This window comes from Bos indicus x Bos taurus, chromosome 17 (assembly GCF_003369695.1).
Source record: "Bos indicus x Bos taurus breed Angus x Brahman F1 hybrid chromosome 17, Bos_hybrid_MaternalHap_v2.0, whole genome shotgun sequence".
NCBI classification, from domain to species: Eukaryota; Metazoa; Chordata; class Mammalia; order Artiodactyla; family Bovidae; genus Bos; species Bos indicus x Bos taurus.
Window position 1 is genome coordinate 61,714,406 of NC_040092.1, and position 72,089 is coordinate 61,786,494.

The window sequence follows — 72,089 nt, forward strand, 5'->3', positions numbered from 1 at the left end:
CACACTCAATGGACTACAATATAATGCCAACATAACTTTCTATGCACTGTGAAGCCAAAGTACTCATGTGTCTTGCTTTATTGTGATATTTGCTTTATTTCAGTGGTCTGGAACTAAACCTGCAACATCCCTGAGGTATGCCTGTATATACCACAATTTCATTATCTGTTCATCCACTGATGGGCATTTAAGTTGCTTACATATTGTAAATAATGCCTCAATGAATACTGGGGTGCATATATCTTTTCTAGCTAGTGGCTTGGGGATTGTTTTGGATAAATATGCACAGGAGGAATTTCTGGGTCATATGGCAGCTCTATCTTTTAATTTTTTGAGTAAACATCATACTGTTTTCCACAGTGCCTGAGCCAACTTACAATCCCATCAATAGGATACAGTATTCTCTTTTCTCCACATCTTTACCAACACTTGTTATTTCTTGTCTTTTTGCTAAATGTCATTCTAATAGTGTGAGAGGAGCCTGGTGGGTTACAGTCCCTGGAGTTGGAAGGAGTACACAAGGAGTTGGAAATGACTGAGCTACTAACACACACACTCATACTTCAGTTTGGTTTTGACTTGTGTTTTCCTGATGATTAATGATATTGAGAATCTTTTTATGTATCTGTTGGCTATCTCTATGTCTTCTTTGGGAAAATGTCTCTTCAGATTCTCCATACGCTTTTTGACTGGATTTTTTGTTATTGACTTGTATGAGTTCTTTATGTATTTTAGATATTACCCCTTATCAGACGTATGATTTGCAAATAACTTCTGTCATTCAGTAGGCTGCCCTTTCACCTTGTTTTAGGGATTCCATTTGCTGTGCAAAAGCTTTTTAGTTTGATGTAGTCCCACTTATTTTTGTTTGTTTGGCTTTGGTGTCAGATTCAAAAAACCAAAGCCTCTGTCAAGGAGCCTACCACATACTTTTTTTTCACCCAGGAGCTTTAGGGTTTCGGGTCTTTCATTCAGGTCTTTAATTCATTTGGACTTAATCTTTGTTTATGGAGCATATGGTGGTTGAGCTTCATTCTTCTGCATGTTGCTGCCCAGTTCTCCCAGCACCAGTTATTGAAGAGACTGTGCTTTTACCCTTCTATATTCTTGGCTCCTTTGTCATAATTTAAATGACCATATGTGAACATACATGGGTTTATTTCTGGGTTGTCTATTCTGTTTCATTGATATTTGTGTCTGTTTTGATGCCAATGCCATACTGTTTTAATTACTATATCTTTGTAAGATAGTTTTAAATCAGGGACCATATTTCCCCCATATTTGTTCTTCTTTCTAAAGATTGCTTTGATTATTCAAAGTCTTCCATGGTTTCATGTAAATTTAGGATTATTCATTTTATTTCTTTAAAAAATGCCATGTGCATTTTGATAGGGATTGCACTGAATCTATAGATTGCTTTGGGCATTATACAGATTTTGACAATATTGATTGTCCCAGTCCATGAGTGTAAATGGAATATATTTCCATTTATTTATGTCTTCTTCAATTTCTTTCATTACTGTCTTACCGTTTTCAATATACAGGTCTTTCCCCTCCTCAATTAAGTTCATTTCTAGGTATTACAGTTTTCTGATGGGACTATAAATGGGATATTATAATTTCTCTCTGTGACAGTTTCTTATAAATGTACTCACACAATAGTTTTTTGTGTATTGATTTTGTATTCTGTAACTTCACTGAATTTGTTTGTTAGTTCTAACATTTTTTATGATGTCTTTAGGGTTTTCTACATATAATGCCATGTCATCTGCAAATAGTTTCACTACTTTTCTAAGTTGGATGCCTTTTATTTATTTTTGTTGCTTAATTGCTCTGGTTAGGACTTCCAGTACTAAGTTGAATAAAAGTGGCAGGAGGGATATCCTTGTCGTGTTCCTGACCATAGAGGAAGAGATTCAGCTTTCACCACTGAGTATAATGCTAGCTGTGTACTTAGGCTTATATATGGCCTTTATTATGTTGAGGTATGTTCCCTCTCTACCTGCAATGTTGACAGTCTTTATCATAAATCGATGTTGAATTTTGTTAAATGTTTTTTCAGCATCTATTGACAGAATCTTATAAATTTTATCTTCATTTCACTAATGTGGCATATCATATTGACTGATCAGCAGATGTTGAACCACTTTTGTGATTCTAGATTCCACTTGATAATGTACACGATCCTTTCAATGTACTACTGAATTTGGTTTGCTAATATTTTGGGGGGGGGGGGTTTGCATTTGTGCTCATCAATAATATTGGCCTGCAGTTTTCTTTTTTTGAGGGGTCATTGTCTGGTTTTTGTATCAGGGAAATGTTGGCCTCATGAAATGAATTTGGAAGGCCTCTCTCCTTTTCCATACTTCAGAAGAGCTTGAGAATGATTTGTATTAATTCTCTTTGAATGTTTGGTAGAATTCACTAATGAAGCTGTTTGGTCCTCAGTTCAGTTCAGTTCAGTCGCTCAGTCGTGTCTGACTCTTTGCAACCCCATGAATCGCAGCATGCCAGGCCTCCCTGACCATCACCAACTTCCGGAGTTCACCCAGATTCATGTCCATCGAGTCAGTGATGCCATCCAGCCATCTCATCCTCTGTTGTCCCCTTCTCCTCCTGCCCCTAATCCCTCCCAGCATCAGAGTCTTTTCCAATGAGTCAACTCTTCGCATGAGGTGGCCAAAGGACTGGAGTTTCAGCTTTAGCATCATTCCTTCCAAAGAAATCCCAGGGCTGATCTCCTTCAGAATGGACTGGTTGGATGTCCTTGCAGTCCAAGGGACTCTCAAGAGTCTTCTCCAACACCACAGTTCAAAAACATCGATTCTTCAGTGCTCAGCTTTCTTCACAGTCCAACTCTCACATCCATACATGACCACTGGAAAAACCATAGCCTTGACTAGACGGACCTTTGTTGGCAAAGTAATGTCTCTGTTTTTCAATATGCTATCTAGGTTGGTCATAACTTTCCTTTCAACGAGTAAGCATCTTTTAATTTCATGGCTGCAGTCACCATCTGCAGTGATTTTGGAGCCCAAAAAGATAAAGTCTGACACTGTTTCCACTGTTTCCCCATCTATTTCCCATGAAGTGATGTTTGGTCCTAGATATTTTTTATTGGAAGTTTTTTGATTACTTATTCAATCTCCTAACTAGTAATCAGTCTGTTTGGATTTTCTATTCCTCATGACTCAGTCTTGATAAGTTGTATGTTTCTAGAAATTTACCCATTCTAGGTTGTCCAATTTGTTGGGATATAATTGTTCACAGTAGTCTCTTATGTTCCTTTCTGTTTCTGTGGCATCAGTTGTAACATCTCCTCTTTCATTTCTGATTTTATTTGAGCTCTCTCTTTTTTCCTGGAGAGTCTTGTTAAATTTATCTTTCCAAAGAACCAGTTCTTAACTTTACTGATCTTTTCTATTGTCTTCTGAAGTGTCCCATCACTTCATGGCAAATAGATGGGGAAACAATGGAAAAAGTGACAGACTTTATTTTGGGGGGTTCAAAATCACTGCAGATGGTGACTGCAGCCATGAAATTAAAAGATGCTTGCTCCTTGGAAGCAAAGCTATGACCAACCTAGGAAAAAAAAAAGAAAGAAAGTGTAGAAAGTGAAGTCGCTCAGTTGTGTCCAACTCTTTGCAACCCCATGGAGTGTAGCCCACCAGGCTCCTCTGTCCATGGGATTCTCCAGGCAAGAATACTTCAATGGGTTGCCATTTCCTTCTCCAGGGGATCTTCCTGACCCAGGGATCAAACCCAGGTCTCCCACATTCCAGGCAGATTCTTTAACCTCTGAGCTGACAGCATATTAAAAAGCAGAGACATTACTTTGCCAACAAAGGTCCTTCTAATCAAAGCTATGGTTTTTCCAGTAGTCATGTATGGATGTAAGAGTTGAACTATAAAGAAAGCTGAGTGCTGAAGAACTGATGCTTTTGAACTGTAGTATTGGAAAAGACTCTTGAGAGTCTCTTGGACTACAAGGAGATCCAACCAGTCAATCCTGAAGGAAATCAGTCCTGAATATTCATTGGAAGGACTGATGCTGAAGCTGAAACTCCAATACTTTGGCCCACTGATGTGAAGAACTGACTGATTTGAAAAGACCATGATGCTGGGAAAGATCGAAGGCAGGAGGAGAAGGGGACGACAGAGGATGAGATGGTTGGATGGCATCACTGACTCAATGGACATGAGTTTGAGTAAACTCCAGGAGTTGGTGATGGACAGGGAAGCCTGGCATGGTGCAGTCCATGGGGTCACAAAGAGTTGGACACAACTGAGAGACTGAACTGAACTGATTTATTTTCACTCTGAAAGTGAAAATGTTAGTTACTCGGTTGTGTCTGACTCTTTGCAACCCCATGGACTATAGCCCACCAGGCTCCTCTGTCCATTGAATTCTCCAGGCAAGAATACTAGAGTGACTTGCCATTTCCTTCTCCAGGGGATCTTCCTGACTCAGTGATCGAACCTGGGTCTCCAACATTGCAGGCAGATTCTTTAGCATCTGAACCTCCTCTAATCTTTTTTTTTTTTTCCTTCTGTGTACATATTTAATATATACAACATGATGAGTTTGGAGTTAAGTATACACACATGAATCATCACCACAGTCTTTGCATAAACATCACCCCCAAAAGTTTCTCACCCTCTTTATTTATTATTATTTTGTGTGATAAGAACACAACAAAAGATTTACCCTCTTAGCAAATATTTAAGTATATGGTACAGTATCGTTAACTATAAGCTCTAAGCTATACAGTAGATTCTAACTCTAATTTCAAGTCTTTTTGGTTTCAGATTGTTGCTTCCAAATAAAGGAAATTTCTAACACTAAGTTCCTTATATACCACGCCAGAGTTAATAACCTGTTAGGAATTAATCCAAAACACAGAAAAGTAGGGGAAACGAAGTAAAGGGATCCTATGATTCTTTGCAAGACTTCATTTAGGCAGATTCTCAAGTTTTGTGCCTAAATATTTAGGCTTCAATGGACATGAATCTGAGCAAATTCCAGGAAATAGTGAAGGACAGGGGAGCCTGGCCTATTGCAGTCCCTGGAGTCAAAAAGAATCAGACACGACTTAGCAACTGAATAATAACAAATTTAGGCTTCTTGGAAATGTGCCTTCAAAGGGATTAGAGGAAAAGTTCCCTGGTTCCACTCTCTTTAAAAGCAAGGGGAAAAAGAAGAAAATGCCTTCAAAGTTATTTAATTGGAAAAGTATCAGAGAAGGAGCACTTTTCATGTGTGTATATTCTAAATGAAAAATGAGTATGATAAATCTGCACAGAAGGATAAAATGTTCCCCTGCATATCTATGATATTTGGGGGCATCAAGTATCAACCAAGAGATTTTGTATTTGATTAGTTGTGACCTTTGACTTGGCATACTTTCCTTAAGAGCTGGTGGATATTCCTCAGGAAACACAATCTTTTGATATTTTCTCTATCATTTTCTGTTTTAATAAATTAGGGGAACCGTATCAGCATAGTAAAGTAATGCCAGGAATCAGGATAGACTTTCTATTTTGGAAACACAGATGAGGGTGAAGAGGCAAAATTCCCCAAGAAATATTAGATGACAGAGATCACACATTTCCAGTATATACAATTTGTTTTTACACTGTGCCATAAATAAAACATCTAGTCGGTGTGATTGAGATCTTTAACTTTCTGATGCCTTAAAGTTTTTTCTGTCTATTTTTAATCTTAAAAGTCATTGGAGCAGGTCTAGTTCTTTATTTAATTATAACTGACTTTCAGATAAATCCCACTCTTGGGAACTTGAGCTGAAAAGTATTTCATTCACAGTAAAGCACTGAATTCTCCTCTCCCTCTTTACAGTTCTCCAGAAGACACAGGCATCGTAAAGAATTGGTCTTAAAAGAAAAAATCCTGCATAAATAAGTCTTTACCTTTTAATATTTATTTCTTTATTTGGCTGTGTCAATCTTCGCTGCGGTACGCAGGATCCATGTTGGCACACAGCTCCAGAGCACGCAGGGCTCCGTAGTTGCAACTCAAGAGCTTGATTGCTTCATGGCATGTGGGATCTTAGTCCCCTGACTCAGGGATGGAGCCTGAGTCCCCTGCACTGAAAGGCAGATTCTTAACTGCTAGACCACCAGCAAAGTCCCCTTGCTTTATCTTTAAATTAACATAAACAAAATCCCATAAGCATACTACCCAATAGAAATGTTATGATGTTTGCATATTCTCTTCATTGTTTTTGTGACTGATTTGCATATTGTTGTAATTGCCTTGTATATCAAATATTGTACCTTATCTTTATCACATAGGAAAGACACTGGTATTTTTCACATGTATAATAATATTAGAAGCATAATATTCTACTAATTTACTTAAGCTTTTTCTTATTTGAGGTATATATATTATCTAAAAATGTTGACCTTTGAACTTTGTTATGTACTGGGTTGGTTCTTTCGTTTGAACAAACTTTTTGGCCCACCCAATATTTTCTGCATGTTTTCCAAATCTGGTAGTGGGATCCTTCCAGAGTATGGCAACAAAAATGTGTAAACATCTTCTGGATCTGTTACTGTGATGCCTCTATCTAGGTAAGTCTCTATCACGTCTCTGTCAGTCAGCTTTGTGAAATGCTGGTAGATAATATGCACCTCATGCTCGCTTTGTTTAAAATAAAGGACAAGCTCTTATCTCAAGAAGTGATGACAGGAAACAGAAATAACACAAAAAGCTATAGTTGTCATATGTCACATACAGATGTCTGAATTGTGCACAAGCTGGAAGGCAGGATGGCATCCACCTGGAAGACGCAATCACACGCCTCATGTGACTCCTTGGGGTTGGTGTTATTTACTGGTCCCGGCCTCAGTGGAACTCCTTGAGTGTGCTGACTCTGGAAGGCTTTTCATCAGAATGTGTTTTGATCCCTTGGCTTGGCGCACAGGACCCAGACTCCCAAATTTAAGCTGAAAAATCTTGACCACAGAATTAGACTCTCCCAGTTTCTGACTACAAATATGCCAGGTGGTCACCGCGCCATCTGCTATGGCCGCTGCCTTCTGCAAAGAGTTAGGTCATGCTGTCAACAGGAGCTGAAAGTGGGAGAAAGATTTTAATTCAGTGGAGGTTGGCAATTATTTTCTCTTGTGTCTAGCCTTTTTCCAGTGTTTACCGGAAAGCTGTTTCCTGATTCCTCTGGACTCCCTCTTTCCCACTGAGTCATCACAAGCCTTTTCTGTGCATTCAGTTCTCCTAGCCCACACTTTTTAAATAGCGCACTCTTGTACCACGGTAGCATCACAATAGACACCAAATGGCTAAGGCTTTTTCCAAGAGATGCTCCAATCTGCTCTGTCATCAGAAATGGGTGAGAATTGGTTTCACAACACTCTTGGTAACAGGGACTTCTCTGAATTTTTCCTTCTTTCACAGAACATCAACAAATATTCTCAAGGATCCAAGATAGTCTCAAAATTCCTTCTGAAAATTATACACAGCCCTATTAATAAAATCTATGAATTATAGAGTATCGATTATATGCTTGGCACTTAACATCCTCTCTTTTATTTATTCTTAACAACCTCTCAAAATAAATATTATTCTTCCCATTCAACCTCTAAGGAAAGTGAGGATCTGAAAGAGTAATTTGTCCACATCTATAGTCTCATTGGGAAATGTGGGCATGGCTGAAACCTGTATCTCTCTGAACTTAATTACCTTAAAGTCACCTATGCTACACTAGCTGTAAGCCAATACATTTTTACTCAGCATGCCTTTGTAGAATTATCTGTTATCTATCACATTGTTCAAATAAAATTTCAATTACACAAATAATGAATTAAACTCTAGCTAATTAAACTCAACTACACCACGTTTTGTTCTGAACCACAAATCTGAACCTTACTTGTTCTTTCAAAAACAGCGAGCTAATTAAGTTACCCTTAATATTATTCTAGGACTATGATGTATTCTTTTGGGTGGGGAGGAGGGTGGGAATCCATTAAGATGTTATTAATTTATTTGCTAAGGTTACTTGAGATTTTTGTAAAATCTGTAAGTAACGAGTTTTAAAACAAACTCCAACCTCTTCAGTTCAGTTCAGTCATTCAGTCGTGTTAGACTCTTTGCGACTCCATGGACTATACAGCATGCAGGCCTCCCTATTCAGCATGCAGGCCTCCCTGTCCATCACCAACTCCCGGAGCTTACTCAGACTCATGTCTATTGAGTCAGTGATGCCATCCAACCATCTCATCTTCTGTCGTCCCCTTCTCCTCCTGCCTTCAATCTTTCCCAGCATCAGGGTTTTTTCCAATGAAAAAATTCTTCGCATCAGGTGGCCAAAGTATTGGAGCTTCAGCTTCAGCATCAGTCCTTCCAATGAACATTCAGGACTGATTTCCATTAAGTAATAAGTTTTAAACCAAACTCCAACCTCTTAGGACTCACCAAATATTTATTTGGGCAAACTGTGATGTCTTAGGGTTGAAATGGAGAAAGAAGAATTATGTGCTAAGTGTTTATGATAATTGATGTCATTTTTTTCTGGATATGAAATCACTTACAAATAGCATTTAAATGATATCAGCTTAAATAAATTAGTCATTTATAGGCCACATGGTAAGAATACTTCTAAGTGTACACCTTCCTAGGCACACCAATTTTATAACATCAGCTTGCTTAATCTCAGAGTGGGAGCCATCATGGCTGGAGTTTTAGTTGGCAAAGGATTGGAACAAGCAGAGATTAAAATTCCTCGTGAAGATAAAAACTAGAATAGACTCTGATAATCAGATCCATATACTGGCTTCTAAAACCCCTACCCACTGACACAAATTCACATACATAGAAAGTTTTAACTTTACTCTGTAAAAACATGCACAGCATCTACAAAAATGGTCAGAAATCATTTAAATTAATTCAATTACACTCATAATTTTTCTCACAGTCCAGTATCTCTAATGTATTACATTGTATCTGAAATTCTGTTTTCTTTTAAATCTTTGCTAATCTTCAAAGTTTTGCTTGTGAAAGTGCTAGTCACTCAATCATGTCTGACTCTTTGTGACCCCATGGACTGTAGCCTGCGAGGCTCCTATGTCCATGGAATTCTCCAGACAAGAATATTGGAGTGGGTTGCTATTCCCTTCTTCGGGGGATCTTTCCAATCCAAGGATTGAAATTGGGTCTCCCGCATTGGCAGGCAGATTCTTTGCAGTCTAAGCCACCAGGGAAGCCCACAGTTTTGCTTAAAGATCATCAGTTTCTTGAATATCCTTCTTTTGGTCTTTCTAATCCTCACTGTCTCCTGCTTCATATTCCAATAGAAATCATCTCTCCTTTCTCTGAGCTCTGAAAGCTTGTCTCTATAACTCTTTTTATAATAATTTATGAGTTTAGGGTTATTTACGAACACTTTTTACCTGCTATGCTAGTCTGCAACTGTCTTGATGCTGGTATTTCTGCCCACTGAGAGTCCACATAAGTAAAATCCTAGGATTAGAAGAAGTAGGTTACAAATTTGAAAACTTAAGACTTTTTCCAAATTATTATTTTTACTCAACTGCAGGGGCTGGGGCTAAATAATCCAGGTGCTTTCTGCACTTAACATTTATTTCCACCTGATTTTTTCTCCCTATATGTACATTTCAAACTGTTAAGATTAAATCAACTCTTTTCCCCTTGCTGGTTAAAAACTGTGCATTGACTGCAATAATGAGGCACAGAGAAATGAACACCAATTCTATTCCGTTTTTACATTTGATTTGCTATCATTACACTAAAATTAGATTTTACTGAGGGGAGAGAGAGAGAAAGATTGATTCACACTGCCCAGTTATTTCCCTGAGGAACATGGGCTTCCTTCTATTAGGTGATCAAAAGCAAGAAGAACCGGGATTCTTTACACCAGATTTAATTGGAAGAGCAAGGCATGACCTAGAACAAAACAGCAATTAAAACCCCAATGTCCAGTTCCTACCCACAGCCTAGCAGGGGACAATTGTTGAGTTTCAATCTCCTTAATAGATGCCTGACTTTGATGCCATTGTCTAGCAAGCTAATGTCATTTTTCCATGGAAGACAACTCATTTGAACTTGCCTTTGTTCTGCTTAATTGTTTAAAAGTCAGTAACTTTTTGTAATCTGTAAAAATACATTATTTGAAATCTCATTTTTTAAAAGTCTTTCAGGAAGGAAAAAAAAAAGCTGCTTTTTCTTCCTATATCAAAGAAAAGATTCAGGACAAATCATTACCTTTTTAACAATAATTAAAAAAAAAAAAAAGACACTATCCATTATTGACAAAAAGGATTTTTTAAAAAAGCAACTCACTACTGTGTAGTGGGGACTAAATATACTCTTGCATTCATTATACATCAGGGTTGATTCCATTAGTAGAACATTATCTTTGTAAGGATTATTTCCATTTCTAGTGCCAAGATATACAGACTTATTCTCTTCTGTAATTTCTTGTTGCTTTTTCAAGCATCAAATTGTATAGAAAGAATTCAAAGACAGCAAGGCTAAAATGTATTTATTTAAGACTTCCAGCATTTTCCTAGATTACTAGACTCTTTTTCACTCTTCCTTCACTTAGATTAGACTATGAACATATAATTAGTCATTAGTTTGTAAAGATTTATCAATAAAATAATTGTTTGACTACTTTCCTGTCCAGGGAAAAATAAGAAGTCACTTGAGAGCACATGATTCAAACCAAATTATTCCTAATTTATCATAAAGAAACATCTGCATATTTGTTATCAGCTATGGGTTTTTTCCCTCTTAAGTAAATTGGTATTTAATCAATCATATTTCAATTAAAGATGGTGATTGCAGCCATGAAATTAAAAGACACTTACTCTTTATAAGGAAAGTTATGACCCACCTAGACTGCATATTAAAAACCAGAGACATTACTTTGTCAACAAAGGTCCGTCTAGTCAAGGCTATGGTTTTTCCAGTGGTCATGGATGGATGTGAGAGTTGGACTATAGAGAAAGTGAGCGCTGAAGAACTGATGCTTTTGAACTGTGGTGTTGCAGAAGACTCTTCAGAGTCCCTTGGACTGCAAGGAGATCCAACCAGTCGATCCTAAAGGAAATCAGTCCTGGGTGTTCATTAGAAGAACTGATGTTGAAGCTGAAACTCCGATATTTTGGCCACCTGATGCAAAGAGCTGACTCATTTGAAAAGACCCTGATGTTGGGAAAGACTGAGGTCAGGAAGAGAAGATGACAGAGGATGAGATAGTTAGATGGCATCACTGACTCAATGGACATGAGTTTGGGTAAACTCCGGGAGTTGGTGATGGACAGGGAGGCCTGGTGTGCTGCGGTTCATAGCGTCGCAAAGAGTCAGACACAACTGAGCGACTGAACTGAACTGAACTGATTCTTTAATTAAAATAAGTGACAAAGGGTGAATCTATGATGGTTAAGCTAGATTTTTTTTTTAAAGGAAAGAAGGAGGAAAAGAGGGGAAATAAATGAAGGAAGTAACAGTAAGGAAGGAAAAAACTGAAGTGTATTTATTAAATTTTTAGCAGTATGTTAGGCATTGACACCTAGACTCATTTTTACATTGATAGAATCTTGTGAAGAAGGATTATGACTCCCCATTTTGTAATAAGGATGAGGCACAGGATATTAAGTCACTTGCCTAGAACCAGAGAACCAGTAATTGGAAGAGCTGGGTTTAGAACCAGCTCTATCTGTTGCCAAAGTACATGTTCTTTTTTCTCCACTGGTTGGCTTGATCATTACCTAGTGATATAGCACCAGCAAGTTATTTTTAGTCTAATTATACGGATTGTTAAAGCTTTTTACCAATCAAAAGATATATAGTTCTAATTATTAAAAATTGATAATAAATTAAGTGACACTTGTCCCCCAGTCTCTATGTTTTTCTGATAAATGACAAAAGTAAATGTTGCATGGACTTCTATACAACATGGGACTCAATATATTCCTGTGATTCAGAATAAAATTCAATCAGAATGGGTGCCAAATGGAAAGTTTAAATCACATTTTGTCACATAAGAAAAGAAGACATCTTGTTCTTTAATAAAAAAAAAAATCCTAAAAACCATTTCAAATTCAGCTCTATCATATAAATAGGAATGGAGCAGCCATATTAGAAATATGTAAATGTTGACAAGCAAGAAAATTAAGGTGCCCATCTTGGGTACCCTGGAGAAATGCAAAGCTTCACCACTATAAATTATTAAAAGAATGAAGTAAATGCATGAATAAAGCAAAGTTCTGAATCTTTGGGCAGATCAACTTTAAATTGATCAAGAAGGGTCTTGACATCTGTCTGACTGAATGGTTTAAAGAAAGAGTAGAAGCCATTCAGCTACTGGTTGTTATTGTTAATATTTTCCAAGTGTGTTGCCAATTTATCTTTTTGGTTAAAACTTTTCAGCTGCCAAAAAAATGTCCATTCTAAGACTTGTGTTAGATTTGGGACTTCGTGGTGTTTTTTCTGCACATCCACCACGATTCTAATAATAGAACCCTACTCTCCATTGGAAAGCCAGTTTCTTGTGATTTGGATGGAGTGACTTGCCTGTGGCCAAGGGATGATCCTATGACTCACAGCTGGCCAATCAAAATACTCCATCCCTAACCCAACCACAGTGATTGGATGAATACCTGACCTGATGAAAGCTGGTCAGAGTGGTTGCTTGGATTGAGACAGTCTTTCTTCCTTTTAACCAAAATTCAAAAGAATATATTCTTGGGACTTCCTTTGCTCTTAGGTTGAAGCCCTGCCTGTCCAAGCAATAAATCAATAGGAAAATAGGGCAAAGGGATAGAGAAACAAAGCTCTAAGGAGGCTACTTGAAACCCTGAATCTACCTTATAAACATAAGTATATCTTATATATCTTATATACATATACTTAAGTATACATAAGTAGATCCATTCTTGGATGGATGACTACAGATTCCAGAATATTCCCTGTACGTTGCTTAAGTAAATCTGAATTGGAGTTCTCTCACTTGCAACCAGTAGATTCCTCATTAATAAAAGTATGATATTATTTTCTAAATCACTCCAATCTACTGATCAGTATATCTTTTTGTTTTTAACCAAGTATCAGATCATATGAAGCAACACCAAATGAAATGGCCAGAATCATTAAAGATAACTCAATTTTCTTTTCAACAATACTTCTGAGAGCCTAAAAAACAAAAAAGTTCAATTTGATTCAATCATGCTATCATGGTTAACTATCATTTTCTATACAGTACTCAGTTAAGTTCATGGGGATTCTTTCTGTATCATAAAATTTTGGAATTGAAAAAGGATTTTGTAGTGCCTCTTCCTCTGACCGCACTTTAGACGTAAGAAATCTGAAGTCTGATAATATTAAGTGAATTGTCCAAAATCATACGGCTAGTATGACAGTGTTGGAATGAAACCAAAGTCTGCATCCATAATTTACCAGAAATTATAAAATTATGCCTATTACAGTATTCACATCATTCTGAGATGAAGTGACTAGAGACCGCACCAGAATATTATCATTTTAAAAATAGGAAATGAGCTTAGGAAAGCATACAAATGATCCTGCTTATTTACACATCAGGGTATCATTAATTCTTCTGAAATGAGGATATACTAAATGAACCAAAGTTCCATTAAAAACAAACAATAATACATGACCTGAAATGATCTCTTTGTAATGCTGTTGTGTTTTCCTTATAAATAACTACCAGATAGAAAAGGGCAAAAATAATGATATTCAAGTGGGAACTAGTAAATGTAAATTCTATTAGATATGAAAGCTGAATTATAATTTGAGTAAAAGAAAATGCTGATTAAAAAATGGTTTTCTTAAGGATAAGGATGACCTCGTCATTCTTCCTCTGAGTTGATATGTCAGATCTAATAATAACGATGTCCCCAAAACCAAATGGTACATTTAGAGAATTCTAACAAACAGCATTTTTTACCAAATTAGTAGATGTCCCTGGTTGGCTCGGCAATTTTTTTTTCTCCATATCCTTAATTCATATTTTTTTATTGAAGGCCTCCTATTACTGCTCCAATAGGCTTAATTACTGTAAAATGTTTAGTATGCATTTGTGAATTTTAAAGTTAATCTCTAATCTTCAGCCAAGAAATCCTATCAAAACCAAAACTAAACTAAATATTTTCTTTTTGAAGTTTTACATAATTACATGAATAAATTTGTAATCCTAGAAAGTGAACAAAGAAATTACCTGAGTTGGCCACAAGCAAATGAAAGAATGTCAACAGAAGAAAGAGAATTTTAAAAACTAAATTAATATCCATTTAAACATCACTCCTCCAGCAGCTTTTTTTAGTATTTTAACTATTTTATTAAAATATAGCTGATATTATTGATCAATAGTCACAGCCTATTTATAGCAGGCTAAACTAGCTCCCAATGGATTGTTATTTTTGTCTTATATTTGTAAAAAGTAAGTGCAATTTCATAATAAAATGTTCTTATATGTTTTTAACACATCTCAAATAGCCAAGTTTTGAATGAGTAAAACAGTGCGTGTATTGCCTGTAGAATTAGAATGACTCCAGTTCTAAATAATGATTTTTTTCAACCATAATCACATGCTTTCTATATCAGCAAGATATTTGGTACTATAATGATTAATCAATATTTGTAAAGGAGCCCAATTAGGCTTTTTAAAATAGCTTCTTTCTTAAGTTCTGGTTAGAACACTCACAACAGACAGGCCGACAAGCGTGCTAGTCCCAGAAACCTGCCTGTTTTCCCGTTTCCATGCTCTTTGCCCACCCGCCCTATTGTCAGGCTAATGAATCATCTCCTCACTCTGGTTCCTATCTGGCCCTCTTCGCCTCTCATTCCCAGGAAGTTTACAAATGCTATTCATACCTTTAAAAAAGTACACACAGCATTTCCACACACTGATACCATAAATACATGGCATACATTCATATCTTACAGAATGAGAGTCGCTTCATCTAGTGAGTGCTCTACTCACCAGGCTGGCAAAGAAAGTCACTAAGTGGCTATTTCAGTGTGCTCTGCGTACAGGTTCTTCTTCCTGGTTATTACCATTGGTCTTCGTGTCCAAAACAACACGCAGGATATAACCCTGCTGCTTTTGACCTGTTTCCTCCCAGCTCCCTGCATCTGGGAAAACTATCCTGCCTTTTTTCCACTCAGAATCTTTTTGCTCTAGCCTTCCATGTTTCTGTAGACAGTGGGGTACTTAGGGTCAGCCAGTCTCCAGGACAACTGTTTATTGTTACATGGGACCCTCAACTGCAAGAAATAAAGATAATCCAAAGAGGGGAGATTTCAACAAAAAGTTTTAAAGAGACACACACTTTTCTCTCCCTGGTGAAATGTTGCTGTAAATCACAGAACTGAGATCTGAAGGCTTGCTGGGTCCAGTGACCACTTTAGTGGCAACATATTCCCAGAGGTGTTTGGCTGCAGCCCTCCTACTTTTTTTTTTTTTTTCCTAAGGAGTAAGTTTTCCCACACTGTAGTTTTAAAGTGCAAATAAATACAAGAGCCAGTCACTGTTTGGATTCGGTGTTTTCACTTGGAACCAGTGCCTTACAGATTATGACATGCAGCACACAGAAAATGGGATTAGAAAAGGTGCGGTGGCCATAGGGTTGTCCTCGGGCTGTAGAAGGCAGGGAAACCCTTCATTATTCTGCCCTCAGACTGAGGAAGCTCAGGATAGCTATATGTCACCTCTAATGTCATCGTCTCCCTCTCAGGATCTGTCTCCCTGTCTCCCTCTTCCCTTCACTGTCTTTCCTCCTCCTCCACCCCCATCCCTCCTCCTCTCCCTCCTTGGCTCCCAGGACGAAAGGAAGGGAGAAGAGCCGAAGAGTGGATCCACCATTCCCTAATGAATTAATAACCACGCCCAGCCTCAACGTGTGCTGGATTTCAAATAAGAGTATAAGGAATCACTAAAATATGTGCACTGAAAGTAAAAAATTGGAGTTTTATTATGGTTATTGCTGTGGAAGCCTCTAAAATATTTGTTTTTAAAAGAGGGTTTCAATAAATCTTACATCAGTGAGTCATGTCAGGTCACGTCAGCTAATTTTTCAAAACACACTAAGAAAAGTTACGAGCGAAATATAAAAAGAAATCACTGTCTCTATACCATACGTAAAGTTAGGGTGGAGGGCTAACAATATAACAGAATGCCTAAGGTAAAAAAAAATTACATTGTTTGAAATTATAACCAAATTGCCTAAATTAAGAAGTGGTCACTTAGGTTTTATCTAAATAACTAGATAAGAGCTCTCTTATGACCAAGTTAAATAGCACATTTTCCTTTAATTAGAAAGGAAAATTATACAAAAGAAAAAATTACAAAGAAAAAAAATAATTACATGTGTATTGTAATTCTTGATATTTGGGACACAGATATACTGGAAAGACAGGAAAATGAAGCATGAAATAAACAGCATGTAAAGTCATTTCACTGGAGAAGGAAATGGAAAACCACTACAGTATTTTTGCATGGGAAATCCCACGGACTGGGGAGCCTGGTGGGCTACAGTCCATGGGGTCACAAAGAGTCAAACAGGACTCAGCAACTGAGCATGCATACAGAGGCATTTCATAAATGTATACATTTTCCCATAAGACACTGACAACAAAGTTTCAGTTAGCTTTCCAGTTAGTCACTGCTTCTCCCATATAAACAGACCCTTCTACTTGGATGGAAAGATAACCTGTATAAGGTCTCCATTACCAGGAAACAAAAGATGCCCTGCAAAGCAGCCTAGGACTCACTGAAATAAGGGTTCTTTGGGCAGCAGGGCTTGAGGAAAGTAGTGAGCAAATAATATTCATCTAACATCAATTTTACTTCCTTTCTGGAGTTCTCATTTGGGACTTCTGTTTTAATTTGGGTAACAGAATTTGGGCATAAAGTAAGGAATAAATTCTGATAAAGACAAGCTAGCCAGAGAATGAAAATCTCAGGCACACACACAGCACAACTAAGTACCCTGGACATTCTTTTGCTCCTTGTTTACTATATGAGGGGGCAAGATAGTAAAGAAATGTATTCAAATGGTTGATATATAATTAGAGCGGTTCTACCAGTCATCTAAGTAAATGTAGAATCATCAAAAAAAATTAAATAAACATTCCACTTGTAAAATCAGATTACTGATTACAATGCTAGAATAAACATTTTACACAATTTAATACAAAGACCCATCATTTTTGTTTCTAAGTTTAAAAAACTGATAGTACTTGGAGGCATTTTTTATACAGCTTCTGATTAGCCAATGTAAAAGACAAAAATAGGGTCAAATTTTTCCTTCCAAAAAAATATCTGTTAACTTGATTTTAAAGTTTAAGCAAGTGAGGGTGTGGGAAGTTCTGGGTGATCCCAGAAGCAAACCAGCATTTGCTTATTCATTGTGCAAAATTTAGATGGAAAGGTTTTGTCAAAAGGAAATGACACAGGCCCACCAACCCAGCAATCCTGAATATATACCTTCACAAGTCCACAAAGGAATATGCCTAAGGATATTCACAGAAACATGTTGATTATTGCAAATAAAGGAGGAAACACAATATCCATCCCCAGGAATGGCAAAGTATCCACTGTGCACCCCATGAGTATGAAGTCAAAGGCAGGATTCATGAGTCGGATTTACATTTAGCAACACAGAAGTAGCTCAAAAGCATAATGCTTCGTTTTTCCAGCAAGAAATTGAGTGATATTTATAGCATAATATCATTCATATACTTAAAACATACTCAAAACAATACAAAATACACAAGACACAAAACAATTCAAGATACATATACATGACAAGAATTGCAAGAATGTGACATTAAGTACATTGAAGGAGACTCTATCAGGAAAGAGAACAGCACTGGAGACTGGGGAACAGGTTGGAAAACAGAATGAAACAAAAGAGAGGCTTGTGGGACTCCCCTGGTGATTCAGTCATTAGGACTCAATACTCCCAATACAGAGGGCCTGGGTTCAATCCTTAGTCAGGGAACTAGATCCCACATGCCCCATTAAGAGTTCGCAGGTTGCAACTTAAGATCTTGCATGCTGCAACTAAGACCCAGCACAGTCAAGTGAATGATTTTTTTTTTTTTTAAAGAGAGGCTTGTGCCAGCCAATATACAGCATAGTAGGCTATGAATGAGGGCCATGATTGACTCAGTTCTGTGTCCTCAACAAAAAAAGCACAAAGGACTTCAGAGCCATAGTTATTGACACTGGGTAGTGGGATAAACCAACATACCTAAACAACCAGCCACATCTAAAACTTAAATTTCATATAAAGGGAAAGAAAATGATTTGTAAAAATGACTATAGATTGGTGGCATTCTTAAGCTATAATATATACGTCAAGTACAATTTGAAAATTTTAACATTTTTATACCGAAAATTTGTTATTTGGCAAATCTATTTATGGGTCTGATTACACAGAAACACATGAAAAAAAGAAAATAACAGTAAGGAAAATCCATCTAAAGAGTTCACTGAAGCACCAGTGCTCACAGGGCACACTGGGCTGTGACTTAGGGAATCAGGGTTATCATGGAGATGGCCTCCACCACCGGGAACAGGCACACCAGACAACAGCTTCACGACTGTGCTACGTGTGGTGTGTGTGAGTTGAGCAGCCGCGAAGAGGAGCAATTTATACGTGTATAAATATACATGAAATTCTGTGTCAGTGATCTAGCTGTTTCACTGAGGTGAAATAGTGGAGTTTGCTCTGTATGAAGACTGTGTCATGTCCCAAATCACTTTACATGAATCAGACATAGTTATGTTACATATTGTCTGATGCTGCTAAGTCGCTTCAGTCGTGTCCGACTCTGTGTGACCCCACAGATGGCAGCCCACCAGGCTCCCCCGTCCCTGGGATTCTCCAGGCAAGAACACTGGAGTGGCTTGCCATTTCCTTCTCCAATGCAGGAAAGTGAAAAGTGAAAGTGGAGTCGCTCAGTCGTGTCCGACTCTTTGGGACCCCATGGACTGCAGCCCACCAGGCTCCTCCATCCATGGGATTTTCCAGGCAAGAGTACTGGAGTGGGGTGCCATTGCCTTCTCCGATTGTCTGATAAGAGTCTGCTAAATTCTATGAAAAGTGAAATATTGTGTTAAACTACTCAAAACCATTCTGAGTGATCCATAACAGTTAACCAAACTGTATTACTTAGATAACAGAAGTAATATTTAAAATGTTCTGACCACCTATATCTTCACTGCTAAGGAGGCTACATTAAATAATATGTAAAAATAGCTGGTACTAATTTGACTTCTCAGCAAATACATTTTGGAAATATCACCCCTTTTTAAATCCATTATTTCTACTCATCTTACCATTACTTCTAACATTGGTTTCATGAGAATGTCTTGGGAAGTTACTGAAACCACACAAAATATCAATAATTGTAAATGAAGCCCATTCTCGTAAGTATAATAATAAATCACTTGAGAGAAAATCCAAGCCCATCAACCATCTCATCATCTCAACATTATCAAAAAATTACTAAAGTGAGAATTTTACCCCAAAAAAGTTACACATAGGAAGTCACAAAAATCAACCACTCTAGAGGTGACCGACAAACTAATACCCACCAAACCATCACTCTAAGCTAGATCTGAAACACTACACAATAAAAGAGAATATGCAACAAAATGCATCAGCTGAAAAGTCTGAACGTCTCCAGGTGTAAACTTCAAAATGTGTATTCTTAGGACTTAAAAGCTAAGTGTACGTAACCATTCACTGACAAAAACACCCAAAAAGCCATCAACACTCCAGAGTATTCATCCGATCATCTCAAACAAACCATTCATTTGACAAGAATTATAAATCAAATCATCAAATTTATAAATGGCTATAAAGCCATATTTTATGTCTTGGCGCTATGCAGATGAGAAACCACAGTTAGATGAATTAAGAAATTTGACTTCTATTGTGTAACATTTCCCCCATTAGGAGATTGTCTACATATGATAAGGAAGAAAAATCTAGGAGATGTATTACACACTATGTTTTTAAAAGCTAGAAAATTGTGCACAGACCAAGCAAGTCCTCAGATAGTTAAATGGTCACACCAGAGCACTTATCTGAAATTTCTACAATAAATGGCCACCTTAAAAGGTGTTTTTTTTTTTTTTTAATACTGAGAAGTACTAAAAAAAAATTGTTGGGTTTTTTCTTTTTTTGCCCTCTCCTCTTTGCAACAGAATGAGGGAATGAAGCATTTTTCTTGGACACTGAGTATAATTATAACTAATCATCTCCTTCTCCTTGGAGCAACATTCGTTGACGTTCCTTCATTTTAGGGTGGCTGGCTGACACAATTCAAATATAATTACTCTTCTTGCATGATAAACTCCAGCACCGTGAGCAAATACAGTATGTCTCATTGTCAAGTATGGCTAGACAGCCGCAGTGTAATATAGACCTTTCAAGCCCTGGTGTAGCCCCCTGCCTTTGAAATCTGTGCGAGATGACAAAACTGACTTTCATTTCCCTTGGACTCTCTCAAGGTATCCTTATTAAGAAAAAAAAAAAAAGCCTAAAACCCATAAATTTAATCTACTGCCTGCCAATCACAATGGTTTCTGCTGTCAGACACTCATGATACATAACCACAAAATTTAAATGTTATTGTTTCATACAAGAAGAAAATGTTGCTCGTGACTATCCCAAATAGTCACATGACAATTCAGTGCGTTCCCTTTGTTTGCCTCTTCCCCACCGAACAATAGCAAGAGCAGGAAACCTATAACCAATGGATCAATTGTGGAAGGAGCTATACAATAATAAATGCTAAAAGGAGATCATTTTCCCTAGCTATCTCGTAAGAGACAATTGTGTGATAGGAGAAAGTGCTTTTCCTAACATCTATTTCATTTCAGATTTATAGTCATGCTTGCTTATTTTGTTCAAATGACTAATTTTTAAAAAATCAAACTCATAATTGGATGATCGCTGGAACACAGCTTTCACCAACTTTTGCAAAATAAATGGGAAAAAAGAAAAAATACTGTCACATAGTCGTGAATGTTGAGTTGAGGAAGGAACAAAGGTTTGAAACTTAAAATGAAAATTTTTGACACAGCTTACCTGTCCAAAAGAGTTATGTTTTCATTAACATGGTAAACTATGTGGCTTTCCTTCACATGTTTTGATAAGTGGTTTTAAGAAAAACGTATTTTTGTGGATGGCCACAAAGTCATATTATGTCCCTTGTTGAGTTATAGTGGAAAATTGAATGGAATTTGTACCTACTTATTTGCAAGGACAGTGTGTCACCATGGGCTATCCGATTCTAGACGTGACTTTTTTTCCCCCCGAGTGTACAAGAACTCTCTCTCTCTCTGGATGTATAGCATTGTAAATGTAACTACACCATATCACTGCCTGCGTGTTTCTCTTAGGCTGCCATGGAGACAGTTAGAGGCAACTGACTCTTTATTCTACGACCTCCCAAAAACTATATAAAGTAACCATCAACTGTTTTGATTTGCAGTGGATAGACTCAGACGAAGAATCAGATTCAGATGATGAGACTGTCTTTGTTTCTTGGGTGGGAAGACAATTTGGCTCATCACATCCCCTGGTCTCCATTCCTCCATGGTGTGAAACAGTAAAATCTAAATAAAGTAATACCAAATTGAAAGCAACTCCTTGGTTTGCTCCACGTTTATGAGCAAACCATTCACAATTTTGGCTATCACAATAGGCAGAATCTTACTGCACAAATCAGTTGGAAAAAGAATCCACTCTAGCCCCCTAGGAATGATTGAATAAATGCAGCTAACAGCTACTGAAGGAAATCTATATATGAAATAAAATGGAACCCTCGACCATTGTACTTGCACAGTTGACTGACTTATTATTAGAAAATGCTAACTATAATAAATGTATGCATGGTTAGAAAAAAGCACACTATGGGATCTTGGACTTAAGTCATTTACCAATAACCTGGAAAACGCAAATTAAACTCTGTTGCAGATCTGTCTTCCAAAACAGAACACCTATCCTCTTATAAAACAGGGGCGTTTTATTAGGGAAAGTCTGCAAAGTGTGCAAAGAGCTGTTTAGTTTCCTATGGGACAGTGTTCTAGCAATCAACACAGCAGTCACACTAAAATACCTTAATGGCTCTCTTTTGTTATGGACAAAGCTTGCACTGAAGCCTTTTCAACAGCAGTCTTGTTTTCAATTTAACCTTTTCCTTTCTTTAGGAAAGTCATCAGACCCACTATTATGATTCAGGACATTCACCTGACCCATAATATTGACCCCTTGGAGGCATTTATACCTAGACTTCTTTGGTTATGCTGCCCCAAAGAAGTAGTCATTTAGAAACCAAAACCATTAGGGTTACAAAACACTTTAATATTCTTTAAAGTTTATGAAAGAATCAGGAAAGAGACATGTGTTTTGTGACTCAATTTCTTTATCTGTTCCTCTTTACCAAACACACTCAGTTATCTCTCTGCTGCCCGCGTAGCTAATAAGCCAACTTCACTTGACTGACCCATAAAAAGTCTAAAATTCAGCAGTTTGGACTAACATGAACTGGTTATATAAGTGCATCCCAAGCACCAAAATAAAATAGAAAACAAACCAAACAGGAACAGGTGACAGAGATTTGCATTTGGTTTGCCATGTTGCTTCCACTCAAAGGCTGAAAATTCTTCGCCTTGCGTATTTAAATATGCATCAGCTCAGAAGAAGTTACACAATGTTTCCATCAGCAGAAGATGTGGCACTTAGAGAAAGCATCAGGAAAATAAAAACTACAGACAAAATAGGGTGTATTTGCATATTTCACTTGAAATTAGGCTATGTTGCAGCATATTGGAAACTCATATGCATTGGATGTCAGCTGAGTTACTTTTCTTCCCCCCAAGGTGACATTGGTGCTCGTCTTACCAAATATGATGCAACTGACAAGTGTTTTCATGTAAGGAAGATATATGCCTCCCATCACCTTGTCAGGCTGAGTGAAGGCAAACTCCAGCACATCCTTTCACAAGTGATTAGGTGGTCGGAGTCATTAAAAGTCATAAAGTTAGACTGCAGCAGTGCGCCATGCATATATATGAACTCATCCAAAGCTCTCCTCCTTGAAGCAGGTGATAGCTCTCAACTTTGCCTCTGACCGAGTCATAAATTCTTGGCTGAGCTCTTTCTCTTAGCATACCTTTGAAATTATACCAAACAGTAAATGCTGCCTTGGCCAGTCTCATTGTCTCCTGCTTTCCTGGCCAAACCTCCAAGACACGGAGGTCCAAACATCTGATTCTGGTTCACAAACACGAAGTAAACAACCAGACTGTCATCGCTGGTTCCTCCATATCCCTTTTTAAATGTTCAAAATATTTTAAAAACTCTTGTCAATCAGTCTACTTTAAAGTTTTCTAAAAGGGCAATAAGAAAAAGAGTGGTATTATTTAACAATTTATTATGATGAGGAAATCAAGGCACAGAGACCTGAAGTGACATTGCCAAGCATCTGGACCCTACATCTAATCAGGAACTTAGAACAAAGTCTACATTTTTCTGGTTTAACAATCACAATCTTTCCACTTTCATCCTCATCATTTCTTAGCAAATAAATCTGATTTTTATAAATCTGATTTTAGAAGTATCTGAGACAATATGAATTTTAAACTTTTTAAATGTATCACTTGATTCAGTAATTCCACTTCTAAAAATCTGTCCTAAAACATTAGCTAAGTGTATGAGCAAAAATGTATGCACAAGATGTTCAATACATCATTATTTATACAATTAACAGCTATGAACACCCAAAATGTCCAGAAAGGAGAGGATATACTTGAGATTCTTGATCAAATATTATAAATAAATAATATATTTCTGAAGGTTTTTAATGCTAAGGGAGATGATCATAAACTATTGTTTATGAAAAAATCAAAATGCAATGCTTAAGGATTTTAACTATGCTAAATATACAGACATGCAGAGGAAAAAGGACTGGCAAAAATACAACAAAATGCTAACAAAATTTACCTTATGCTTAGGAATAGCATGCATTTCTAATTTTCTATTTTAAAACCTGTATGTGTTTTCTAATACTTACTTCTATAATTAGAAAAAGAAAATAAGACATCAAAATTCCTGAGTGGACGCATAGGACAATCTGACATAGTAGCCAACGCATTTTTAAAGATGTTACCTGAATGGGTCTTGGTGGATCAGAGTGCCTTTCCTAGGATAATTTCATATTCCTATAAATGTCTACAAGTTCGTTCTTCCAGCACAGATTGGATGCAATTATGACTGAATAGAGTGGTGGGGAAGGAGATAGGAGTTGTAAGACTTTAATTTCAAACTCTCCAACGTTAATAAAATAATTTGGGCTTTGAGCTCTGCAGCAATTAACCATGACTACCCCTGGGCTAAACAACTGGACACAAAACAACTTATTTCAGCCCTCATGAAGGTCAGTGAAATAAAAGTTTTTAACCAGGAAACATTTTAAAAGACAAAAAGCCAATTCCAGGAAGCATGAGCCCTTGCGTAATCTCTTATACTGCATTTTCCATTGTTCACACCCAATAACCAAGCATGAAAAGGCCCATGCTGTGGTCTATTTAAGATGATAGGAACAGAAATATCCATGTGCCTAGCGAGTAGAACATATACAATACAGACATGGTCCTTTCTACCAAACACATGGATTTAATTATCAGGCTCACGGTCATCCTCGTTACATGAAGCAGGTGCTGAAGGAATTCTCACTCAGTATGCTCTAGCTGAGACATTTTAAATATTCAACATACCCAGAATGTGACTGAGAAACTTTCAGAAGAGAGTAGGGTACAGGAAAAAGAGACTGAGGGAAACGCAAACAAAACTCTGAGTGCTTTGTGTCAGGTCAATAGCTCCTCTCCTCAGGGCCCCTCTCTGGGGCGACCCTGGCCCAGGAGGACACCACTTTGATTTCCTGCCCACATACGCTCTGTTTTACTTCTCTTTTAGGACAAAGAGTAAGAAGCCCTTCGGAAACTCTGCTGCTGGTTCTCAAATAATCTCAACGTTTAAATGACCTCTACAAAAACGATTTGTTAAAAAAAAAAATCCATTACTAAAAGAAAAGACTCTCTTACCTCTCATTAATAAAAGCTATATTCAAATCCAGCTTATAAGAAGGTCTTATCAGTCTGCTTCCTCTTCTCCTCTCATTCACTTCAAATCACTGGGCTAGTAGGTAGGGAAATCAACAGGAGCAGAGCTTCAGGGATGAAAAAAGAAAAGAAACAAAGGTTTTAGATAATCAAAAAGATAACAATCAGTTCCTAAGAAATTCAAGTTAGAAATAAAGTTAATTGTTCAATGTAATAATATGAAGTGAAGTTACTCAGTCGTGTCTGACTCTTTGCAACCCCATAGATTGTAGCCCACCAGGCTCCTCGGTCCATGGGATTTTCCAGGCATGAATAGTGGAGTGGGTTGCCCTTTCCTTCTCCAAGGGATCTTCCTGACCCAGGGATCGAACCTGGGTCTCCCGCATTGTAGGCAGACGCCTTACTGTCTGAGCTACCAGGGAAGCCCATGTAATAATGAACTACCAGGGAAGCCCATAGTATACGTATATGGGCTTCCCTGGTAGCTCAGCTGGTAAAGAATCTGCCTGAAATGCAGGAGACCCCGGTTTCCTGGGTAGGGAAGTTCCCTTGGAGAAGGGATAGGCTACCTACTCCAGTATTCTTGGGCTTCCCCGGTGGCTCAGATGGTAAAAAATCCACCTGCAATGTGGGAGACCTGGGTTGGATCCCTGGGTTCGGAAGATCCCCTGGAGGAGGGCATGGCAACTCACTCCAGTATTTTTGCCTGGAGAATCCCCACGGACAGAGGAGCCTGGTGGGCTACAGCCCATGGGGTCTCAAAGAATTGGATATGACTAAGCAACTAAGCACAGCACAGCATATACTATATTCCTTATTTTAAAATTATTAAATGCTCAAGGCAGAAAAAGTTGTAAAATAAATAAAAATTTAACAAAAGAAATAAAATGTTCTGAAATAATACCAAGAAATAATTATTATGAGTTGGTTGTTCTTTTGAGCCTTTTATATATAAATAGGACTTTAAATGCATTAGTGTATTTCATTATATATATGTATACCATAATTTAATCATTCTAAATTGTTGGGAATAGGAAGGGTATATAATGTTTTACTGTTATTAACTCTGACACGAAAAATCCTGGAATATAAATCTTTCTGCATATTTGTAACTTTTTTCTCTTTAGAATAAATTCAAAACAGTGAAATTATTGAGTTCAAAGAGTATGAGCTTTTCTAAGGCTTTTAAAATATATTGTTGAACAGCCCTCCATAAATTTTGTACCAATTTACACTCCCAAGAGCAATGTTTGTGAAAATGTCTTTCCAAACAGACCCGCTAGTTTCCTTGTCTTAAAACAATAGGTTAGTTATCAAAAAAAGGTATAGTAAAAGCTGAAACAGCATTCTATCTGTTGAGAAATTATTTATGCCTTCTCATACACTCAAAGAGAGAGCATATGTTTATAGTAAAGACAATATTCACCACAAACCACTGCACAGACAAGCCACACATATTCACTTATTTTTATCCAAATGAAGCACAAAGAAATGCAGTTTGGATTTATAGCCTCCCAAGTCGTAAAATCCTATTGTTTTACACTCTTCTGAGTGACAAGAGATCTAACAAAATAGCAGCATTAGCAAATTCTGTGTTTATTGCATTGCACACATGCTACTGCATGCATGCTCAGTGGCGTCCAACTCTTTGCAACCTTGCGGGCTGAAGCCCAACAGACTCCTCTGTCCATGGAATTTTCCTAGGCAAGAATACTGGAGTTACTTGCCATTTGCTACTCCAGGAGATCTTCCCAACCCACGGATCCAACCGGCATCTCCTGTGTCTCCTGCATTGGTAGATAGATTCTTTACCACTGTGCCAACTGGGAAGCCCATTGTACAAATAGAAAACACTTAATCTACAAAAGGTGAGATTCAAAGGGACAAAAGACAGGCTCACCAGTGAGGATGACATCAGACACTAATGTCCCTCATAGCATAGATTCTGGGTGTCAAAAAGCACCAGAGAATTAATGGGTGTCAAGATGGTAGGATTTCATTTCATAGGCTAGAAAATTTGGAGAGAATGACCAAGAGGAAAACAGTGAAAAGAAGGCACAGGGCAGAGAGTCAAGGTCACATCAGTGCATCCAACCAGGAAGAATAGGTAAGTTTTCCATGGGTAAAGTTCTTAATTTGAAATACACCCCCAAGTTATTCTCTTGCTCCCAGGACCCCCAGGAAGGTAGAGCTGCTTTTGTCTCCACTCAGTCTCCCCAGGAACATTTGCATTGTTTCTCTTGCTAGGTGGTCATCGCCACTCCTGAGTGACATCTCAGCCACTCTCTAAGTTACAAAGTTAATGGATACATCACAGATGTATGGCTGCGGTGAACAAGGACTCTGCAGTACAAATGCATTTGGGAGGACTCCTAAGACATGACTTTCTTACTCAGAGCATAGATACAGATTGTCTCTATTGAATCAAAGTCAGACAAATGATAAAACATTTGGATTGGTTTTGGGGCCCCTCACCATCCACTGAAATGCTCCCCAATTTGAGATGCCCTGTTAACTGACCAACATGATGTGAAAACTACACAGGAACTTTTCTAAAACTTCCCTGGGGGTGATTAAAAACTTTTAGCTGTATATTTCTGAGAGACTACAAAAGAATTGCTACATATGTCTTAAATTTATGAAGACCATCGTGGTCTAAAACAGAAAACAATAGAATAGCTTAATCCTGGATTCAGACATTGAGTAATGAGAAGCAAGCTCCCCTTTCCACCAGCGTCTGTCTGTCTGAATCTCTCTTATTTTTCCTGCCTCCCTCAGTCTGCCTGATCCTCTAACTCAAGACTGATGTTCTTTCCAGACGGAAATCCATCCATGGTCTGGAGATACTAAGCCACCAGCAAAAACATACACGTGAGGAAGCCATTACGCCCAAACTCAACCCAACCACCCAAATCTTACAAGAGACTCAAGTTGGGTTTAAAATGGAAGCATTCTGCTATTTTTACTTGTTAATTTGATATGATGATTTGTTTTCTACTACTGATGATGAGATTTTCATTTCTGTTTCACACCCATATTTGTATTTTCTCAAAATGTATTCCATTTTAATTTAATATTTAATGCTTAATTACTCTGTATATGAAAGCATTTCATTTTAAACTAAGAGATACTTTGTATTGTTTGTTACATATGGGTTTTACTTTCTTTCTAGGGTTAATTATTCATTTGCCATTTTCCCACTTAATTGTCAAGTCCCTTAAATGCCTGGAAATCTGTGCCTTAATAAGCTATTTGGTGATTCTAATGCAAGCTAAAGTTTAGGATTCATTGTTGTAATATTATTAGGAAACAAGTGATTTTTTTTCTTTAATTGTAGTATCCCAGTTAGTAACCCATGGTAGTCTTTCTCTCAGTGGTCTTGTGACAGATTCTCTGAGTGAGTCATGTTACACATGTAGTCATGTGGTAAATTCGTCGGAATTCTCCAACGAAGTTCAAAGTTCATCAGGTAAATTTCTGATTAAAACTGTTTCCATCTCTGAAAAAAAAATTAAAAAATAAAATGGAAGCAAATGTTTAAAGCACCTCTGTAGGTGTAGGACTGGATGTTCACTGTAGTCTTTCCAAAGACGGTAACTTTCTTTTTATAATTTTTAAGTTTTCTTTTTTTTTTTTTTTTGGCCACATGGCATGCGGGATCTTAATTCCCCAACCAGGGACTGAATCCATGCTCCCTGCAGTGCAGTGCACAATCTTAAATGCCTGGACTGCCAAGGAAGTCCCCAAAGAGGGTAATTTTCTAACAAAAGTTTTTCAACCCAAAATTCAGTTATACATCAAGCACATTTTTGCAGGGAACTATCATGCAAATATGTATTATAGGGGAGGAGTCACTCTTTGGTCCAGCAATAGAATTCTTTTTTTTTTTTTTTTCAGTTTACAAATCCCATCATCCACCAAATGAATGGTCTATAAGATGAAAGTGAAGTGACAAGTCAAAGCTCAGTCATATCTGACTCTTTGTGACCCCATGGACTGTAGCCTACCAGGCTCCTCCATCCATTGAATTCTCCCAGGCAAGAACACTAGAGTAGGTGGCCATTTCCTTCTCCAGGGGATCTTCTTGACCCAAAGATTGAACCTTGGTCTCCCGGATTGCAGGCAGATTCTTTACCATCTGAACCACAGGGAAGCCCTGGTCTATAAGATAGGATACTCACTGGGTCACTTTTATTTTTTTTTTCTTTTATTTAAATAATTTAAAACCAAATATCAAAATGAATCCACCACAGGTATACATGTGTTCCCCATCCTGAACCCTCCTCCCTCCTCCCTCCCCATACCATCCCTCTGGGTCGTCCCAGTGCACCAGCCCCAAGCATCCAGCATCGTGCATTGAACCTGGACTGGCATCTCGTTTCATACATGACATTTCACATGTTTCAATGCCATTCTCCCAAATCTTCCCACCCTCTCCCTCTCCCACAGAGTCCATAAGACTGTTCTATACGTCAGTGTCTCTTTTGCTGTCTCGTATACAGGGTTATCGTTACCATCTTTCTAAATTCCATATATATGCGTTAGTATACTGTATTGGTGTTTTTCCTTCTGGCTTACTTCACTCTGTATAATAGGCTCCAGTTTAATCCACCTCATTAGAACTGATTCAAATGTATTCTTTTTAATGGCTGAGTAATACTCCATTGTGTATATGTACCACAGCTTTCTTATCCATTCATCTGCTGATGGACATCTAGGTTGCTTCCATGTCCTGGCTATTATAAACAGTGCTGCGATGAACATTGGGGTACATGTGTCTCTTTCCCTTCTGGTTTCCTCAGTGTGTATGCCCAGCAGTGGGATTGCTGGATCATAAGGCAGTTCTATTTCCAGTTTTTTAAGGAATCTCCACACTGTTCTCCATAGTGGCTGTACTAGTTTGCATTCCCACCAATGCAATCCCTATCAAGCTACCAACAGTATTCTTCACAGAGCTAGAACAAATAATTTCACAATTTGTATGGAAATACAAAAAACCTCGAATAGCCAAAGCGATCTTGAGAAAGAAGAATGGAACTGGAGGAATCAACCTACCTGACTTCAGGCTCTACTACAAAGCCACAGTTATCAAGACAGTATGGTACTGGCACAAAGACAGAAATATAGATCAATGGAACAAAATAGAAAGCCCAGAGATAAATCCACGCACATATGGACACCTTATCTTTGACAAAGGAGGCAAGAATATACAATGGATTAAAGACAATCTCTTTAACAAGTGGTGCTGGGAAATCTGGTCAACCACTTGTAAAAGAATGAAACTAGAACACTTTCTAACACCATATACAAAAATAAACTCAAAATGGATTAAAGATCTCAACTGGGTCACTTTTAAAGTGACTCCTGCATCAGAAGATTCCACAAAAGCAAATCTCCTTTCAATCCTTCTTTGATTAAATTCTAAGGGAGTAGTCTTAACAAAAAATAGAATTTGTTCTAAACAATAGAGATTTGATCGAAATTAGATAGTTAAGCCTAAACAAACTAGCAAAAAAAGTAACTCACACTGCAATCAATGGTTGTCAGTCTTTGGCTTCATCATTTAAATGTTCATGCTGCCCTAAGAACTTCATTCCATTTCAAGAGTGTGTTATATTGACTCTGATATTTGTAGTTAATTACTGTCATTTTAGCAAATTTTCTCCATCTTCTGGCCAGGATTCATTCAGAGGAAATCTGCTATTTCCATTCTAAAGGCCATCTTTCACCACATTACAGGGAATTATATTTATTTTCCTGCAGCTTTCATTCTAGAGTTAAAATTTTCTAGTGAAAAATATCTTTAAAGAAATCATGTTGTTTGTATTTTGAAAAGTGACTTATACTTATGTCCACATTCATATAAAAGGTATTACCTTACTATTCCATGAAATAAAACTAGAAAAAGGTCCCTGTTTACCCAGGGTTCATATTGATAATAAAGTCTTCTTCAACTATACATATTTAAGTTATTGTCACATTTAACAAATCATTGAGTTATAGCAAATAAGTAATATAGAATCTACTTTTATAAGCAAAAATTGATTTTCACTGAGTTCTTCAATTGTGCCTGAAAATAAAGTGTACTATTTAAAGAGAGCTTGTGAAATTTCAGGAATGTCATATATTGGTAAACAATCCAGAGCTACATGTGTAAAGAGGCAATTAATTTGTAGCGTAAATGCAAAACAGGTTCTGCTACAGTTATTTTTCTCTCTAAACTAACTCTGGGGTGATCTCTCCTGAATTCAGAAAAGCACAAGCAATTTTGTTGAGGGTGGGGTCCCACTCCTTAATTCTTGCATCCTGTGAAGCTTCCAACATCTGGCCAAGAGGCAGAGACTCTGACAATGAACCTGGACTGTGCAGCTGCCGTGACAAAGGAAAGACCGAGGGGCCTGTGGGGAACCAGGGTGCTGCTCCAGGGCACAGTCAACACGGCGCCATCTTCCCTGGGGCCTGCTCATCTTCTCAGACTAAGTCGACCCACACTAGGCCTGCTGCTGCGGCTGCTAAGTCGCTTCAGTCGTGCCCAACTCTGTGGGACCCCATAGACGGCAGCCCACCAGGCTCCCCCGTCCCTGGGATTCTCTAGGCAAGAACACTGGAGTGGCTTGCCATTTCCTTCTCCAATGCATGAAAGTGAAAAGTCAAAATGAAGTTGCTCAGTCGTGTCCGACTCTCAGCGACCCCATGGACTGCAGCCCACCAGGCTCCTCCGTCCAGACCCCATGGACTGCAGCCTACCAGGCTCCTCCGTCCATGGGATTTTCCAGGCAAGAGTACTGGAGTGGGGTGCCATTGCCTTCTCCAACACTAGGCCTGAGGTGACCTCAAAGGAAGCAATTAGGACCAGAAACTTCCCTTCACTTTAAGGAATGTTGAAAAAGTGGGTCCAAAACAGTCCTCTGAGTCATGAATTTGAAATTCCTTGTGAGAGACGGGGCATTGTCTCTACCAAGCCAGGTCGTAATGACCACGGCCATCTTCCTTCTGTGAATCTCTGCTATGTCCTCTGCTAATCTCACTGCAGCACTTCTGCTCTGTCAGTCTGTTGGGGAGAGCGAATTGTACTTCAAGTATATAAAGGCTTGTGTATACAAGGAGGCAGAACTGTGGTCTCATTCAACAAACCAGCTCAACTAAATTATAGTCATTAACGAACTGCCTTCCAGTTCTAGGTCAACTGGTCATGGCCTCAGATCCCTCACCTAGGCTCTTCCATGTGTACCACACAATATTAAGGACTTGGGCATGAGTCAAGAAATCAGTATCCAAGCTTCATCACTTACTTACAATCCTTGTATTGACCTAATCTTTAATTTTTTTGTATTTTAATGCTCTGATATCTAAAGCCTTGCTGATCATAGCTGGACTGCTTATCTCAAGGTTAGTCAATTACTGGAGATGGTATAATTTTTAAAAATTGTATGTTTATCAAATACAAACTAACCATCCAGAGCCCAATTCTTCAGTTCAGTTCAGTCCCTCAGTCATGTCCGACTCTCTGTGACCCCAAGAACTGCAGAAAGCAATGCCTCCCTGTCCACCACGAACTCCCAGAGTTTACTCAAACTCATGTCCATTGAGTCGGTGATGCCATCCTACCATCTTATCTTCTGTCATCCCCTTCTCCTCCTGCCTTCCATCTTTCCCAGCATCAGGATCTTTTCAAATGAGTCAGTTCTTCGCATAGGTGGCCAAGTATTGGAGTTTCAGCTTCAGCATCAGTCCTTCCAATGAATATTCAGGACTGATTTCCTTTAGGACAGACTGGTTGGATCTCCTTGCTGTCCAAGGGACTCTCAAGAGTTTTCTCCAACACCACAGTTCAAAAGCATCAATTCTTCAGTGCTTAGCCTTCTTTTTAGTCCAACTCTCACATCCATACATGACTACTGGAAAAACTGTAGCTTTGACTAGATGGACCTTTGTTGGCAAAGTAATGTCTCTGCTTTTTAATAAGCTGTCTAGGTTGGTTATAGCTTTTCTTTCAAGGAGCAAACATCTTTTAATTTCATGGCTGCAGTCACCATCTGCAGTGATTTTGGAGCCCCCAAAATAAAGTCTCTCACTGTTTCCACTGTTTTCCCATCTCGTTGCCATGATGTGATGGGACAACCCCAGTGAACTGCTTCATGACAAAATAATCCATCTCGTCAAACACCCATATTTTCAAGGAAAGCTAAAAATCTATTTTCACATGAAGAAACTCCCTACATATAAAAGTTGACAACTAATTTAATTTTTTAAATCACTGTCTGAAAATGCTTTTTATGCTAGTTTTAGTGTTAAGCCCTCCACCTGAAGACTTCTCCCCTCAGATATTTTAGAAGTATTTGCAAATATCTATAAGGAACGCACAGTACTTATTCTGAGGAAGACGGATGGGAAAGAAAGTTCATTTTATTGGAATGGAATTGATGCTTAAAGCCATAAAATTTTACAGTCTAAGTGAAGTGAATTATATTATGTGGGGAAAAAATAAATTTAAAATGTTGTTGTTTCACCTTCTTTAACATCTTTCATCCTTCCACTTCAGGTCCTCACTGCCACCCAGCCTCGTCAATGCTGCCCTGGAATAGTGCCCTAGCCCTCCAAGTTGGGGGCACCATGCCCAGTGTAGTCAGCTTTATGTTTTACTTTTTAATGCATAATTCCAACCACCCTGAGCATAATATAATTAAGTGCATGTGCCCTACGATGTTTTCATCCTTCATGCTGACACTTATTTTAGAACTCCCAAGTTGAAGATCCTATTGTTTGTGACAAAAAAGTCAAAACTTAAAAATCTCTGCAGTTTTTCCCTCTCAAAATGCATATATATATATATATATATATATATATATATACACATGTATACGTGTGTGTATATATATATATAAAAATATAGTTACATACATAGTCTGCACATACAATAATAGAAAACACAGGAAACACACTGGCCAAAATTAAATAAAAATGCCAAGATTCAGTTCCAACCACCAAAATCAATTTAGAGCTTTTAGAGTCAGGCTTAGAACAATACAATTTCCTATGACTCATGGTCAAAGTCAGATCTTCACAGGGGTCTTAGAATCATTGCTCAAGTATTGGACCTAGGATTTGATATCTTCTTTCAGTTAGCAATAAAGTAATTTCTAATTTTTATTCAATATATAGCCCATAAAATTGTGGCCTGCTAATGGAAAAATAGGTTTTTGAATAGCCATTTGGTCATACCCTGGGTCAAATCATGGTTCCTCTGAATGGAACAATATATCAAAATACAACCTCTAAATCTGTCACAGCATCAGGAACAAGAGTTTAAACTGGGTTAAATCCTGCTAAATCTAAATCTTGCCATATTTTATGGCAAGAATTTCTTTTAAATGTTAATTAATTTCTACTGCTCTGTCAAATTTCCTTCAAAAAAATGAGAGAAAAATGTAGCAATTTTAATGTGATAATTTTAATAAGACAAACTTCATTTTCATTAGTTCTTGAGAAAACAACTTCCATAAATTTATTAATCAAAGATATAATTTATAACTACAGCCTGTCTTTTAATTTGTCTAAACTCTAATTTTATATGCATATCAGTGTACCATTATGATTTCTTAACATATATAAACCAGAACTGCAAGAAATATTCCAGGCAACCATTCACTTTATTTTTGAAAATGAAATAAAAATGTTCAATTTTCTCTCAGTAGTCTTCTATATCTAAATGGTCTAATTGTGCACATTACACCCAAGAAATGAGTTTTTCTGACTCCTTAACTTAAAGAATCAGCTGGAAAAATTCCAGTCTTAGGGAATACAACGTATTACAAATATGTTTCCAAATAAATACCAATTGGACGATGTTATATAGTCACATAATAAGATCTTTAGAGAGACGATGTCACCAAAAATTATAGAGTTAGGACCTCTTAAAATTCTCTCCCCCATAAAATCAATGACAAAAATAGAAAACACTGTCAGAATCAAATTCTTCCAAACTCTGGGGGAAAAATCCCAAAAGTTTTATCAATGCTGGGAGCATTTATTCAAGGGAAATGGCTGAATTCTGGTAAGAAGAGGAAGCTTTGTGGCATTTTTACTTGTCCTATTCCAAGCCTTCACTTTGCAGGTTTGAGATAGCCTTAAAAAGCCAAAAGTAATCATGACAAAAACCAACAGCCTACAATCACAGTGTAAACCAACAGCCTAATAAAAACCAGAGTGAGAAGAATGGTAGTGGAGCTCCATCGAAACCTCTTTCCCAGACGAATGCCATTATTCTGCCCTTCTTATATTCAAGGCCGTGGTATTTTACCTGATTCAGAATTCACTCAGTGCAGAAGCTATTTCCCCAGGAGAATTTGTAAAAACAACTAGAGGTAATTGGTTAATTTCATGGCAGCATGAGGCAGTGGATAACCATTGCAATAAAGAATAAGCTAACAAAAAATTTCAAAAAGAAAGGCCGAGGAATGAGATGCCCACAGGGGCATTAGGAAGCTCCACCATATTTCTGGGAATCTAGAAGCCCATAAGATGAGTAGGGTTATACACATGTCCAGGGCTGTGCACATGCTCAGGAAAGGTCTGAGAAGGCTCTATGTTCTCACTGTAGGCTGACCTTGAGACCTGCCCAAGTAAGAAGGCAAAGTTATTAAATGCCTGAGTGTTGAAGGTTTGCTGCAATACACATACACACAAACCCTTCAGCAAGATACAGGGATATTGTTTACAGGTGTTTAAGAAAATTTCTGTCCAATCATTAACTAATTATTAAGCTAATCAAATATAGGCTTTATTGACAACACTCGACAAAGAACACAGACTTTATAAAATTAGCTCAGAAAATATACTAAGCGAAAAAAAAAAACAGCAATCCTAGGTGGGGAGGAGAATATGATTTCTAGATTTATCATATTAACATCATTTTAAATGTTCAGTTTTCAACAAAAATTACTATATTGAAAAAGAAAAAAGAAAGTATGGCCCACAACCAGCAAAAAATCATTAAACAAAAGTGGAGGACCAACATTGGAACTGCTAGATGAATAATTTAAAGAATCTACATGCTAGCAAAGTAATGCTCAAAATTCTCCAAGCTAGGCTTCAACAGTACATGAACCAAGAAAGTTCAGATGTTCAAGCTGGATTTAGAAAAGGTAGAGAAACCAGAGATCAAAATGCCAATATCCACTGGATCATAGAAAAAGCAAGAGAATTCCAGAGATACATCTACTTCTGCTTCATTGACTATGCTAAAGCCTTTAACTGTGTGCATCACAACAAACTGTGGAAAATTCTTAAAGAGATGGGAATACTAGACCACCTGCCCCGCCTCCTCAGAAATCTGTATGCAGGTCAAGAAACAACAGGTAGAACTGGACATGGAACCAATCATAATCAAATTGTTGAAAGAGAAAGACAAACAAAGAATCTTGAAAACAGCAAGAGAGAGGTGACTTATCACATACAAGTGATTCCAGTACGATTAATAACCAATTTCTCATCAGAGCCCATCAAAAGCCAGTGGAAATGGCATATTAACAGTGCTCAAAGAAAGACTGTCAACCAAGAATTCTATACCCAGCCAAACTACCCTTCAAAATTGGAGAAATTAGGACATTTCCTGATGAACAAAAGTTAAGCAGATTAATCAACTGCAAACTTGTCCTAAAAAAAAATACTAAAGAGACTTTCAGGCTTAAATGAAAAGTCACTAGAGAGTAACTCAAATCTACATGAAAAAAGAAAGCACCACTGGTAAAGGTAATTACATATATAAATATAAAATGTAGGTGTATGTTTTGTTTGTCTCTTTTTTTTCCACATATGATTAAAAGAAAACCACATCATATAATTATTATAAATCTGTGTTGAGAGGCACACAGCGTAGAGAGATGTAATTTCTATGACAATAACAGCACAAATGAGGGAGAGGTACCTGAACTGTATAGGAACAAGGCTGTTACATACAGTTGTAATTAAGTTGGTACTAATCTCCCCAGGTGGCACTAGTGGTAAAGAACCCACCTGCCAGTGCACATCAATAAGAGACGTGGGTTTGATCCCTGGGTCAAGAAAACCCCCTGGAGGAGGTCATGGCAACCCATTTCAGCATTCTTGCCTGGAGAATCTCAGGGACAGAGAAGCCTGGTGGGCTATAATCCACAGGGTTGCAAAGAGTTAGACACTGCTGAAGTGACTTAGCACGTAAAATCCAAACCAAATCATTATAAGTGAAGATATTTCCCAGGGAAATACCTAAGGAATTAACTGAAAAAAAGGTAAAATAAATGACAAGGGAATTAAAATGGTACACTAGAAAATATCTTTAACACAAAAAAAGCAGTAATGGAAGAATACAGGATCAAAAAAAAGCATAAGACAAGTAGAAAAGAAATAGCGGATATAAATCCTTCCTTATCAGTCCATGCAACAGAATATTATTTAGTCATAAAAAATAAAGTACTAACTCAGGCCATGATACATATGATACTTAAAAATAATACCTCCAATTAAAATAAATAAATTTATATTAAAAAAATATTATGCTGAGTAAAACAAATCAGATTCAAAAAGTCATATATTTTTATACCATTTATATGAAATTTCCAGAATCATCAAATCCGTAGAGACAGAAAGTATAAGTGGTATGACAGAAAGTTATGCTATGAATGTTTATGTCCCCCTCTAAATTCACATGGTTAAAATCCTTCCCTATTAGGAAGTAGGGCCTTAAGGTGACTAGGCTGTAAGGGTAGAGCTCTTATAATAGAATCAGAGCTCTTATAAGAAACTCCACAGAGCTCTCTAATTCCTCTGCCATCTGAGGATACAAGAAGTCTGAAAAATCTGGAAGCTGAAAGAGGAATCTTGCCCAATCATACTGACACTCTGATTTAGAATTTCTAGCTACCAAAACTGTGAGAAAAATACGTTATAGTTTAAAAGCCACAGAGTTTATGATATTTTTTTATAGCAGCCCTAACAGACTAAGACAAGTGGGAATGGACTGCTAATAGGCACAAAATTTCTTAGTTATTGTTGCTTAGTCACTCAGTCATATCTGACCCTTTGTGATCCCATGGACTGCAGCACGCCAGGCTTCCTGGTCCTTCACCATCTCCCAGAGCTTCCTCAAACTCAGGTCCATGAGTCGCTGATGCCATCCAAATTTCTTAGGGAGTGATTAAATATTCTGGAATTAGATAGTGTTGGTGATTGTACAATCTTCTGAAAATACAAAAACCACTTAGTTGTACACTTTAAAATGTGAGTTTTATGATGTATAATTTATATCTCAATTAAAAAAAAAAAGATCCTGGAATCAGTTATTGCTTTCCTATCCCCCAGAGCACCTATCTGAGGATGGATCAGTGAGTGCTGAGTAAAAGGCAATTTAAGGCCAATGCTAACATGGTAAAGAATCCATATGCCAGTGCAGGAAACACAGGAAATGCAAGTTCAATCCCTGGGTCGGGAAGATCCCCTGGAAAAGGGCATGGCAACCCACTCCAGTGTTCTTGCCTGGAGTATCCCATGGCCAGAGGAGCCTGGCGGGGTACAGCCCATGGGGGGCCAGAGGAGCCTGGCGGGCTACAGTCCATGGGGGGCCAGAGGAGCCTGGCGGGCTACAGTCCATGGGGGGCCAGAGGAGCCTGGCGGGCTACAGTCCATGGGGTCACAAAGGTCAGACACTACTGCACACACATACACAACAGCAGGTTATGGCCTGTACCAAATCTAAAAATAATCATGAGAGAGAGAGACAGAGATATGGAAACTCAGACTGGATCAATATTTTCCCAGCTTTTTAAGAGAGTTTTCATTAATTTTAATGACATCTCTCAGTTCTGTAGACAGAAAAGCCTTTGGTATAGTGATTTCAACCATAAACTTTATTTTCATGAGTAATTATCCCTCCATTTCCTCTCATCATACTGGGGAACAGCAATGCTCATGTAGTTAACCCATCCCACACTCTAGCCTCTGATTTCAATAACTGCCACAGCATTCCTCATCAGCTACAGACAACACCCTGAAACGTATTTTTACCTAAAACTACCCCATGACAAAACTATTAACTAAAAGCATCTCTCCTCCTGATCACAGTCTCCTAATCCTCATTTTCTCTTACTCTACACTCTGACTTCACTTGTTCTTCTGCCTCATTGAGTCGCCAGGCTTTCATTCTATATCTTCTCCCTTTCTATGGATCTCTTATATACCTTTAAAATTATACTGCTCTGATACTGAGAAGGTAGAAGAGAGATGAGGTTTGGAAAAATCAGGAAAGGATCTGATTACATATGGACCTTTTGGACCTGGAAAGGAGTTGGTATTTTATACTATTGAAAGATTTTATTCTATTGAAATTTTACTAAAAGCCATTTTAAACAGAAAAATAACAAGCAACTACAATTTTAGAAGATCACTCAGGCTCTTAACAGAAGGCAGAGTACAAATAGGGAGGCCAGTAAAGAGGATATGATAGAAATCTAGGAAGATGACAGCATTTTGGACCTGAATGATGACAGTGAAGATTAAATGGAATTAGTAAATTTAATATGTACCTTGGAGATATAATAAACAGGAGATGTTGATGAATTAGTTGTGAAGGATGAAAGAAAAGGATGCATCTTTGATGACTCTGTAGTTTTCGGCTTGTGTAAGTAACTGATTAGTGATGCTATTTACCAATATGGAGACAATTTGGTGAAGACTGGTTTGGGGTGAATGATCAGGAATTCCATTTTGAGAGGATTCTAACAAAGTAGGAGTGGCAGTAAAAACAGTTTTTACTCTCACCAAAACCCACCTGTAAAAAGAGATGGGCCCACTAGATAGCAGAATTAAATGGTAGGTGAAATAGAAGGCAGGAGGAGAAGGGGACAACAGAGGATGAGATGGCTGGATGGCATCACCAATGGACATGGGTTTGAGCAAGCTCCAGGAGACAGTGAAGGACAGGGAAGCCCGGCACGCTGCAATCCACAGGGTTGCAGAGTTGGACACGACTGAGCGACTGAACAACAACAAAAGAAAAACTAGATGACATATCTCACAGCTTCCAAAACACCAATGGGTGGAGGCATAGCTCCCGTATCTATGAAACTTAATGTGTATGAAAATTAGCTCTAGGGGAAGCAGGAGAGTCAGTTAGAGTCTCCACTACTCCTGGCAAGAGGAAAGCCCAAAGAGATAACAGATACACAACCGGGGAACATGGAGGAACAATTTGAGAAAAAAACAGTGAAGTGGAAGACGTTTTCACACTTGTCGGTGATCGTACATGGGATCCAAAGGGGATGGTACAGAACCAGCCTTATGGACTCTGAAATCTACCTAGTGCTAGTTTCCTACCAGCACAAGGCCCTTCACGAAGAACCAATAGATAGAATAAATTCCAAATTAAACAAAACAGAGGCAACAGAAGCAAATACAAGGCCCTTCACTAAGAACCAATAGATAAGAATAAATTCCAAATTAAACAAAACAGAGGCAACAGAAGCAAATAAAAGAACAAAGAAAATGCAGGGGGGGAGAACAGAGTTAGAATTGAGAGATCTCAGAAAATACTAAATGATGTTTTTAACACTTCATACAAACAACAAATTCACAGCAATCCTCACACATTAGTACTTTTAAAATCCAGGAAAACTAATTCACATAAATGAGCAACAGAACAGATTTTGGATATATGTAGTTTTTGTAAGAAAAGTGAGAACAGATACTGACATAAATTTCCTATGAAAACATACCAAAAAGATGCTACTACAAAATTGATGAAAATTAGAATATAAGATTTCAAATCAAATTATAAAAATTAAGAAGATCAAAAGGTGAAAAGGCAATATAAATAAAAGAACATAGAAATGATATGATAACAGTAAAAATTATTTTTAACAGTTATTTCAGAAAAGAAGAGTAAAATAAAGAAAACTAAAAGCAAACGAACGTAACAAATGATGCCTTAAGAGAAATCAAAAATGGCTCAGTGGTAAAGAATTTGCCTGCCAACGCAAAAGACATGGGTTCAATCCCTCGTCCGGGAAGATCCCACATGCCTCAGAGCGACTAAGCCAGCGTGCCACAACTATTGAGCCCGAACACCACAGCGATTGAGACCATGCACCGTCAATACTGAAGCCCACGTGCCCTAGAGCCTGTGCTCCACGCAAGAGAACCCTCCACGATGGGAAGCCCACACAACACAACCACAGAGTAGCCCCTACTCACCGCATCTAGAGAAAAGCCCACCCAGCAACAAAGACACAGCACAGCCAAAAATAAATAAATGAAATTACTTAAAAAAATAATTTAAGAGAAGTGGTAGAGAATGAAGTTGGACAAAGAAAATCAGACGTACATGTAATAGGAGGTCCCCAGAAGAAAAAAACCAAAGCAATAAAATAGAATAATTTTTTTAAATTTAATAATACTTATCCTAAAATAAAAATTTTGCAAAGGCACACTGCATACAAAAACTATGAATCAAGAAAACTCTTCTGAAATTAAAGTATGTATATTCCAGGTACTTTCCTGGTGATCCAATGGTTAAGACTCTGCACTCCCAATGCAGGGGCCCTGGATTCAACCCCTGGTCAGGGAACTAGGTCCCACATGCTACAAGGAAGACCCAGTGCAGCCAAATAAATAAATAATTTTTTAAAGTATATATATCAATATATAATCTCTATATATACATAGTATGGCTCTATATATCCAGTTTTACTGAGATATCATTCACATATCATACAATAATTCAGCCATTTAAAGTGTGCAGTTTGTTTTCAGTATATTTATCAGATCAGATCAGTCGCTCAGTCGTGTCCGACTCTGCGACCCCATGAATCGCAGCACGCCAGGCCTCCCTGTCCATCACCAACTCCCAGAGTTCACTCAGACTCATGTGCATCGAGTCAGTGATGCCATCCAGCCATCTCATCCTCTGTCATCCCCTTCTCCTCTTGCCCCCAATCCCTCCCAGCATCAGAGTCTTTTCCAATGAGTCAACTCTTCACATGAGGTGGCCAAAGGACTGGAGTTTCAGCTTTAGCATCATTCCTTCCAAAGAAATACCAGGGATGATCTTTAGAATGGACTGGTTGGATCTCCTTGCAGTTCAAGGCACTCTCAAGAGTCTTCTCCAACACCACAGTTCAAAAGCATCAATTCTTCGGTGCTCAGCCTTCTTCACAGTCCAACTCTCATATCCATACATGACCACAGGAAAAACCATAGCCTTGACTGGATGAACCTTTGTTAGCAGAGTAATGTCTCTGCTTTTGAATATGCTATCTAGGTTGGTCATAACTTTCCTTCCAAGGAGTAAGCGTTTTTATATTTATAGAGCTATTTAACCATCACTACATTCAATTTTAGAGCATTTTCAGTGTACCAGAAATTCTGTACAGATTAGCAGTCACTGCCTCTTCCCATACCCCAATTATCAACCCTAGGTAATCTCCAATCTGTTTTCTGCCTTTATAGAGTTTCCTATTCTAGATATCTCATGTAAATGGAATCATGGTCTTTCTTAAGTGACTTCCTTCACATTTCTTTTGCAGACATTATTTCCCCTCTGTTTCTCTATATACTGTACACTGCAATAATGTGCAAACTGTGTGATACAGTATAATAAAGGTTTCTGCTTTAACTCCACATGCAAAGTTGCCTGATGTCCTCTGCCTGTGCATTTGGATGGTTAGGTTATGTCCACCTCCTAAACTGACTACTAAGAAAATCAGCTCAAGCCCTCTCAGATTGTCTCTAGCAGCAGTTCCCAATAATTATTGTTTATGCCTTTGGAATTTTTTCAACTTCTAAAACCTTCTATCCATTTCAATTTGAATTTCTCAGTTTGTACACTAGATGTATATTCTCCTCTTCCATTTTGTCATACCCTCCCCAACCATTGTAATGTTCTGTAGTTCTGTATAAGGTGAGACATAGTCGGGTATTTCCTACTGAAGCTTTAGTGCTTTGTAAACAAAATTAGAAGTTTATTAAAGAAAAAACTTTCTAATAATTTTTTTTCACTTTCAGATATCCTCCAGTCTTTGGAAAACCGATGCTCACTTTGCAGCTTCACTTTTCAGCACCACTGTCCTCAACTTCCTAATGACTAAATGAACCTGGGAAAGACAAATCTCAGCCACTACAGTTGACCTTCAGTATCCATGGGTGATTGGTTCAAGACCCCCTGCTGCTGCTGTTGCAAAGTCACATCAGTTGTGTCCTACTCTGTGTGACCCCACAGATGGCAGCCCACCAGGCTCCCCCGTCTCTGGGACTCTCCAGGCAAGAACACTGGAGTGGGTTGCCATTTCCCTCTCCAATGCATGAAAGTGAAAAATAAAAGTGAAGTAGCTCAGTCGTGTCCAACTCTTCGCAACCCCATGGACTGCAGCCTACCAGGCTCCTCCATCCATGGGATTTTCCAGGCAAGAGTACTGGAGTGGGCTGCCATTGTCTTCTCAGATAGCAAAATCAGAGGATGCTCAAGTCCCTTATATAGGATGGTGTAGTATTTGCATATAACCTACACATATCATCTCTTATAGCTTACATTATCCATAGATTACTTATAATAGCCAGTACAGGTAAATGCTGTGTAAATATCTGTAAATACAATGCAAATATCTGTAAATACAATGTAAATGCTACGTAAATAGTGGCTGTACATGGCAAATTCAACTTTGGCTTCATAGAACTTTCTGGAATGTTTCAAGTATTTTTTACCCCCGGGGGTTGAATCCCAGGTGGATGCATGACCTGTGGAATAAAAGAGCTAACTGTACTTAACAAGTGTGAAAAGTGAGTGTTAGTCACTCAGGTATGTCCAACTCTTTGCAACTCCATGGACTGTAGGCAACCGGGCTCTTCATCCATGGAATTCTCCAGGCAAGAATACTGGAGTGGGTTGCCTTTCCCTCTCCAGGGGATCTTCCCGACCCTGGGATCACACCCAGGTCTCCTGCATCGGAGGCAGAGCCTGTACTGACTGAGCCACCAGGGAAACCTTTCCTTAACAAATGCCTGATTTACTAAATGGTGTCCCTGGAATACTCACAGTGCCAAGAGCATTATGTCACCTTCCCTTCATCCTTCACTGCCACACAGGGAAGGACTTATGGTAAATCCAAGCCAGAGAACAGGGAAGGCTAGGCAGCATCCACCACTGAACAGATGAGGTTCTCAAAGCAGTAGCTGGAGAACATCTCACCTAGGATCCCCATGAGTGGGAGGGACACCCTAGTCCTCGGGCCCAAGCAGAACTCTGGAGGATGCAATGACTACTCTGCCGAGAGTTGTAGTGGTGGGTATTGGCCCTCTGGCCAGAGGCTCAAGGAGGCCATGATCTGGCCAGGCCTTCCTGGGAAGGGAATAGGGAGGAAGACATGGAGCTCATCAATAAGCGCATTCACACCCCACAGAAGGCTGTTATATTTTCAAGGTTCATCCATTTTGTAGCATGCTTCAGTCTTTTACTCTTTTTTTATTGTGAAATAATATTCTATTCCATGGATATATCACATTTTATTCATCTATTCATCATTTTATGGACATTTGAATGGATTTTTCACTTTAGAGCTATTATGAATATGCTGCCATAAACACTGACATACAAGATTTTGTGTGGAACCTATTTTTTCATTTTTCTTGTAAGTGAAATTGCTGGATCATATGGTAACTCTATGTTTAACCTTTTGAAAAACGACCACCAGACTGTTTTCCAAAATGGCTGAACCATTTTCTATTCCCATCAGCAATGAAAGAAGTTCCAGTTTTCCCACATACTCCCAACACTTGTTATTATGGAGAAGGCAATGGCACCCCACTCCAGTACTCTTGCCTGGAGAATCCCAGGGACGGCAGAGCCTGGTGGGCTGCCGTCTATGGGGTCACACAGAGTCGGACGTGACTGAAGTGACTTAGCGTAGCATAGCATAGCATAGGCTGTGTAAACGTGGACTGGTTACACAACTGCTCTGTGCCTCAGTTCAGTAGTAAAGTAGAGATAATGACACTACCCATCCTATGGGGTTGCAATGAGGGCTAAATGAAGTAATATTCATGAAATGCTTAAAAGAGTGCCTTGCACATAATCAGTGCTATAAAGGTACTTGTTAAAGACGTAAAATAAATAATCATGATTCTCCGCATGATTTCCATCATAACATCTTGAAAGATAACATTATGTAGACAAACTCCCAGCCAGACAAGAAAGGAAATGAAAGAAGAAGAAAACACTTCCATGTCTGAAAGAAAGAGGAAGTTATGAAAGGGAGGTCAAATTCCAAACCTCCATGAGATAAGGGGATTAAACTTTAGAGATACTAAAATAAATACCAAAGAATTAGCAGAACATCAAAGCTAGTGCCCCACTCTCCCAGGTGTTGTCTGGGGTGGCTGCAAGCTCCCTCAGAAACCTTGCCTTCAGCCTGGGAACCAGTTCAACATGGTGCAACAGCTGCAGACCTGCACTGTCAGAGGGAAGCGTATAGAAAAAAATTCTTCCCACATCGTATGTGGGGTGAAGTGCAGCCGTGACTCTGCACTATCAGAGGGAGGTGCATAGAAAAATAATTTCCTCACGTTGTATGTGCCATGAAGGAAACCCAGATATTTTCTAATACTCCTACCCAAGGAGGAAGACTGGTGCCATAAGAGACCAAAATCTCAGGAAATAAGTATTTCTGAGGTTCCGCAATTCAAGGCAGAGGCAAGGACATTGACAACAAAAAGTAGCAGATGGCATCACAGGCCCAATGACCACGTAGGACCAGGCCCATCACCATCTCTTTCAAGAGAAAGAGACCAATGCCAAAGGCAAGGGGGATGACCTCTCTTATGATGAAGAAAATGTGGGAAAATACATGCCCTCATACCTAACAGAAGACAGTGCAAACTGTTATAGCTTTTTTTATGAAAAAATCTACTAAAATAATTTTAGCGTATCTATTAAACCAGAAAACACACTTGAACATACAAAGATTTTCATGCAAGGTTAGTAAAATTTTATGGTAAATGCAGATACTAAAAAACAGAAACCCCAAATGTTAACAATAGTGGAGTTGCAGTGAGATGGATTATTATTATTTTTTTTTTTTTAGTATTCTCATATGTTCTAAGTTTTCTATAAGAAAGATCTATAGATTTTTATAATGAGGAAAACATTTTTACATAAACTTACATTTAATCAGCCTCTTCCAAGTTAAGGAAGTTGTTTTTTCTGGAAAGCCTCTCAAAAAAAAGATAACCAAAGTTCCAAGCCTGTAACCTGAGAGACCAGAGGCTAATATTTGAAACTCAACCACAATACAACCACACCTTAAATTCCAATCAGAAACAGTCATTAGTTTCCTGAATGTTGTTATTGTACTCATCAATTTCCATTTAACTATGCATCACTGACCATCCAGATCATTTATAAAAATGATCATTTAGACACATGTCAGAAGTAATTTCCAGGATGCCACACTGTCAATATTTCTTTCTTCAGGAAAATGCCGTATCTCTACTTTTTATTTCTTGACAGGAAACAAAGACTTCATGGGGCAGAGGAACCCCTCAATCAAGGATGACTTAACTTTTTACTAAAGTATATGAGTATTTTTCAAAGATTAAATAAATTATATAACCTGGTTTATTTTTATTCCCTTACTTGCTCTCTTCAAAGAATTCTAATAGAAATTATTCTGCAGATAAGTCTTAAATTTCAGCAATAATGAGAGTTTTTTCATATACATTTATGTTGATTAACCTCTTAGGACATTTTGGTATAGGGGTTGTTGTTTTTCAGTCACTCAGTCATGTACGAATCTTTGTGACCCCATGGACTGCAGATACCAGGCTTCCCTGTCCTTCACCATTTCCTGGTGTTTGCTGAGAAGGCTGAGTGCTGAAGAAATATGCTTTCAAATTGTGGTGCTGGAGAAGACTCTTGAGAGTCCCTCTGGCAGCAAGGAGATCAAACCAATCAATCTTAAAGGAAATCAACCCTGAATATTCATTGGAAGGACTGATTCTAAAGCTGAAGCTCCAATACTTTGGCCACCTGATGGACTCACTGGAAAAGACCCCGATGCTGGGAAAGATTATGGCAGGTGGAGAAGGGAGTGACAGATGGTTGGATGGCATCATCAACTCAAAGGAGATGAGTTTGAGCAAACTCTGGGAGATGATGAAGGACAGGGAACCCAGGTATGCTGCAGTCCATGTGGTAGCAAAGAGTTGCACACAACTTAGCAACTCTTCAAGCTCAGCGACTGAACAACAATGATCAGATTCAAGTGGCATTAAAAGCAAACTGTTGATTGGACCGGATGCTCAAAAGCTTTCATGATTAGTCACCAAACAGCCAGAGACTAAAGACACTAGAGAAGATCAAGCTGGGACAAGAAAGAAAGATCTAAAAAGTTGTAATCAGTGACTTAAGTCATCTGGCCAAACTCTCTCTTCATTTAGGTCATGGCTTGGTAACTACATTAGCATTAAGTTTTGAGTTATCATTTCAAATAACGTGGGATATAGTGTTTCTGTCATGAACAAGACAAAATAAAAGATAGCTGGAGATATAGATTCCACCCCTGGTACATGCTATTGCATGTTGAGATTAAGACACAATGCAAAATTTACACAATTGACTTAAAGGTGACTTGGTACATAAACTTTTTAACCATTTCTGCTTGCAGACCTGTCAGTTGAAGATAAGAGTTCCCCTTTCCCCTAAAACAACATACAACATTCTGAAGATTTATGCAAGTTATAACTATCCAACAGCAATAAAAATTGTGTACTAGTACAGATCTTTCCGGACTTTGTAGCTTTTTTGTCTACAGGATTTCAGCAGTTTTACACAGTGATTGACACATTTTCTCCTTGAATATCTTTCAAGTCCTGTTTCTCAAAGTTTGACCCCTACATGAGCAGCAATGGGATTACCTAGAAGACTGTCAGAAATGCAGAATCTCAGGCTTACCCACTCCAGTACTCTTGCCTGGAAAGTCCCATGGACGGAGAAGCCTGGTGGGCTGCAGTCCATGGGGTCACGAAGAGTCAGACACGACTGAGCGACTTCACTTTCACTGTTCACTTTCATGCATTGGAGAAGGAAATGGCAACCCACTCCAGTGTTCTTGCCTGGAGAATCCCAGGGACAGGGGAGCCTGGTGGGCTGCCGTCTCTGGGGTCGCACAGAGTCGGACACAACTAAAGCGACTTAACAGCAGCAGCAGGCTTATCCCAGACTGACTAAATAAGAATATGTAGTTTAACAACATCCCCAGTGATCTATATGGTCCTTAAATTTTTACATGTGTCAGAATCATCATCATTTAATTTTAATTTTCAGAAATGCTTTTATTCATAGTTTATTTTCAAAAGCCATTTCCTCCATGAATCAATCCTTTTTTTTTTAATTTTGTCCTCCCATATTTGAATTAAGGCCCCTTGAGCAAGTGACAGAGAGTATGAATAATGAAAAGAGGCACTTCTTATGCAACGCCCATGGTCGGCATCCCTGTTCCCTATTGTTTATTGTCTGTTGGGTGAAGACTCCCATGCCCTCTGGGAAGAGCCCAGACAAAGATTCTGTTGGTCTTGGTACAATGCCTAGAACTGACAGTCACAGTGGAGCTTAGCTCTCACACACCTTCCCTTTTGTGGGTAGAGAACAGTCAGAAACATGCTGAAAAGGGACTCTGGGAGAGTTCGGGAAGCAGTATGAAAATCAGCAGGGAAGGAAAAGGGTAGGGATGCCTGGAGCAGGAAAAATAACGTCTTGGTCCAGCAGTTCAATTGAGGCACTCTCCAGTTGATGGACTGTGCCAACACTCCATTTTGACATGAGTTTTGTTGCTTGGAAAAAACATTTAACCCTGATCAGGAATTCCAAGTATGGAGCTGCATCCATAACTGAACTTAAAAAGTGGTAACCGGGTATTCCCGGATGGTTCAGTGGTTAGGACTCTGAGCTTCCACTGCAGAGGACTAGGTTCCATCCCTGATCAGGGAACTAAGATCCTGCATGCTGTGTGGCACAGTCAAATATATATTTTTTATAAAGTGGTAACTATTTGAGGTGGTGGATATGTTAACTACCTTGATCACAGTGATTATCTCACACTGTATCAGTTCAGTTCAGCTGCTCAGTGGTGTCCAACTCTGCCACCCATGGACTGCAGCACGCCAGGCTTCCCTGTGCATCACCAACTCCCAGAGCTTGCTCAAATTCATGTCCTTCAAGTTGGTGATGCTGTCCAACCATCTGGTCCTCTGTCATTTCCTTCTCCTCCTGCCTTCAATCTTTCCCAACATCAGGGTCTTTTCTAATGAGTCAGTTCTTCACATCAGGTGGCCAAAGTATTGAGTTTCAGCTTCAGCATCAGTCCTTCCAATGAATACTCAGCACTGATTTCCTTTAGGGTGGACTGGTTGGATCTCCTTGCAGTCCAAGGGATTCTCAAGAGTCTTCTCCAACACCACAGTTAAAAAATTATCAGTTCTTCTGCACTCAGCTTTCTTTATGGTCCAACTCTCATATCCATACATGACTACTGGAAAAACCATAGCTTTGATTAGATGGACCTTTGTCAGCAATCTAATGCTTTTTAATGTACACATATATAAAAACATCAACTTATACACCTTAAAAAGGTACTGTTTTTAGTTTCCAATGTTTACCTCAATAAAGTGAAAACAGAGAAAACTAATCACTGAACTGTTCCGTGGGGGATTGCTAGACTATATGCAGGATGCCTACAGGCAAAAATGGTCTGATTCACCACCACGACCAGCATCATCACCATAACAGAGTTTTCAGTGTTTAGTCTCTTCAGCTTTTCAGAGTGCAGCAGCATCTGGGAAACAAGACTTTTCCCTCCCCTAATTAGCACCACGTCGAGGTCTACCCTTAACCTCAAAGGAAATCCTCTGACTGGCCATATCTCCTTCTGAGGCTTGAAAACATCCTGAATTAGTCAGTGCTGAAGCCAACAGATAAACTCCTACAGCAATGCACAAGCATGGGGACCACTTGGGTATCTAAGGAAGAGGAGGCAGGAAGCAGGTCTGTTGACCTCAAATCCCACTGTAGCTATGTCTCCCTTTTCTTCCCTCAGACCCTCACCGAGTTCTCTGGATGAAGACAATTCTGAAGATGACTTGTAACAGGGAAGGCATAAACCCCTAGATCTCTCAATTTCCTGACAACAGAGAAAGCGATAGGAAGTTGTAGGCATTTTCGTGAGGCTTCAACATGCCCGTGTGACCCCACAACATCTTTCTCGTTTCCCTCAGCTGAGACGGACCTGTTTCTGACTGTCCCTGTTCTCCTGGTCTTCCCCAAAAGGAGATGGGAAGCTCCTCCCTTCCCAGAGGCTTGAGAACATCCAACCTTCACCTGGAGATCAGAATAAAAATCACCTGCAACATGTAGCTGTTATCTGCCAATAACATCTAATGAACTCAGAAGGAGAAGACAAACAGGAGCCTCTGGAGATTCTGACTTAAAGAAGTGCATCTGCTTACCCTGAAGGAAAGACTTAAGAATAATCGCACAATTTCTATGTCCTCCTTCACTCTGAAGTTAACTCGCAAAGAGAAAAACAAATATCATATATTAATGCATCAATGTGGAATCTAGAAAAATAGCATCAAAGCTCTTGCTTGCAATGCAGAAATAGACACACAGACATAGAGAACAAACATATGGACACAGAGGGGGAAGGAGGGCGATGGGGTGAACTGGGAGATTGGGACTGATACCCATAACACTGTTGATACTATGTATAAAGTAGATAACTAACGAGAACATACCGTATAGCACCGGGAATTCTACTCAGGCTCTATAAATGGGAAGGAAATCGAAAAATGAGGGGCTATGTGCATACGTACAGCTGATTCACTTTGCTGTACAGCAGAAACTAACACAACATTGTAAAGTAATTATACTCCAATAAAAATTAATTTAAAAAAAAAGAGTAAGCACACAGTAGATGATAACAGCAAGAGAAATTTACCTGGATGTTAACTGAGGCCTCTCTGGTCTCTAGAGAGCTAGATATGATTGAGTCAAGCCCTCATTTTCATGGGCTGGGCAAACCCGAATCCTTTTCCAACTCAATGATAACTTCCGGTGAGAGGAGTAGGGAGGACAAAGGACGAACATATTCTGTTCGGATCACCTCTGGCTACAACTTACTGCTTCCTTAGTTTGCTGGCCACTTTACCATCTCAAAGGCGCTCTCTCTCTTCTTCACTGCATCAACCTTTAGCACAAATCAGCATCTGACTTCATTTCTTCATATAGGAATATGTCCATAACTCTGTCTCTCCTTCCCTATCTCACACACATCTTGCTAGGAGACAGTGAATTTTTTCTATTCTAAGATTTTTCCTAATATGGAAGAGAAACGTTTAAAGATCTCCAAGGACCCCTTTACCAGGCATATTTCTAGAGCTGCCTTGATCTTTATCTGATCCCTCAGCCTCAAGCTGTCTTCATTCCACCACTTCACATCTTCCTTCTCTCTCCTCCTCACTTCCTCCCTCAAAAGCAAACACATATTCCTTATATTGCTTCATGCAAAGCAGTTTGGCAATCCCTTTCGTTGCATGGGCTCCTGTCTTCACCATGCCCTTGGGATCCCCTCTACTATGTATGCAAACACAGAGCTTGAGGACTGTGGTTCTTAAGTGTGGTCCCAGAATGGTGGCACCAGCATCACGCAGGCACTCATTGCAAAGGAAAATTCTCCCACCCTACTCTGACCTGCGGCATCAGGAACTCTGGAGGTGCGCCCAGAAATCTGTTTTAACGCATGTGCCAAGTGATTCTGACACATACTGAAGTTTAAAAATGATTGCTTTAAGGAATAGCAGTTAAGGGACTGGTGGAGTAAGACCTGACGACAAAAAAGACGGAGAAAGAGTTTCTGCAGTAGAGTATGGTTTTCAGTGGCGCTGCCAACAAATGCCTGGAAGCACGGGAAGTGTCATCACCACCGCCCCCACCCCGCCCCTGTAATTTCCTGCCACTCTGTAGCTTCGAGACAAATGCTCCCTCTCCCAATTCCTGCTGGATTGCTACACATCTCCAACAAGCACCTTCATAGAAAAAGTCTGGAGCTGCCAGTGGGTGCTCTAGGGTTGCCGTAGCTATTACACAGGCTGATGACATAAGCTTCAAAGATAGTATATTTATAATCAGAAAATAATTGCTAAAGATAGATACAAAATAAGGTTAGGGTGATTGAGCACAAATGCTGTGGAAACCAAACAGGATAGTTGACAGTGAGTGATGAGTTTGAGCTTTGTTTTACTACTATAAATCACAAGACGCTTTTCTCTGTTTTCCTTTTTTTTTTTTTTTTTTAATGTAACTATATTGGAGCGCTAAGCAAATAATAAATTCAAAAGACAACCCAGTTTTCACTTCAAAATCTGACAATAAATCATCTCAGACACTGGCCAGTAGATACTTACTTTGTGTCTCAGTCTAGCATAAAGCTTTTGGGTGGCTTCCATCCATGGCCAAGGTCAATCATTGCAAATAAACCTCACAAAAGGTATCACACAGCCAGCAGCCTCAGGGAGGGGAAAAAAAAGGGAAAGGAATGTGTGGGAGGGAAAGACAGAGAAATTTAGAAGACCTCATACCTAGGTTCCCCTCTACCCCAATTAGAAACAGCAAAAACAAACACCCTTCACAGTTGGGGCAACCAGTGATCTGTCTCCTGACCTGACATTAATTGTTTCACGCCCATAATGCTGTTGCAAATATAAAAGCTGCTGCTGCTGCTGCTTCAGTCATGTCCGACTCTGTGCGACCCCACAGAGGGCAGCCCAGCAGGCTCCCTCGTCCCTGGGATTCTCCAGGCAAGAACACTGGAGTGGGTTGCCATTTCCTTCTCCAATGCATGAAAGTGAAAAGTGGAAGTGAAGTTGCTCAGTCGTGTCCGACTCTTAGCGACCCTATGGACTGCAGCCTACCAGGCTCCTCTGTCCAGGGATTTTCCAGGCAAGAGTACTGGAGTGGGGTGCCATTGCCTTCTCCAATTATAAAAGCAAAGGTGATCTAATACTTTATATGCCTTCAGACATATTGATGTTTGGATTATATATTGTTACATAACAAATTACTGCAAAATTTACTGGCTTAAGAAAACAAACATGTATTATCTCACATAGCTGTCGGGTTTAGGAACCAGGGAGCAACTTAGCCAGGCAACTGTGACTCAGGTTCTCTCAGGACATTTCAGTCAACATGTGAGCCAAATTCATGGTAGAATGCTTTAGTGGGGCTGAAGGATGCCCTTCCAAGATGGAGTATTCCCATGGTTATTTGCAGGAAGCCTCAGCTTCTCCACATCTGGGCTTCTCCATATGGCTGCTCACAAAATGGCGGCTATTGTCCACCAAGTGAGTATTCCATAGCGGTTCCCTCTATGACCTAGTCTCTGAAGTTGCATACCATTATTTCCACTTTTTGTTTTGTTTTTGCTTGTTTTTTGGTTTTTTATTTTTGTTTTGTTTTTGGTGGCATTGAGCAGGTGGATTTCCAGACCAGGGATCAAACCTGTGCCCCCTGCATAAGGACCATGGAGTCTTAACCAATGAACCACCAGGAAAGTTCCTCACTTTATTTTTTTAATTTTAATTGGAGGCTTATTACAATATTGTAGTAGTTTTTGCTATTCATTGATATGAATCAGCCATGGGTATACATGTGTCCCCCTCCTGAACCCCCCTCCCACCTCCCTCCCCATCCCATCCCTCAGGGTCATCCCAGTGCACCAGCCCTTAGCACCCTGTCTCATGCATTGAACCTGGACTGGCGATCTGTTTCACATATGATAATATACATGTTTCAATGCTATTCTCTCAAATCATCCCACCCTCATCTTCTCCCACAGAGTCCAAAAGACTTCTTTACATCTGTGTCTCTTTTGCTATCTCGCATAAAGGGTCATCATTACTATCTTTCTAAATTCCATATATATGCATTAATATACTGTACTGGTGTTATTCATTCTGACTTACTTCACTTTGTATAATAGGCTCCAGTTTCACCCACCTCATTAGAACTGATTCAAATGTATTCTTTTTAATGGCTGAGTAATATTCATCTGCCGATGGACATCTAGGTTGCTTCAATGTCCTGGCTATTATAAACAGTGCTGCGATGAACACTGGGGTACACGTGTCTCTTTCTATTCTGGTTTCCTCGATGTGTATGCCCAGCAGCGGGATTGCTGGGTTGTATGGCAGTTCTGTTTCTAATTTTTTAAGGAATCTCTACACTGTTCTCCATAGTGGCTGTACTAGTTTGCATTCCCACCAACAGTGTAAGAGGGTTCCCTTTTCTCCACACCCTCTCCAGCATTTACTGTTTGTAGACTTTTGGATAGCAGCCATTCTGACCAGTGTGAGATGGTACCACACTGTGGTTTTGATTTGCATTTCTCTGAAAATAAGTTTATTCTTTTTGACCAAAGTCAGTCACTAAGTAGAATTCACGCTCAGTTGGATGGGATGGGAAGGGAAGAGTATCAAAGAATTTGTGGACATATGTAAAATCACAATATTTTTAAATGTTTCTTGGGGTTTTCTCCATGAATATTTTAAGAAATGCTTATTTTTTAATAATGTTTTGCATGTAAATAATTACAAAGAAATAAATTAATATCTAAAATATTATCTCAGGTGATATAATTAACTTTAACTTTCTTCTTTATCAAAAGTATCTTATTTTCCAAATTTGCTACAGCAAGCAGGTATTACTTTTCAAATCAGAATATATATTCTTGAAAACACTGATGTAGTCTATTTTACATGATAATAATCATATAAAAATAACATGCTCAGCAAATGACAACAAGTGACCCTTTTCTGTTGAGTTATTAGTCATATTGTGTTCTATTTTTCCAATTTTGTCATTTTGCAAAAATGAGCATTTATTAATTTTGTAATAAGGTAATATAAAACATATTTATACCACTGCCTCTCATGCTTTATGCTTCTCAAATATCAGATTAGCAGTACTTGCATTTTATGAAATCTTGGCTCTGTCTGTCAACAGAGAGTTTGCCAGTAGACAGAGGTTTACACTGATATTAGTCACCGAATAAAATAAAAAGAGCAAATAACCAAACCCATAAAGAACTTTAGCAACTACAAAAGAAATCAAGTCAAGCATATGCTAGTTTATAAGTGACAATATATGACTTTCCACAGAGATTATTAATAATATAAACAATTCCTCTTACCTTCATCCAATATAAGCAGCTCAGAGCAGAGAAAAGGAGCTGATATAGAGGTGGTCACAGAGAAAGGTGACTTCTTTAAAAAACAGAGGTTACCATAGACTCAGATCAGTGAGTATTCACCTTTCAGACAAAACAATTCATACAAAAGAACTACAAGAGCCCTTGTCCCCAAAAGTCTTTTGAAACCTTAACACCTGCTCCCTGATGTCAGATTGTTATTGCTGTTGCTGTTTAGTCGCTAAATCCAGTCTGATTCTTTTGCAGCCCCATGGACTGCAGCCCACCAGGCTCCTCTGTCCGTGGGATTCTCCAGGCAAGAATACTGGAGTGGGTTGTCATTTCCTCCTCCAGGGGACATTCCTGACCCAGGGATCAAACGGGCATCTCCTGCATTGGCAGGCAGGTTCATTACCGCTGAGCCACCAGGGAAGCCTCTGATGTCAGACACCCAAACTCAAAATGCAGAACACTATACATAAGAAGAAAATGTAATCAGAGGAAAGCAATCATTGAGTCAGTACTGAGAAGTGGAGAAGAAGAAAAAAAAAAAACTTGCAATAATGGTTCAGTTTCAAAAGAATAATATTCTCTGTTGGTTTGCAAACTGGTGCCCATACAACGAGGGCAAGGAGAGATCAAAGAAAGAGGCGGACCTCTCCAGATGGCTAGGTAGGAAGGCTTGGCTTGGATGCCCTCCAGATGAGCAAGTCTCCACACCTTCCACACCCGTTATATGCAGAAGCCTTCACTGGATTCATCACATATTTAGTCCAGATGGTCTTAGCAATACCTAACCCTCTTAAGGCTGAGTCTTTGAAACAGCTCCAAGTGTGGAAATGGTGGGTGGGACAAACATTCCAAAGGCGGGAGATGGGGAGGAACCTCAACTGCCAAGTGGAGCTTGAGGGTCAACCGGCGGTCACATTCTCTCCATGACCTCCTCCACCAATGGCTAAGTTAAAGCTTCATCACAACTTTGTATATCCTTACCTTGATTTTCTCAATCATAATAGATATGGATGAAAATAAAATGATGGTAAGTAAAATTCACTGAGGGGAACAAGTGCTGATGTGCTGATTATCATCAATTGATCGCTTTCTGCCTTTGTCTGGGTTTTCCGGAAAGCAGAATGGAAGACAAAGTCAATATGCTACTCTTTTATTAGAAAGTACAATGCTAGGAAAAAAGGAGTGAGGGGAAGGGGAAAAGTCAAAGAGGAGGGAAAGCAAATGCCAGTAGTTTATACAGCTTCTTGAATTGTTCTGTCTTCTATCACCATCTTCTACTAGGCTGTAAATGACTATCTCAGAACAATCCAACCAAGGGGAGATAGGAAAAGTTTATCCACTGCTTAACCTCTCTTACTGAACAAAGTTTTTCCCCACTGACATTGGCTTCCCTGTACCTCTGGGATGCACATGAATAGGGATCAAGTGGGTTCTGCAGACTCAAACTTAAGCAACAAGAACATTATGGGATAGGAGATGCATAGGCATAAAGCAAAGAACTGTCATACTTGTCTCATGTGAAAGCGATGGTTGCAACAGCCCAGGGCAACAAGTGTCCAAAGGCTCTAGAAAGAGGTGAAACCAAAAGATCTGAGACACATAACAGGTGTCTGATACATCCCACATCCTTGTATTGCTCAATTCTCTCACATAGTGTACAATTCTTACATAATCTAGGCTTCCGTTGTTAACAAAGTGTCTTCACTTGTTCCCTGAGTGAAAGATACAAGCCTCGTCTGTCACAGAGTCCTTTTCTAAGTGACTTTAGAACTTATCTAAGACCCTTTTAGAACTGCATTAAAATGAAAACACAACATAGCAAAAAATGTGGAATCCAGCTAAGCTAGCATTTAGAGGGAAATTTATAGCAATAAAGGCCAACATTAGAAAAGAAGAACGGTCTCAAATCGCTACAGTCAGTTTTTTCCTTAAGAAATTAGGGGGCGGGGGGGGAGTACATTAAATCTAAAGTAAAGAGAGGAGTGGAAATCAACAAAACTGAAAAATAGTAGAGAAAATTTTTTAAAAAATACATCCACTGGGTCTGGGAGAAGATCAGTAAAACTGATGAACTATTGGCCATACTGATTAGGAAATAAATAAGAGCAGTCCCAATTATTAATGCCAGTGAGAGTGACAGAGTAATGTCAGAAGGAGAGTAGTGACATAAGTATAAAAGTCATAAATATTAAAATGATTAAGAGAATACTTTAATATTTTATCATTGAAGTTAAAACTCTGATGAAATAGACAATGCTCATTCAAGCAGTAATAGATAGTCTGAATATTTATTAAATTTGCAATTATAAACACTCCCACAGTGAAAATTCCTGGCCCAGATGGGCTCACTGCTGAATTCTCCAAATATTTACGGAAAAAGGAACATCAACTTTAAAAAAACTTTTCCATAAAACAATGAAAAAGGAAGATGTCAAACTCAGTCTGTGAGGCCAGCCTTAACCAGATATCAAAATCAGACAATATTCCAATAAAAGATAGCTACAAACCAATATTCTTCATGGACACAGATTCATTTTTTCCTTTTTTTAAATTTTGCAAATTAATTCCATCAATTCATAAAAGGGATAATACATTATGATTAAGGGTTGTTTATCCCAGGAATGCAATGTTGGTTTAACAACCAAAAATCAGTCAGTGTAATTCACCATATTAGTAAAGAAAAATCATGTGATCAAGTCAATACATACAGAAAACACATTTGACAAAATCCAACGACATTGTTGATTTAAAAAGAAAAAGAAAAACCTATAGGAAACTAAGACTAGAAACGAACAATCCCAACCTGCCAAAAGGCATCTACAAAATACCTATAGCCACCATCATACTGAGTATTTTTCACCTAAGATACATAAAAAGGTTAATAGCATCCAGCCTCATTACTTGTATTCACATATTGGAAATTGTAGTCAGTGCATTAAGGTGGAAAAAGAATCAAAAAGTTAAATAATTTGGAAGGAAAAATGAAACTTTTATTCACAATTTATGTAGAAAATCCCATCAGTTCAGTTCAGTTCCTCAGTTCTGTCTGACTTTTTGCGACCCCATGCGCTGCAGTATGCCAGGCTTCCCTGTCCATCACCAACTCTAGGAGCACACTGAAACTCATGTCTATGAAATCAGTGAAACCATCCAACCAACTCATCCTCTGTTGTCCCCTTCTCCTCCTATCATCAATCTTTCCAAGCATCAGGGTCTTTTCCTAAGAGTCAGTTCTTCACATCAGGTGGCCAAAGTATGGATATTCAGGACTGATTTCCTTTAGGACTGACTAGTTTGATCTCATTGCAGTCCAAGGGACTCTCAAGAGTCTTCTCCAACACCACAGTTCAAAAGCATCAATTCGTCGGCACTCAGCTTTCTTTATAATACAACTCCCACATCCATACAGGACCACTGGAAAAACCATAGCTTTGACTAGGCAGACCTTTGTTGGCACAGTAATGTCTCTGCTTTTTAGTATGCTGTCTAGGTTGGTCATAACTTTTCTTCCAAGGAGCCAGCATTTTTTAATTTCATGGCTGCAGTCACCATCTGCAGTGATTTTGGAGCCCCCAAAAATAACGTCTCTCACTGTTTCCATTGTTTCTCCGTCTATTTGCCATGAAGTGATGGGACCAGATGCCGTGATCTTAGTTTTCTGAATGTTGTATTTTAAGCCAACTCTATTTCTCTCCTCTTTCACTTTCATCAAGAGGCTCTTTAGTTCTTCTTCACTTTCTGCCATAAGGGTGGTGTCATCTGCATATCTGAGGTTATTGATATTTCTCCCAGCAATCTTGATTCCAGTTTGTGCTTCATCCAGCCTGGAATTTCACATGATGTACTCTGCATATAAGTTAAATAACCAGGGTGACAATATACAGCCTTGAAGTACTCATTTCCCAATTTGGAACCAATCTGTTGTTCCACATTCAGTTCTAACCGTTGCTTCTTGACCTGCATAGAGATTTCTCAGGAGGCAGGTAAGGTAGTCTTGTATTCCCATCTCTTGAAGAATTTTCCACAGTTTGTTGTGATACACACAGTCAAAGACTTTGGCATAGTCTATAAAGCAGAAGTAGATCTTTTTCAGGAACTCTCTTGCTTTTTCGATGATCCAATGGATGTTGGTAATTTGATCTCTGGTTCCTTTGCCTTTTCTAAATCCAGCTGGAACATCTGGAAGTTCATGGTTCATGTACTGTTGAAGCCTGTCTTGGAGAATTTTGAGCATTACTTTGCTAGCATGTGAGACGAGTGCAATTGTGTGGCAGTTTGAACATTCTTTGACATTACCTTTCTTGGGGTTGGAATGAAAACTGACCTTTTCCAGTCCTGTGGCCACTGCTGAGTTTTCCAAATTTGCTGGCATATTGAGTGTAGCACTTTCACAGCATCATCTTTCAGGATTTCAAATAGCTCAACTGGAATTTCATCACCTCCACTAGCTTTGCTCATAGTAATGCTTCCTGAGACCCATTTGACTTCGCACTCCATGATGTCTGACTCTAGGTGAGTGATCACACCATTGTGGTTATCTGGGACATGAATATCTTTTTCGTATGGTTTTTCTGTGTATTCTTGCCATCTCTTCTTAATATCTTCTGCTTCTGTTAGGTCCATAACATTTCTGTCTTTTATTGTGCCAGTCTTTGCATGAAATGTTTCCCTTGGTATCTCTAATTTTCTTGAAGGGATCTCTAGTCTTTCCCATTCTATTGTTTTCCTCTATTTCTTTGCACTGATTACTGAGGAAGGCTTGCTTATCTCCCCTTGCTATTCTTTGGAACTCTGCATTCAATTTGGGTATATCTTTTCTTTTCTCCTTTGCCTTTTGCTTCTCTTTCTTTCTCAGCTATTTGTAAGGCCTCCTCAGACAACCATTTTGCCTTTTTGCATTTATTTTTCTTGGGGATGGTCTTGATCCCTCCTCTCCTGTACAATGTCATGAACCTCTGTCCATAGTTCTTCAGGCACTCTGTCTATCAAATCTGATCCCTTGAATCTATTTGTCACTTCCAGTGTATAATAATAAGGGACTTGATTTAGGTCATATCTGAATGGTCTAGTGATTTTCTCTACTTCCTTCAATTTAAGTCTGAATTTTGCAATAAGAAGTTCATGATCTGAGCCACAGTCAGCTCCTGGTCTTGTTTTTGCTGACTGTATAGAGCCTCTCCATCTTTGGCTGAGAAGAATATAATCAGTCTGATTTTGGTATTGACCATCTGGTGATGTCCATGTGTAGAGTCTTCTCTTGTACTGTTGGAAGAGGGGGTTTGCTATGACCAGTACATTCTCTTGGAAAAACTCTGTTAACCTTTGACCTGCTTTGTTTTATACTCCAAGGCCAAATTTGCCTGTTACTCCAGATATCTCTTGATTTCCTACTTTTGCATTCCACTCCCCTATAATGAAAAGGACATCTTTTTGGGCGAAGAGTTCTGACAAAAAGTGGTCCACTGGAGAAGGGAATGGCAAACACTTCAGTATTCTTGCCTTGAGAACCCCATGAACAGGATGAAAAGGCAAAAATGATAGGACACTGAAAGATGAACTCCTCAGGTCAGTAGGTACCCAATATGTTACTGGAGATCAGTGGAGAAATAACTCCAGAAAGAATGAAGAGACCAAGCCAAAGCAAAACAACACCCAGTTGTGAAGTGACTGGTGATGGAAGTAAAGCCCAAAGCTATAAAGAACAATATTGCATAGGAACCTGGAATGTTAGATCCATGAATCAAGGCAAATTGGAAGTGGTAAAACAGGAGATGGCAAGAGTTAACATTGACGTTGTAGGAATCAGTGAACTGAGATGGACTGGAATGGGTGAATTTAACTCAGATGACCATTATATCTACTACCGTGGGCAAGAATCCCTTAGAAGAAATGGAATAGCCCTCTTGGTCAACAAAAGAGTGCAAAATGCAGTACTTGGATGCAATCTCAAAAATGACAGAATGATCTCTCTTCGTTTCCAAGGCAAACCATTCAATATCACAGTAATCCAAGTCTATGCCCTGACCAGTAATGCTGAAGGAAGCTGAAGTTGAACAGTTCTATGAAGACCTACAAGACCTTCTAGAACTAACACCCCCAAAACATGTTCTTTTCATTATAGGGGACTAGAATGCAAAAGTAGGAAGTCAAGAAAATTCTATAGAAGCTATAAAATAACAGTTATAACTAATAAGAACTTAGCAATGTTTCAGGGTATAAGGTCAATATACAAATATCCACTGTATTTCTAAGTGATACCAATAAACAATGATAACTGATATTAAAATATGTCTTTACAGTAATAGCAAAATATGAAATAAGGAGGGATAAATCTGAAAATTGACACATGTGACTCGTACATTGAAAACTACAATAAAGTACTAAGGGAAGTTTTTAATCAAGTAAATGGAGAAATATACCATATTTAAGGATTAGAAGACTCTTAGACATCCGTTCCCACCAAATTGGTCTATAGCTTCAATGTAATCCCAATCAAAATTCAAGTAGCTTTTTCAGGAGAAATTGACAAGCTTGTTATTATATTTATATGGGAAATCAAAATACTTAAAATAGTCAAAAAACTTTGAATAAAAATACAAATTTGGAATATTTCCACACCACTACCTGTTTCAAGATTTCTAATTTAGCATTGAGACGGATTATTTAAAAATATAAATAAATCAATGGAACAGAAAAAAATTCAGAAACATCCCCATACATACATGGTCAATTCACTTTGAACAGAAACAATTCATTGAGGAAATAAAAATTATTTCAACGAACAATGCTGGAATTATTGGAGAGCCTTATGTAAAAAAAAATAATAATAATAATAACCTTGACTCTTCACACTATTTACAAAAGTGGACTAAAAATAAATCAAAAAGCAAATGTAAAAGCTAAAACTATACAACTTCTCCCAAAATGTAACAAAAAATCTTAGGAACCTTGAGTTTGGCAAAGTTTTCTTAAATACGACACAAAAAGCACAAACAGTAAGAGAAAAACTCATCGGTAAATTCGACTCCATCAAAACTTGAGTCTGTCTCTCCTTTACCTCCCTCTCTGTGAGTGTGCTTATCACTCAGTTGTGTCTGACTCTTTGCGACCCCATGGACTATAGATTTCCAGGCTCCTCTCTCCATGGAATTCTCCAGGTGAGAATATTGGAGTGGGTAGCCATTCCCTTCTCCAGGGCAAATTCTTGACTCAGGGATCAAACTGGGGTCTCCTGCGTTGCAGGCAGATTCTTTACTGTCTGAGCTGACCTGGGAAGCCCCTTTACCTCCCTACCACACCAAAAATTAGCTTTGTGTCTTGGCATTTGGAATACAGGTATTTCCAATAATTAACATGCTAGTTGTAGTATTCCTGAGGTACCAGTACATGGAGAGGAGAGGAACATGGGTCTATTCTCATTCTAACACCTCTAGTCTTCTCAGCACAGGCCATGCTATCATCCAGGTTTAAATGATTAGGTTTCTGCCTACTCAGTGCAAGTATTTTAAAGTCACACATAATGAAGATTTCCTCCTGTCAACAAAGCATTCATTTTCTTGTGCCAGGATTTGATAGTCCCAAAGTTCCCAACTCTGCATGTTTTCCAACTATTGTCTGTCTTCCTGAAATAGTGCTAATTTGACCCAGGACTCTGCTCCTATCAGTCATCGAACGAGAAGCTCTTCATGATGCATCTGAACAACTATCACACTAGGACAAAGGAGAGTCATGTGAGCACCATAGCAGCACTGCCCCTCCCAAGCCTTGACCACTTCAACTAACATTCATATACCTGCTCCGCAGCTTTTATCACCCTCTTTAAGCAAAGACATCACTAACCAATATGCCTTTTTCTCTATTTTAAAATCTCATTTAAAGGAAATTATTATTTTTTGACTGCCTGAAACAACATCCATTAGAAAACATAGCTCCATCTATACACCAAGCAACAACAACAAAAATCTAATAATTTGTTACCTGGCTTTCAGTCATTTCCATTCTGTGTACACGTGACTACATAAGGATATGTTCTTGAATTCCCCCTGCCATACAGATTGCATTAATCCAGAATGTCTTTGATTTTTTTATAGTTAGTTAATATTTGTTATGAAGATAAAATATTAGTTAATATTGTTATGAAGAGAAAACTGTTGTGAAGAGTTTTAGGATAATTCAGTTGCAAAGCTTAAGTCTCTGAGGGCTATAATTTCAAAAAGAAAAGAGGCAGCTGAGCTTAAAGCTGAAGACTGATTTGCAGTTTTACACAACCAGTAGAAATATTTGCAGCTGCAGAAAAATCTACGTACATTGCTTAGATAATTGTGGTCTGATTTTACTTCAACCATTGATTCACTAGTCTGATTTTTTATATTCATGTTTTCTGAGTCTGCTAAATGAACTTTTATCATTTGAGGAAGGTGAAAACCAGCTCCTTGTGTAAATATTTCCATTCTTTGAAATGGATTCCATTAAGTTTACATTAAATTTCAGGCTATGCACTTGATATACTGTTTAGAGCACTGTAACTTTTACACACAGCTTTATTGCTATGACTACATTTTGATAGGTAGCTAGGAAAAACAACACGAAGAGAAACAGAAAAACAGTATTCCCCCAGAGCATAAAACAGCCTTCCATCATGTTCAGCGTTCCACCCAGAAAGATTATAGAACATGAGAAACACACAGAATTTAAGTTAACTATTAAAAAATAGAACATTTTACATCGCCTAGGTCATTTTTACATATGACAATGCTCCAGACCAAGAAATTTCACATAGTTGAAACTAAAATATACAGAGAGTAAATGCCTTAGAGTCCTATCTTTGTTTTTCAAAATCAGTCATAATTGCTTGCCCACTTGTTTTTATATGATTCATAAATGCGGATTGCCAAATAGGCCAAAAGCACAGGGGAAGGTTCCAAAGTAATTAAACCCATGATGAAGACTGCAATTAAGGTTTTTTTCATCTTTTATTTCTTTCAGAAAGAAAAGTCAAATGTTTATATTCTCTCAAAGGAAAATACATACTTTCAAGTCTTTTCAAGTTGTGGATTTTCAGTTGTTATAAATAATTTTGAAATGAAAGGGAGTATGTTTTCCTTGCATCCGTCTCTCTATGGTCTGCATAAGCTGGGACAAAACCAGGGGCATTCGTGATGAATTCTAGCCCTCAGATCAGATCAGATCAGTCGCTCAGTCGTGTCCGACTCTTTGCGACCCCATGAATCGCAGCACGCCAGGCCTCCCTGTCCATCACCAACTCCCGGAGTTCACTAAGACTCACATCCATCGAGTCAGTGATGCCATCCAGCCATCTCATCCTCTGTCGTCCCCTTCTCCTCCTGCCCCCAATCCCTCCCAGCATCAGAGTCTTTTCCAATGAGTCAACTCTTCACATGAGGTATAGAAACTTCCTTCCAACCATCTACAAATGAAAGTCAATCGGGCAACTCAAGTGACTTCTTGGTTAATCACCATCTTTCAAGGACACAATGGAACTGTCCACAGCCAGCCTCCTCCCCAGTATATGCGGGAAGAAATGGCTGTTAACAGCTCTCCCTTCTTGGAGCATTAGACATGAACGAGACCACAGTGACTGATCTGTACAGGATAGCTTTCTATGACCATTAAGCTCTAAAAACACTTCCATAGGTATTTCTCTCCAGGCTAGAAAATAGGTTGTTTTCTTTTTACTATTAGCATAGAGATTCATATCGCACACAAACAAATCCCTAACTGTTCATCAGGTAAATCTACTCTGAAAGGAGTTCTAGTTTCTAAAGACCATCTGACAGTGGTTTGAATGAATCATGGATGAAAAACACATAGTCCCCTTTACAAAAACAACCAAAAAAAAATGATGTTTAATTTGATGGAAAACATAAAGTTCCTCAATATGAGATAGGAATATTTAAGGGAGCAAGTAGAACAGGGTTAATACCCAATGCAGCTCCTTAAGACTTTTGATATTCATTTTACAGGGCCCTCTCAGTGCTTCCCATGAAACTGGGATATTCAGCTGTGATTATTTGTAACCAACTTTTATTGTCAGGTTTAGTTTCCAACAAGATTCTATCAAGAAGATTCTATCTAACAAGATTCTAGATAATGCCCAGAATACTGGTCTAAAAATCACACTCTGCATTACCCTAGAGGAACTTCCTGCATGACAGTGTCTTTTGTCAACAATTGTCTTGCTCACTAGGCATCTTTATAGAAGAGGTCCTGGAGCAGTAGATGGCAGATGTGAGTTAGTGTGGCTTGGAAGGCAGGACGTATCAGTGGAAGAGAAGAGACGGTGGGTAGAAATCAAGTAGGCATCAGTAGGCATTGTATATATGTCAATCCCAATCTCCCAATTCATCCCCCTTTCCTTTCCCCCTTTGTATCCACATGTATGTTCTCTACATCTGTGTCTCTATTTCTACTTTGTAAATAAGATCATCGGTACCAGGTTTTTCAGATTGTACGTATATGCATTAACATATGATATTTGATTTTCTCTTTCTGAAACTTCACTCGTATGACAGTCTCTAGTCCATCTATGTCTCTATAAATGACCCAGTTTAGTTCCTTTTTATGATTGGGTAATATTCTATTTTATATATATATGTATATATACATATATATATATACACACACACACACACACACCATACCCTTATCCTCTGTTGATGGACATGCAGGTTGTGTGTAAAATAAATAACTAATGAGAACTGACTGTAGAGCACAAGGAACTATACTTAGTGCTCTGCTGCTCTGCTGCTAAGTTGCTTCAGTCGTGCGACCCCAGAGATGGCAGCCCACCAGGCTCCCCCGTCCCTGGGATTCTCCAGGCAAGAACACTGGAGTGGGTTGCCATTTCCTTCTCCAATGCATGAAAGGGAAAAGTGAAAGTGAAGTTGCTCAGTCGTGTCCGACTCTATAGTGACCTAAATAGGAAGGAAATCCAAAAAAGAGTGGATATATGTACACATATGACTGATTCACTTTGTAGTACAGTAGAAACTAGCACAACATTGTAAAGCAACTATACTGCAATAAAAATTTAAAAACAAAAAGAAATTAAGGAGGAAGAGAAAACATAAGCACATACATCAAAGTGATGAGGTGGAAAAAACACATATGTTTTAGTCACATGGACATAGCTTCATGTTCAATTCTCATCTACGGTGCTATCTGACGCAAGGTATCAACATATATTCTAAACCCTTTCCTCATCTGCAAATGGGGATAATAACGCTCTTCTCAAGGGATTGCTGAGGGCATTCAATGTGGGAAATATAGTGCACATACTAAGAAAGAATAAAATAATACAGAAGCGTTTTGTATACAAGTGTGTGAGTTTCAGAGCATACAAGGAAAAGCTTGGATCATTTTCTCAAATTTCTGCTGTATTGTTTTTTTTCCAGTAAGTAGCGTGATCTTCTCGACCAAAGAGAAGGAAGTCAGCATGTCTCAACCAAACTTCCAGTGACATACAGTTCTTGAGTACAGCAAGTTGTATTTCTCTTTCTGGATTTCATTTCCATTCCCACATGTACGTCATTATGGCATCATTTCATCTATTATAAGAGGCAGCAGCATTTCATTTCACAGGAATGATGATCAACTACAGTTTAAACTAGTTTCAATTTAAAAAAAAAAATGAAGCCAGAAGATAAATTAAGAGTTACATTTTTATTTTGAGAGACTAGAATCAAAGAAGTCCTGAGCTGCCTTTGATGCTTTTTATATCATTCTTTAATCCAGGCTAAACTTCATCTGTGTGTTTTGGGTTTTGTACCCTTTTTTTTCTCTCCTAGACCTAAAACTGTTGAGAGGAGTTAACACTTTCTGTTTTGTTCTTTCTTTCTTTTAAATTAAATTTTGGCTGCACTGGGTCTTTCTTGTGGCTCAGGGGCTTTCTCTAGTTGTGAAACACTGGCTCTAGAGCACGTGGTCTCTGTAGCTACAGCTCATGGGCTTAGTTGCTCCGTGGCATGTGGGATGTTAGTTTCCTGACCAGGGATCAAGGCCGCATCTTCTGCATTGGAAAGTGGATTCTTAATCACTAGAGCACGAGTGAACTCCTTGTTTTGCTATTCCTAGCTGCAATAATTTTATCCTCATGGAATACTACTTGACTGTTAAATGTGCTAATATGATACCACGTTTAGAATAAACCCAATCATATTTGAAATATAAGTAGACACTTTTATTAAGACTGTGACAGGAGTCAACAGCCGTTGATTGAAAGCCTCCTTTGCGCCAGACATTACACATGAGACTTCTATTCATTCTTTCATTTCCTTGAAAGAGATTGGGGAATATCTTTCAATCGTCATCAAGGTTCAAAGGGGTCAAACTGAAAGTCACCTCTTCACCAAAGTTGACTTGCACTAATTCTTTTTCATGACAGATCATGTTCACAGGCCATAAATCACAGTAGTTAAACCTACAGTTGTTATCGGCAACTGAGTCCATACCCAGAAAGTAATTGTTAACAAACATGGGCTGCTGGGATGGGCCCCCAGTGGCCCCTGTCTCTCTCCCCACGTTTATGCTGGCTGTCTCACCAGCCAGGAGGCACAGAGGCAGCTGTACAGGAAAGTGATGACAACACTGACCTATCTACAGCCTTCCCTGCGGAGATGTGTGAAAGTGAAAGGGCACGACCTTTCACCTTTCTAATCTCTCCTGGCTTCTTGCCCTTTCCCTACAAATACTATCATCTCTCTGTTTTCCCTCTTTCACTGTTTACAAAGCTACTCCTACAAATTTATGGGCCTCCACCTATGAATGAGGTGTTTGCCACATATTAACTCTCACAAAATTTTTTTCAGGCACTTTCATTACTAGGGTTTAAAGTTCTCATCTGTTTGATGCAAAGGCCTGTGTATCACTTCACACACCACCGTGGAACCTCCCAGAAATGTCCAAACACGCTTAATCCCTTTCTCACCAGACCAGAATATAGGCAAATCTTCTATTGAAAATTGGTATTTGTAATTTTGACTATGAAGATGGGTTACTGAATGCAATTATCTTTTCCATATGGCTTTCATGTGGCTAGAAGTGTCTTCAAATAAGAATATAAGGTGTCAAAAAAAAAAAAAGAATATACGGTGTCAGGGCATCTTTTGGAATGTTACTTTAGGGGATAAGGCCATGACCAAAGAAGTCTAACTCTGATCTCCTTGATGCACTTCCCTGATGGCTCTGTGGGTAAAGAATCTGCCTGCAATGCAGGAGACACAGGAGACATATGTTCGATCCCCAGATTGGGAAGATATCCTGGAGGAGGAAAATGGCAACTCACTTTAGCATTCCTGCCTGGGAAATCCCATGGACAGAGGAGGCCGGCGGGCTACAGTACAAAGGATTGCAAAGAGTCTGACACGATTGAGTGACTAAGCACACAGTCACCTTGATGGGATCCCTGTAGGAAGAAGAAAACTTAAAACAGAGGAAAGCTCCACAAACAAGTCTGGGAGATGAGAAAAAAAGAGGAGAAGGAGCAGAGGAAGATGAGGAAAAGTGGGGAGTTTGGAGGGACCTCCTGGAGTAGGAAACAGGAACCCACATCAGTATTCTTGCCCGGCAAAATCCATGGACACAGGAGCCTGGCGAGCTACAGTGCATGGGGATCACAAAGAGGCAGACACAACGCAGCACATACACACAGAAGGGACCTCCATTTCCAAGCCTAATGAACAAGCATTTTTCCTTAGAGGCTAATTAGGTCCACCTGGTTAACTCCAACCAAGTATATTCCACCTAACCCTAAAGATCCAGATCCCTTGCTTCTGACCGGCTAGGCACTCTCTACCTCAGGATCTTTGCACATACTCTTCTTGCTGCCTGGACTGCTTCTTCCAAATAGCCACACAATTATCTCCTCTCTCAGGACCTTACTCAAATCTTAATTTCTCAGTGAGACTTTCCTCGATTTCTGTTTTTTCAAATTACAACACCACCTATCCCCATGCTTTCTTCACAGCTTTATTTTCTCTACAGCACTTGTCACTATCTTACATACTATACAGTTCACTTGTTTTATTTTACTTTTTGTCACCTCTTCCCACTAAAACGTAATCTCCATGAGGATAAGGATTTCCATTCACTGTTTTTTCCCCAATACCCACACAATAATAGGCATACAACGAACATCTAAGATGTTTGTTGAATGAATGGATGCATTAGAAGATAAGTCTTCCTCCCTCCAAGTGTCTTCACTGCACAGCTGTTTGGCAATGTGATATATTCTTGGCAAAGCTGGGTCTTTCTTATAGTGACCACGCCCCATCCTTTGGGACCTCTTTCCTTGGTCCTGGGCCCATGGGTCATCAGCAAGATGCTTATCCCAGAGTTACACATTATCCCTGGGCAGAAAACTGTTTCTTACCAACACCTCTGCCTTGACACTGAAAGTAGTGCTCAGGATAATAATGTTCACAATTCTCATACTACGAACAGTAGAAATGAGAATAGTTGCTGAAGGCCATAGTACTTAAAGTCAACTTCTCAGAATCCAGGATAAAGAGCTGAAATGGCTATTCTCAATCTGCCTTATGATTTTCAGGTTACAAAAGTTTAGTCCCCACAGGCCATAAATTATAAGGCTGACTGCTTCAGAAGGGCCCAGAATGTCATTACATTGCCTTGCTAATTAGTGAACATCCTAACTCTTTTAAAAGCCAATTTCCATTACTGTATATTTGGTGCTATTTAGTGAACATCCTCATTCTGCCCTAAAAACCTAAGGGATCAAACAATATGGTTTTTCTTTTCCTTTTTTCTTTTTTGGATACTTGCTTAGTATACTTGGCTTAAAACTCAATGAAATGAAACAAAGATTTATAAAAGTCATTTCCGGTTGGCCTTTCCCAAGAATAATTTATACTGGTGTTGGCTGCAGGGGTTAAACACACTATGCTCACAGCTCAGATTTCACAAGAAGGGAAATGCATGGTGTGTCTCCAAGGAATGGCTAACCCAAGAAGCTGAAAGGAGACTTGAGAAAAATTAAACATGTGCAAATTCTAGTTGTATTTTATTACAAAGCAAACAGGAAGTCCAACATTAAACATAATAGCATCACATGAGACTCATCAGAAAAGCTTTCATTTAATGAAACCATGGTAAACCTATAGAAATCTCAGACTGTGGTTGAAAATATAAAAGATAATTATGGTAAAAGCTTACTTTAAAAGTTTAAGAAAACTGACTACAAGAATGGGCTGAACCCCAAGGGGCAAATCCACTCATGCAGACAGACAGGCTCTGGAAACCTTCCCAGGCCCATCCCAAGTCTGCAGAATCCCCCTTGCCTCTTGTCTGGTGAATTGAGGCAGCTTCTCAGCAGGTCACAAAAAGCCAACCCCAAACTGGGGTGCTAATTTACAATTTTACCACACATCTGAAAGCAAGCTGAAGTTCCATAAATGGCATCTTGGAAGAGACCAAATAACGTGTATTAATGAGGTTTTTATGCTGGGTTAGACCCTTATGAATTTTAAATGGGATCACTTTAAATGGATTACTAGTCAACACCCGTGTTTCTCAATGTGTGGTCCTAAGGCGACTCAGTCAGCATCACCAAGGGAAAGAGGATAGGAGAGGAGGGTGAATGCCAAGTTGCTTGTTATGTCCAACTCTGTGTGACCCCATGGACTGTAGCTCCCATGCTCCTCTGTCCAGGAGGACACTTTCCTAGGCAAGAATCAATACTGGAGCGCATCACCATTTATTCCTCCAGGGGATCTACCCGACCCAGGGATTGAAACTTGTGTCCTTTGCATCTCCTGCAATGGCAGATGGGTTCTTAACCACTAGCGTCACCTGGGAAGTCTGGGAGGGGAGCAAGTTCTTACTAAAAACGAAAATCCTCAGGCCTTAACGTAGACTCACGAAATACAGAAACTCTGAGTGTGGGGCCCTAGAATCACCAGGTTCCCCATAATCCTGACACTTGCCAAAATGTAGGGCCAAAGCTAGAGTGAGCCCCAGCTTCAGCTGCATACAGAAATACCCAAGGAGCTTTCCAAGTAAAGCCTGGTCCCACAACCAGAAATTCTGAATTGTTTGAGGGTGTAGCTTGGACACTGGGATTTTTAAGAATCATCTTTGGATGATTCTAATGGACAAAGTTAAGACTTACTGTAGTATCACAGATGTATCAGTAGAAAACAGACTTACGGTTGCCAGGAGATGAGGGGAAGGGATAAACTGGGATACTGAGATTGATATATACATACTACTATATACAAAATAGGTAAGGAATAAGAACCTACTGTACAGCACAATACTCAATTCTCTGTAATGGTCTATATGGGAAAAGAATCTTCTAAGTAAGTGGATTTATGTATATGCATAACTTTTTCACTTTGCTGTACACCTGAAACTAACACAGCATTGTAAATCACTAAATTGTAAATATTAATTGTAAATTGCAAATATTTCACTAAATTTTTTTTAAAAAAAGATTTACTGTAGTACAGGCTCTTCCCAGTAATACCCTTCTCTTTCTAACCATGTAGAAATAAAACATGAATCATAAAATAGCTAAGAGCAGATGGACAAATTTCTGTGATTTTTTTCCAGAACATTGCTAAGAAATGGAATTAGTATCTGATTCAATGTGGCCACCCAAGAATTTGGGACATTAAATAGCTCA

General features: G+C 38.8%; 1 long non-coding RNA gene across 1 annotated transcript; it reads right to left on the reverse strand.

The window, feature by feature from the left end:
- Positions 1-4,645: 4,645 nt before the first annotated feature.
- Positions 4,646-55,705, reverse strand: LOC113875043. Its single transcript, XR_003506134.1, has 4 exons — positions 55,421-55,705; positions 25,143-25,267; positions 9,424-9,493; positions 4,646-7,092 (listed from the first exon to the last, which is right to left on the reverse strand). It is a non-coding gene; the product is annotated as an uncharacterized LOC113875043 (long non-coding RNA).
- Positions 55,706-72,089: the final 16,384 nt, after the last annotated feature.